Here is a 71,852-nt window from a genome sequence, read left to right as displayed (position 1 = left end):
GTTTGAAGGACAGGGTAGGAGGGCGGTTTGTGGTATGGCATGAGACTGCAGGTCTCAGACCAAAGACCAGCAAAAGTGACACGTCATATGAGTTAGTGAGATGACTTCTACTCACCAATCAGATGCTGAATGATCTTTGTGGGGACTGAACCAGAAGTAAAGGACTCTCTCTAGGAAAACAAGACCAAACAAAAACAAAAACATCCACTTACTGGACATTTCTTGAGCGTCTACTGTGGCACTGTTCACTAGCCCTAGACCCATGCTCTAAAGGCTTGGCACTGATGAAAGAAACAGAAACAAAAACCAGAAAGATGGCAGAACTCAAGGCCTATTCACTGAAACTTCAGTGAAATCCCACCCATTTGTTGGCAGAAGTGACTGTGAGGTCTGACTTGCCTCGGAGAGTGAGGATAATTTGTGTCCATTTGGCATTTGCCTCACCTGCACCCCCATGAAAAATACTTGAGTGGTCAACAGCCTCACTGAGCTCCCAGATGGGCCCCGGGGACCTTTCCCGCTGCCTTAGGTGGAAAAAAATAAACATCCTCTCAAATGGGCTCAAGGACAGGGGCTTTGGTGTAAGGAGTCAGGGCAGTAAGTGGGGCAGGTCTAATAAGGGACAAGAACTGGAACCTAGCTAGCTAGAGGAAACACAGCCGCCTCTCTCTCTCGCTTCTGCCCACCAGCGTCGTCTCCCTTACGCGGTGGGATAACATCTTGAATGCTTGGCTTGCCTTGGGCCTTATCTTATTTGGTGAGTGGCATCCATTCTTTCAGGGAGTCTGGGGCTGTTCATCTGAAAGGAAGGGAAACAGACTGTTGGGTTCTAAAAACCAGATTATGGAAACCCAAAAGGCAAAATCCTAAAGAGCTCTAACGCCCTAATTCATGATTGATGGCCTTGACAATTACGAGAGGAAAGACACCATCAGATCCCAGTCTGGGGAGTAGATGGGACAAACAGAGGGGATGTCACAAAGCGAAACTGGCTGGGTCCAGAGTGACGAGAGAGAAGTAGGCTCACTCTCTAGAGACTGCCAGATCAGCACCCTCAGACTCCTGGGTCACTCACCACTCACAGCTCTACCCAGGAGCCTGCTAGGGGGTCTCACCGTGAGCCAACAAGTATCTCTCTCTGGTAGCAGTCTGCATGTGGCCTGGTGATTGTTCTGGCATCAGTGCTGCCCTGAGACACTGCTCAGCCCCATCCTGAATGCATCCATGATATCGACACAAGCTCCCCAAACACCAGTGACACGCTGAAGGGGGTACAGTATGGAGCACCTTCCTCTGCATGGGACTGAATGGCCTAGGATCTTTCCTGAAGCAAGGAGACTGGTGAAATCCTGCCCACTTATACTTAGCTCAAGAAAAGCCCCTCCAAAGCCAGAGGCACTGGTCACTCAATGGGAGTCACTGCATCTCAAGTCCCCAGTCCAAGGAGAGACGATCTGATCGGCTCAGCTTGGGGAAAGGGTCTCCTCTTGTGGCTCCTGTCTGTGGCCACAAGGCTGGAATCACATGGCTTATAGCTTCCTCCCTAAAGGTTATGGGGACATGTGTTCTGATTCCTCCCCACTCAAGCCTGTTCTTCTTCAAGTCTTCCCCTTCTGGCTGAGGCCATTTTTGTGACCCCACACTGCCAAATCTGGTTGTCAGTCCTCTTCTTTTTTACTGAGCTTTTCAGCAGCATTTGGCACAGAAAACCACTCTGTCCCTTTTCATCCTCTTCTTGGGACATCAGTGGCACTGTCCTTGCCTGGTTTCCCCTTCCCTCAGTGACCATTTCTTCCTGGTCTACTTTGCTGGCTTTTCCTCCTCCGTGGAAGATCACGTCTAGTCTGATGACTTTGAACACCATCTCTTCGCCAGGGAATCCTATACTCCTATCTCTAGCCTTGACTCCTCCAAGGAGCCTTACCCTGATAGATCCAGATGCTTATAGAACATCTTTATTTGGGTATCTAATTCAAGCTCCACAATAATATCAGTCCACAAGCTTACATGTAGCTGGGACTGTCTTTCTGTTCCAGAAGAAAGTGTGGCTTATACGTAGAACACGAGAGTGAGTGGAGCACAGAGAAAATCCTTAGTCTAGGCTGGTGTTTATGGAAGAAGCAGCAGATCTGAGCATCAGGGAGAGATGACAAAGTAACAGAGGCTTCTGCTCCATAGTCCTGTCTTGGGCATTGTCTTATTTGGTCAACACAAACCCCCTCCTGAGGGGGAACAAGGGTGATCCTCATATTTCTCATGCTCTCACTCATGAGGGTGCCAGGAGTGGGAACGTGAGTTCCCCAAATCACAGAGCCAGTTAATAGAATTTGGGTCTCTGGGATCCAGATCTCCAGACTCCCAGTTCAGTGCTCCTTCATGACCACATACTACACACTGTCCTACTCTTGGTCTCAGGAAAGTGGAGAAATAAACCCTCTGAATGGGGACACTTCTCCTTCCATACTTGGGTTGCAACCCAGTTTGAGGACTCGGGCAGCCTATGAAAGGTGCCACTCGGCCCTCTCCCACAGGAGACCCTGGGTACTGACTTTCCTTCCCTTGATCCCACAGCATCTCATTGCGTAATTATGCCTCAACTTCCTACCAGACCTTTGAGCCACGAAAGAGATGCTAGAAGTGGTGAATTCATGGCAGAGCTGGGGTACAACCAGGCCCCCTACAACCAGGCCCCCTGCAAACCAAAAAGCACAGTGAATATACTCACACCCCAACACTGCTGAATTTTTACAGTGTGCAAAGATGGGACAGTTTTCATTTCTTTCTTTTTTTTAAGATTTTACTTATTTTGGACATAGAAGGAGACAGCAAGAGAGAGAACACAAGCAGGGGGAGTGGGAGAGGGAGAAGCAGGCTTCCCGCAGAGCAGGGAGCCCAAAGTGGGGCTCAATCCTCAGGACCCCAGGATTGTGACCTGAGTTGAAGGCGGATGCTTAATGACTGAGCCACCCAGGTGCCACCCAGGTGCCCCTAGTTTTCATATCTAAATAAAATATTATGACCAGTGGAAAGTCCCTCTTCCAATTCCATTCCCCTCCTCTCCTCCTCCCCAGAGGTTGTGCCCATCACCATTCCCACTTGTTTCTATACTTACACAGCAAGATGTATGTGTCTATAAACAGTACATAGGATCGGTTTGTATGTTTTTAAACTTGATATAAACAGCATTACACACTAGAAGCCTTTCTGTAACTTGCTATTATGTTCTTGAGCCTTAACTGTGATGGTAAGTGCAGGGCTCGTTCATCCTTTTAGCGACTCGGATACCGTCATTGCTTTCTTTATCATCATTTCTTTACATTCATCTTGATGAACGTCTCAGCTCTGTCTGGGGGCGCAACTTTTCCATGTCCTGTTGGGACATTCCTTCTCCCCGGTGTGTCGCTGTCCGGGCCCGAGCTGCCGGATCTCCGAGACACGTGGCCGAGGGTTTCTCTAGGGACTTCCCAGGAGAGGGATCGCCAGGCCGCGGGACAGGCACGGCTCCAGTTTTACTAGATATTTGCCAATTTGCTCTCCAAAAGTGGTTGTACCAATTTACACCCCCACCCAGTTCAGTAATCTTTCCATTATGCCAAGCTGCTGCCTTATTCTGCTTTCAATTCCTTATAATTTATGAAAGGAAAATATAAAAGAGGTGCTATTACCTTATTAAAAAATCCAGCTTCCTTTCCCTGCAGAAAGGAGAGGAGAAAGAAGGGCAATTGCATATTGGATTAGGGCCTGGCATGCATTCATCAACTTTATAGAAGCGCGGGCTTGGAATTCAGGTCTCCTGAGGGGGGAGAGTGGGGCCACTGGAAACAAGAGACACTTTCACCACGGCCTTCTCCAGGAACGCAGATATAATTTACTCTAAGGTACAAAAACGTTTGCACTTACAGCCTCCCTGGTTCCAATCAGGACATGAAGGGAAAGTGCCAAGACACCAGAGAATAAGCCAGTTCTCATAAACTTTCCAGCCAAACTCTGCAAACTCTGGAAGGAGGAATCAAGACTGGTAATGAACTTGAGCACTCAGGCCAGGTCAGCTCTGAGCTCTTTTGAACAGTGACTGGAAGCCTGCCCCCCAACTCAGGAGGGGAGGGGTAGAGGCCTCACTGCTCCCCCCCCAGCACACCCCCGCTGTGCACCCTGAGGCTCTGAGCCAACCTAACTCATCCGTGCTCTGTGTCCTCCCCAGGCCCACACGCTCTTGCCCTTGGGCTTGCTTCAGGAGGAATACATTGCCCCCCCCCCCCCAGGCCTGTGGGATTCCCAGCTTCTAGTCTCCTCTGAATCCTTCCCTTCCCTGGTCAAGACTCCTCTCTCCCTCTCCTCAGCCTCCGTGACACTGTGCTCAGCACCGTTGTGGTACCGGGTACTTAGTCTTGGTCAGCCTGCCTCAGTCCAGACAGGTGAATGAATCTGTTGTCCAAGCCTGTGGGTTCCGGAAAATGGGGCTGAAGTCTTCTTTATCCTAGTGCCCTGTGGGTGCCCACCCCCTGATTCGCTCTAGAAAGGGCTGAGAAAAAGAGAAACATAGGAGAATTGCTCTGGCCCTTCTCTGTGCCCCTCTGTTCCTTTCCATCATGAGCTGTCCCTCTTATCACTGCATGCTGTGATTATCACAGCCCCTGTAGCAGAGGAGAAAAGTCGAGCCTGTGTTCTTGGCCATCTTCCCTCTGAGACTCCCGGGGAGCGGGGTCCGGGCTGTAGCCCAGGGTCTCACGGGGACTTGTTGGTACCAGGTAGGTGTGCACCCAAGTGTAAGGCTCACTCCCCATTGGGCCCAGTGCCTCCTGTCTCCTTAGGCACACGTATCTCTTTAGACTTGGGGTAGAATGCAAAAACGAGAGCCCCTCTGAGGCCCTGAATGAAGCTGGAGACAAGAGAATGCCCGAGGGAAGGAAGAGAGAGACCATTTTAATTGGAAGGCTTTTTGTATTTTCCTTTTCTTCTTGTTTTTAAGTCCCAGTCTTGGATCCTAGAAATTACAGGCTCCTTCAGCATCGCCCCTGCGGTTGGAAAAAATGCTCATTTCACTTTTAAAACAAACAATGGAAAGTTCCTTTTAAAGGAAAAATCTTATTAGCCCAAGTCCAAGCAAATCTGCCCAGAGTTTCAGTCCGCTCTTCAGGCTCTGCCCACAGGGCAGTGGCGGCCCCCCAGGAGGCAGCCCCCAGGGAGGCTCCGTCTGCCCTCGCTGCCCCAAAGGCTTCCCTTCTCAGGAGAAGCACCCGGCCCTCCCTGTGGGGCCGAGGCGCGCAGAAGACCTCACAGTGAACACACACAGGAGGAAACCGCTCAGACATGAAAGGGAGGAGAATATCCTTTACCCAAATAAACAGCCAGAGGAAGATGCAGAAGGAAGCGAATCCCATCAGACAAAGCCACAAATTAAGATCACAAGAGACTGGGGTTAGGAGTCAGGCTCTGTCTTTAAAATGTCTTCCAGGAAGCTGTCCCTGGTGCAACCCTGTCATCTTAGCCGTTCCCCTGCCCCCGCTGGGCCTCCAGCAGCCCTGCCGCGGGCACCTGGGCAAGTGCCGAGTCATGGGTGACATGGCAGAGTGGGAAGGATGCTGACGGGGGAGGGGGAGGGGCGAGATGGGCCATAGTTCAGGGTCCCAGCATGTGTAAGGAGGACCATGAGCCCTTCACAGAACCCTGGGGGGCACCCGGCGAGGGAAAAGGGACCTCTTGCTGGGGCTGCTCTCTGCCCCTGACAGAGCCCTCTCTACCCACAAGCAAGGCTCTAGGCCTTTCACAAAGCATCACCTCAAGCTACACCCCAGGGATTCAAAGGTTGTTCTTCCCTTCCCCCCTCACATGTGGCCCCGCTCAGGAGGAGACCATTTCCTCTGAGACGCCAACGCAACCTGCGTAGTGACAACAGCACACAGCAATCTGATGCCACCTGAGGCTCACCTGGTCTTGCTTGAACGTCCCAGTGCTAAGATGTGAGGACACATGACCTGCTGGAGAGACACAAACGGGTATGGCCTTCTGGGACGGCCAGCTGGCGCCATGGAAGACCACTCATTACATGCTTCCCCAAGTTCTGGCAATCGTTTAGTAAAGGGGTGTTTATGAGGAGGTTCCTGTGGCATTACTTTGGTGTTGGAGAGTTAAGAAGAATCTTAAATGTTTATCCCTAGGGGCACAGACAAGTAAAATGAGGCAGATGGATCCTCAGACAACATGTGGATACTCTCTCAGAAGTTGGGCACCTGGGGGCTCAGTCAGTCAAGCGTCCGACTCTTCATTTTGGCCCAGGTCATGACCTCAGGCCTTGTGAGATGGAGCCCAGATCAGCCTCCACACTGGGCGCGGAGTCTGCTTAAGGTTCTCTCTCTCCCTCTGCCCCTCCCCCACTCTCTCTCTCCCTCTCTCTAAAAAAAAAAAAAAGAAGTTGGGAGCTGCAGCCAAAGAGCAATTAGAAGGCCATTAAAGCTTTCTATGTTCACATCAGAAAATAAAACATCATGATTAGGGAGATAGCATGCAACTTGAGAAATTAGAAAAAGAACATAATAACCCAAAGAAAGTAGAAGGAAGGAAATAATAAAACTTAAGGCAGAAATTTATGAAACAGAAAATAATAGAATCAGCAACATCAAAAGTTGTTTCTTGAAAAAGACAACCCTCTTACAAGATTAATCCAGAAAGAAAGAGGTTCATGAAATGCACCATTTTAGGAATGAGAAAAGGAACACATCTACACATAGTGTAGAGATTCCACAGAACCTAAGAGGACATTATGAAGTCTAGAATCTCATCATCTCTGTCAGATCTAGGTGCAAACGAGGCTCAGGCAGTGTAGCTCCTGAGGGAAGCGCTTTGAATGCGGTAGCTTTCTAGTTTAAGAATTTCAAACGAGACAGACACATTAGCCCCCAACATCCAGTGTTGGGACATGGCTAGGATAACCGCTATAGTCATTCCTGTTCAAAAAGGGGAAAATGGGGGCACCTGGGTGGCTCAGTGGGTTAAATCCTCTGCCTTTGGCTCAGGTCATGATCCCAGAGTCCTGGGATCGAGCCCCGCATCGGGCTCTCTGCTCAGCGGGGAGCCTGCTTCCCTTCCTCTCTCTCTCTGCCTGCCTCACTGCCTCCTTATGATCTCTGTCAAATAAATAAAATCTTTAAAAAAAAAAGGGGGGGGGGAATGGGAGACACACAGCAGTCACTGGCCCACAAGATTTCTGAAATCCAGTGGGGAAAACAGTGGAAGTTCGGCGATAAGGACTCAGTCTTATTTCTGCCGAGAAATAATTCTCCATGGCTCTTAAAAGTTACCTTCTAGACTCTTCGTGCTCCCTCTGTGGCTCTTGCTTTCATCTCCTGAGTCATCCTTCACATTTTTTTCCTCTCAGTCGGCTTCCTGCCGGTTGAGTTCTGGAGGTCCCAACGTCTGTTTATCCTCTTCTGTCTCTGCGCCTTTCAGTACAGTCTGGAGATTTTGTGTGCGTGTGTATAATTATCTTTAACATTTTTTGGTTCTCCTTTGAAATTTATTGGGGTTTTCTCCATGACACATAGGCCACACATACACCTCTGTTTGAGATAAGCTCTTCTCCACATTGGGCTTCTACTGCAATGCCTACATTAAACGCTAAGCTTCTCAGAGGCCGTACTGTTTACAACTGAGGGACACATCCTTAAAGTCTTTAGTTTATCAATTTATTTATTTATTTATTTATTTATGAGCGAGCACTGGGAGAGAGAGGCAGAGGGAGAGGGACAAGCAGACTCCCTACTGTGCGGGGAGACAGATGCCGGGCTCAATCTTATGACCTTGAGATCACGACCTAAGCCGAAATCAAGAGTCAGACCTTTAACCAACTGAGCCACCCAAGCATCCCCATCCTTCGGCACTGTAGGGCACATTTCGTCCGGCTGACTGGAACCCTGAGGCACCCACTATGATCTTTCTGAGGTCTTAAAGAATTCTGACAGCCACCATCAGCTTTATTTGGGGACTATTCTTTCCTGGAGGTGCCCTTGATTTGAACTTCAGTTCAAAGATATTTCTTAATTTTATCATCATTTGGCATCTGAAGTGGCTGGGAAATTCTAAATCGGCAAAATCTTGTTTCCCTTTTGTTTGGTAGCTTCTTCTCTACCTTATCTCCCTCCTGGTGCATTTTAGTTCAAGCAGCAAGACGTTTAGCACTCTGGCTGGAAACAATCTTAGCTAGCTCACCGCCTTCACTGGGGGCACCTCCTATTTCCATTAACTAGAGATGACACTATTCCTAGGCTGGCTGCCACGGCATACCAGGGATTCCCCTTCCTCCAGTTTCTAACAACAGGCTCCTTAGTTCCCTTAAACCCATGCCAGCCGCCTCCTCTGCATCCAGACTATTCAAGGCACTCTGGGCTCTCGTTGACGCTCTTGTCAATGTCCTTCGAGCTTCTGCTCACTTCCTGGAAACCAACAGTAGAAGAGGGAAACCTACTAAGAAGCTCATAAAATGATACGAGCAAGAGATGACATGGCTTGCACCAGCAAGCAAGCAGTGGAGGTTGTGAGAAAGGCTCAGATCCTGCATATCTTTTGGTATTTGGCAGGCAGAGCTAAGACTTGCTGAGTGGTTGGATAAGGAGTCTGAGAGAGGGATCAAGAAGACCATCAGAGTTTTGATCTAAGCAAACTAGAGGCGCGGAATTGTCACTCACTGAGATGACCAACTTCCATATGATTCAGAAATCTTGATTATTCATATTTTACAAGTGAGCAACGTGGGAATTTGAGTGTGTAATAACTTGAGATTTCCCAGATAGTAGGTGAGGTAGCAGGTTCTTAACTACTGTATGCTGTTGTTCACGGAGCCAGGAATATTACTGGATAGAATCACTTGTCAAGTCACTGCACTAAAAGCAACTGTCAGCCCCTGTATTGCCTCAGACGGCTGGCTTAGTAGTGGGCAGGTGCCTAGAGAGGGATTCACCCTGAAATTAACACTCGTGAGGCCATGGAGTTCGCTGCCCTCACCGCTGCTGCCCTGGGACCCTGGCCAGGATCTGGTGCTGCACATGAATCATGCTGGTGTGGAAGCTTCCAACCACGGACTAAACACTCCAGGGAGAAGTCAGAGGTCAGGGGGAAAGCTGTCCCCAGAGTGCCATCGGGCTTCCTGCTTTCCAGCTGGAAGATATTAACACCACTTTAGGAATTTACCACCAGAGCCAGCTCTGTAGTGCAAACCTGCCTCTGGCATCGCCCTGGATGATGCCAAGGGCGGGAACCTGAAACATCCGGGCAGTACCCAAGGAACGGGTAGCTGTCCACATCTGGACTGCCACGGGAGGCAGAGTTCAGCCTTTCCTATAGATTGGATCCCTTCCAAGACAACTTGGCTTTTCTCTTCCTTCTCTGACTCCATCTAGACCCTCACCTCCTAAGCTCTGTTCCCGCCCCCACGGAAGAGGGGGAAATTTTTGACTGGCTCTCCCGGGGACGAGGGTGCCCTATTTCCAAACTGGTTCCCATGCATTCTGTTCTGGCTTGAGAACCCCCTTCAAGTTTGGGGGAGTGGGAGTGCTTTCCTCTTTCTCTTTCTTTTTCTTCTTCTTTCCTGCAGCAAATTGTGTAATGGATGCTGTCTACACTGGGTGAAACTTGTGGTTAAGTCCCAAAAGAAACAGTGAATGTGTTTCATCTTGTATTAAAGAAAAAAAAATCCTCCAAGGTGAGAAAGAAAAAAAAAGGTCCAATCGTTTCATTTGGAGCCTAATTGGAGAGAGTTTTCTTGGGGAGAGGTGGAGTCAGGGGGCCTCGGAGTCTCCTGCTGATCCGGGAAGAGGTCTGGTGTCATCATCTTTTCATCATAAATGGAAAATATAGAGACTCAAAGGGAGTTTCAAAGTGAGGACCACATGTCTATGGGACACTGAGGGGCAAATCCAGTCTTACTTGGAATAGAAAAAAAAAGTGCAAATTAAAACAAGTCCTCACTTTTCATCAGATCAGAAAAGATGTTTTGAAATGATAAATCCAGCATCAGTACATAGTAAGACATTGTCCCTATGGCAGGTGGGAAGATAAATTGTCACAAGCCCTTGGGCACTTGGGCAGTTTGTATCAAAAGCGGTTAAAACACCCCCACTGTTCAAGCCTAATTCGTAAACTAGGAAAGAGACGGTCCTGGATGGGCACGGGGATTTGGCTGAAAGAATGCTCGTGGTACCTTTGCTTACTTAAAAAAATTGGAAAACAAATACAGGAAGTTAGTTGAGAAATTCTGCATCCACATGCTGACCTTAAAACTAGTGTGATAGAAGAATATGTACGGATCTAGGAAATCAGAAGTCTTATATTGCCAAATGAGAAGGTGAGTTAGGACTCACCTTCACTGAGGGGGATACACAAGATGACAGCCTAGCCAAATGACTAAGAACTCAACCTCCTTATTCATATAACCTGGACAACCTTACTCCGTTTCCCCACCAAGGACATGGGGATAAAATGCCTTTGCTCCTGCTGCATGGCCAGAAGACTGCCCTCCAGAAGGCTTCGGGCCAGCCCTGCCCGTAGCTGTAGCTCTGGTCAGCACTGGGTGGGGGGAGTGGGAGCTCATACCCCCTCGGTTCTTATTCTGATTCCCACACTGTCCAGGCCCAGCCCCTTCTACACAGCATTAATTCGGGCAATGCAGGAACGCGTCCAGCCCAAGTTCCCGTGGGCAGGTGCCTTGCCTGTGACTGCAGAGGGAGAGATGGTGAGCCCCACCTGAGCCAGAAGGATCCCACCGTGCCAGGACCACCACATTCCTATGCCCCGGCCGGGCCCTTCTGCCCTGACCCTTCCCAGCAGTCCAGGCCCAGCTCCAGCCTCGCCTCCTTTCTTAGGCGGTCTGCCTGGGCTGCCTTGGTTGGAGTCTCTGCCTCCACTATATCCTGCGGAGCTGGCTAAGGGCACCTGCACCCCTATCTTGGGACTCTCTTCAACGGCTCCACCTTCACCCCCAAAAATAAACTTGGCTCCAGACCAGTGCCCCACAACAAGTGACCTGCTCGCTTTCTCCTCTGTAGAATGGGGATCGTGACCCTGAGTTGCCAGTGGTTGTAGGCATTAGAAAGAAAACCGGCCAAGTCAGTGCCACTCAAGGGCATGGTGCATGGTAGCTGTCACAATCCAAAGCCAAACGCCCCTCTCCCCCATCGCTGGCAGTGGGGGCAGGCTGCAGATGGAGGCCCGAGGGGCTCAACCTGGTCAGGAAAGCACAAGGTCTTTGGTACAGGGACCTCTGGGACATTCGAGGATTTTCTGCATCCTTCCTGGTTCTCAGCTGAGAGTAGCTGAGGGGTTTCCCAACTTGTTGCATGATTTAACCATTTTATGCAGGTTTCTGTTCCCCTTTGGAAAGTGCGTTTCACATCCAAAGCCGCATACCCTGAATCTGAGTAAAACTCTCCTGTACTTTCCAGGTTTTGAAAAAAGAAATGCCCTATGACAGAATTTCCCACCTTGCATGAGTCAGTTGAGGAAGTGGCCTTGGCAAAGACCACCTGGATTTCGGGCACCAATAAGGATCTGGCATGGGTCTCCGGAAGGGCTCACCATGGAGACCACAGATGTGCAAACAGCATCCAAGCCACAGTCTGAGGTGGCCAGAGGTGGCTTCCAAGGTCAGGGCCTGAGTGACGTAAGGAATACAGGCTTGAGCTAAGAGGATGTGCTGTGAGGGTGCCTGGAGGCCCCATGATCTCCCAGGCTGGATTTCGCCATGTCTGAAACTACCCCACATGAGCTTCAGTCCACTGGGTTCTCCACCCCCCTCTCCGCCGAACATGAACATTCTCTGTGTAGGGGAGTCATTCAGCTACGTGTGCTTCCTTGGACTAAGATGTTACCAAGAAAGACCAACAGCTCAACTGAAAGGGTATGAGCAGTGAGCTCACAGCAAGAGCACATAAATGGCGCCACGCACATGCAGAAATGACAGAAACACACTCCTAATAAAAGAAATGCACGTGGAAACTCCAGCGGATTCCATTTCTCGCCTGGCGGCATGGAGAGAAGGCAAACATTTGACAGCATGCCTTGAGGTGTGCTGGCTATTAAGTAACCTGGGCTCCCTACTTACCCCTGTCCCTCCTGCGCTGTGTCCCAGGGGCTGGGACTCTGCAAGCACGCCTCTGCTTTACCAGGGGCTCCCTCTGAGACTCCGCCATTAGGGGGCGCTAGCAGGGGTCTGCAAGGTCGGAAGCGGCAGAAGGCGCTCGCTCCTGCCTCTTTTGCCTCCTGTGGAAGTCCGCCTGTTCCTTGTTCTTGAGAGGCTCTCCCTGGCCCTTGACTGATAGAATGGTTGAAGTTGGTTAAAGCCCCCAGACTGTGGTTCTACCTTATGGAGAACAATTTAACAATGTCTAACTAAACTGCAAATTCCACCACCCTCCGGCCAGGTGCTCCATCCCTCTTCTTTTCCATTTGGCACACCCTCGGGGTCCAGATTATCTACTGCAACACTGTTTGAAAGAGCAGAAAGTGTCCATTTTCTGTAGGGGACTATCTAAAGAAACCAGCGTATCCATACAATGGAAACTCTGCAAGAGTTTAAAAAAAAAAAAAGCGAGATACTCACATTGTCAAATTAAAATTTGACATTGTGCATTGTGATGAAAATAGTGCTTTGCGTTTGTGCAACTTACACTGTAAGGTTAGAAAATGTGTGTGTATCTGCTTCCAGCAGCACGTGGAAAGTCTGAGCAGTTGCCTACCCAACAGTGCAGCAGCTAGCTACCTGGATGCTTGCAGCTGAGAGGCAATTTTCTGCGCAGAGGCCTGACTGTGTTTGCTGTAGACCTTCCTTCCTTCCTAGGAGCAATACTCCTAGAAGATAGTGACAGTGGGTCCCTCCAGTGCAGAAAACAAGCTTGTTTGCTTGTTTGCTATACCTTCAGGACAGTTTGGGGAATTTTGTTCTCAGCCCCGTAGAAAAGATTGCAAGTTGCTAAGCTCCTGGTTCCTTCGAGGTGAGGCAACTCGCCCCCCACTGTGCGTGCTCCTCACCCGCCTGGGCTACCGTGCAGGGCCCCCCTCCCCATGGGAGTCGGGGGTATGGAGAACCCATGAGAGCAGCAAGCTCGTGCTGCTTGCAGTGCCATGGATAATAAAGCCCTTTGTCTCTGTCACCTGTCTTCTGCCCGTACCCATGACAATGTGGCGGACTCCATCGTTAGCTTGCAGGTGGGATAAAATCTTAGAGCCTTCACAGTTCTTGATGGGGCAGACATACATGGAGGTGGGCTAGGATGAGGCTTCTTATTATGCATTTGTTCATAGTATTATGTTCTCAACCATAGGGTTGTTTTACTTATTCAATATTTCATTTGAATATTTACATACATAATATTTCATTTGAAATAAAAATGTTACTCTTGTGTGTGAGTCACAAAACTTGAATGCTCTGGACATGGCTGGGGCATCGGAGGGCACCAGATGTGACCCTGGACTCTTACAGAGGAGACTGAGGCCAAGGGACACGAAATGACATGCCCAGCTGGTTCCTGGTCGATCCTAGATGAGCTCAGACATCCTGGCCTCCAGGCTGGTGTTCTTTCCAGGGCCCAGGCTGGGTTTGGGGAGACCAGAAGACGTAAGTGAGATAAGTATGTCAGAAACAGAGATGAAGACCATGATTTTGACTTCACAATTTAGCCATGAACCAGCCCTTTCTGACTTTATGCCACCAGGGTCCCCAGAAGCTCTCGGCATTTTGTTCTTAGTCTAATGTCTACTGCAGAACAATATTCTTCAGGTAAACTGCCTCAAATTATGTTCAGAAGCAAATGAAAGATTTAAAAATGCATGGGGACAAGCTAATCCAACCTAAAAGACTTACCCGTCCTATTCTAAGCAACCGTGGAGAGAAGACCGATTTAAGGCTTCCTGAAATTGCCTTGAATTTCTAATAAATCAGTGGCAGCAGGAAGTGGAAAAGAGAAATATGGGATACAGGGATTTGGCTGGTGGGGGCTCTTGCAGGAAGATGTTCAGAGGCCAAAACTGAGGTCCGTGTGTTCAAGAATTACTTCTGGCCCTTCAAAAGCACGGTGGCTATAGACTGTGTCTGATAAAGGTGCATCAAGGAGAGTAAGTAATCTTATCACTCAGGTAAGTTTTTAGAATCAACAGTATCAGTCTTGCTAATAAAGGAGAGCCAGGGAAGGACCTTGTCCCTTTTGCTGTGAGCTTCCTATGGTGTGGGGAAAGGGTTTAGGATGGGCCCTGGAGGGTGCCTCTTCAATCAGACCAGCTCCATCTGACTCCATCTATCCGTCCATCCATCCATTCATTCTTTTCTCCATGTATCCATCCATCCATCCATCCATCCATCCACCCATCATCTATCTCTCCATCCTCTAACCAACCCTTCAAACCAGGGGCTTTGAGCCTGGCTCAAAGCAGAAACCACTAGAATACAGTCAGAAAGTGCCAAAGAGTGCTAACATCTAACACAGATAGGCATATCAGGTGGAAGGTCAAGGAAAATGTCGTTTGACTCTTGCCCTCGTTGTCTCCTTACCGAACGGTGAGTTCCTTAAAGGCAGTGCCCTGAGCTGTATTAATTTCTGTATCCTTGGGGCTCAGGATGGTACACAGTAAGTAAACATTTGTTCAATAAACAAAGGAGCGTACATGGTAGAGTAGACCCGTCAGAGTGAATTGGATTATGCTGTGATGATCAATAAAACCAAAACCTCGGTGGCCCAGAACAAAAAACAAAAGGCCGATTCCTTAATTATGAAACATGTCCTTCAGCTGGCCCAGAGTTCTGTATTGTCAATCGCTCTGGCCATCAGCTCATGGAGCAGCCAGCGTCTGGAACAGTGCCTGCCACAGATGGAGACGGGCAAACTGTATGCGGCCCACAAGAACCCCACAGTAAGGCTGCAGAGGTGAGTTCTGGAAAAGAAAAGGAAGGTGGCTTCCTCTGTGAGGAAGTGTGGCTCGTGTTCATCTAGTCGAGAAGCTCCTGGAAGACCCACGCCACTTCTGGAGGCCCCTGAGTCAGGAACCCAGAGATGTTCAGAAGTGTCCCCAACCTCTTGAGGGTCATGTCACCACGTCTCCCAGCCCTGTTGCCCCTCAGCCTGCCCCTGGTGCTGGAATTCAGGGGGGACCTGGAGGGATCGGGATGGCAATTCGTATGGGCCTACTGTGTGTGAGCTAACTGGAACTAAATGCAGTGTATAAAAGCTCTTGATTACAGACTGTTCCTAAAGAAATCAAATAAAGCCTGAAGAAATACAGTTTGTTCTTCTGAGGACAGAGAGTAACCCGCCCTGGGCTGCTGGCAGGAAGAATGCCTCAGTGCTTTCTTCATTGGTACAACAGGGAAGAATGGAGTGGAATTAGCACATCATTTGGTTACATGTAAACGACATTTCTGAAGTACTTAAAAGCTATTTGTTCTCTCAAGTAGCTTAAACACTCTCCCGTCCTTTTTTCCACCCCCCTGCTTCTGTGCGCAGGGAGTGAAACAGGCGAGCTCCTGGCTGGCCTCAGGCCTGACTACGGCCACTTCCAACCCCCACCTTTCATCCCCACCCCACCGGCTGAGGTTCTCACCAGCCGTACCCGGCTAACAAGCATCATTGTCTGTAGGCTGGCTTTTGCCCCTTGCCCTGGAACGTTCTTAAATCGTGGACTCTTCCTGTAACCCGCAGCCAATGCAGGAGTCTGAGGCTCCTGGTCTTGATTTTCGGAAAATTGAAAGTATCATGTCCCTTTGGAGGAAATGTCTCATCGGGAAAGGAGTGGAAGCCTTTCTGGAGTGAGCAAGCACCATTCGCAGGGGGAAATGCCGAGGTGGGGGCCCCCTGGGGTTACACGTTTAAAGTCCAGATTTAAGGTACTGTGCTCCTGAAGGTCCCAGGAAAAGCCTTCTTGTGGCAGCACAGGCTTGCCCTGACTCCCTGACCTGTGAGCCGCGTGAGGTGATTTATACAGACTGGTGCGGGGAAGTCACCGAGATACTCCTGTGTGCTGGGCTTGTCCCTCTGTTGCAGGTCCAAAGCCTCTACAGAGGCTCATGGTGCAGGCTGGGAGGACAGGCCACTCTGACCAACCCATCTTCCGGGCCTGCATCTTCCCGAAGCTAGAGAAGACGAAGGGGGTCCCCCGGTGGGAGGGAGGGCCACGAGAGGATGGCGGGACCCTATACAGAGGAGTCTGTGGGGTTCCCCAAGTCAGCAGGGCCTGCAGCACCCCCACCCATGGAGGGAACAGGACCTCTCAGGAAAATGGCCACCAAGGCCCCTGAGTGATGGGAAGTGGGAGGAGTTACTATAAGCCACTTTCCCAGTTTGCCCAGAACCGAAGGGGTTCTTAGGACAAAAGATTTTCAGTACTTAGCCTGGGAAAGCCTTGGGGAGACCGGGGCAAGCTGGTCACTGCCTGTGGGGCAGAGGTCCCGGCTGACCCCAGTGTGAGAGCCTCTCGCTCCGAGCCACCATCAAAAGTTGCTGAAGGTGAGCCTTCCCCTGTTTTCTGCCTCATAACCCCCTGGCTCTTGCGTTATCCCAGGAGAGGGTCCCCACAAGTGGCCATGGGAGCTCAGGGCCAGACTTAATTTGATTGAAAGCAAACATGTGGTTTGATGTCTCTTCTATGCCAAGAGCAGTCTGCTTATCTCTTTCTGTCTCTCGGTCAAGCTTTTCTCCCCTCTCTGCCCTCCAAACCCAGGTTAGATCACACAGGAGCTCTCACCAAATGAGACCTCCCAGGGGTTCAGTGGCCCCCAGGGTGACCAAGGATAGGCCTGAGCATCTGGCTTCCCTCTTAGCCCCAAGCCTAGAACCTGGATTTTGTGCTGAACTCCCACCTTCCCACCTCGAGGTGGAGGGGGAGCCCCACACAAGAGGGAGTGGGTGTGGTGACTCCACTCACTCTCAGAAGCTGGCTTTCCCTCCCCACCTCCCCTCCCAAGGACCCGGCCTCACAAACCCTCGGACAGGAGGGAATTCCTTGGCAGCTCTTCCTCACTCAGATAACCAGCCAGTCCGCGGAGGGTGCCAGCACTCAGAGCAGAAACGAGCAGAAATCCGTGTGTGCTGTTTGTTTTCTGAGCGTTGCTCTGACCATCAGTCACAGGCTGCAGTGGGGGCACGGGGCTGTCAGAAGCCATTAAGGCACCAGCCAGGCCTCCCCACACTCTGAGGAAGCTGCCCCCACAGCAACTCGTTGCAGAAATCACCAGAACCTCTGGCCTGGGCTAGGGGAGGGAGAGCACGGTGGAGGGGTGCTTCTGCCCAGTCATAGCTCCAGCAAGAGCAGTGGCTGGAGCCCCAGGAAGACAGATGCGCAGGCTGACAGGCTTGAACCCCCTCCCATGGTATGTCTAGTGCCCACCCCAGGACTTCTGGGAAATCTTTGAGATTTACATCCATTCCGGCCTCCTCTGGCCCTAATTCCGAGCTTCTGCTAAGTTATCCTCCTCTCTGTATTTTGTTGTTCTTTTTTATGATGCCTCCTTAGCGCTGATGCAGCAGGGAGATGACCCTTTTCCCTGACTCCCCAAGGCTCTGCATACAATCAGACATAGAAGTTGGGTATCGAGAATTCTCTGAAGATTCAGGGCAATAGCAGGAGGGATCCATCTCACTCCATGCTGCTGAGAAAATAAACAGTGGACTTTGAAGTTCTGAAGGGGTCCTTGAGCTGTTTCCTCCCACGCAGCTTCAGGTCCCCATTACTCCAGCCCTCTCTCTGCTAATCCCCCTGCCCTACTCCCAGGGCCAATTCCAGTTCCCTTATTATGCACGCTGCAATGGTTCTCTATTCCTCCTCTTCCTCCAGCCTCCCCTAAGGGCCCTCTCCCCTCTCCAAGTGTCCTTCCTGGATTTTCCTTAACTAAGGTTGTTCCTTTCTTAAGTGAAATGGATAAGGTTGTGATGACGGTATCTTCTTCTTAAAGTACGATCCTAAAGGGATGAGAACTTCTGAGCTCAGAAAGTCTAAGTAGCTTGGTTAATGTCCCACAGCTGGGAAGAAGTAGGATCTCACTCAGATCTGTCTTCAGATCTTCATCTCCTTCTGGGATGACTCCAGGCTTGGCTGAGACCTTGGCCTGCAGGAGAGGTCTGCAGCCAGAGGAACAGGTGGTTCTGAGAGAGGGTCTGCATGGGAGGGCATCTGGAAAGGGTTCCTCTGCCTAGTCATAGTTCTAGAAGCAACAGTGCCTGCAGTCTGAAGAAAACAGGCAGTCCCGAGATCTTGAGAATTATGGCCGGTAGCTGGGACAAGACCACCAGGCCAGCGTGTGGGGTGAGGGGGCTGGTACAGAAAGCAGGGCCTTGGTTCCCAAGCGGCAAGTCTCAGGGCAGAGGGAGAATGAAAAGGAGGAAGGTCTGGAAGGGTTGGGGAAGCTCTGAAACAGCTACCAATCCTACCAATTCCCAGGCACCAGGAGCTGCACTAAAGCATGTATAGATGGCATTTCTAATCCACCCAGCAAGTCTGAGAGGAGTTACCCCCCAGATTCGCAGATAAGGTAGATGATTTTGCCCAGGGCCCCAGGCAGCCAGGACTCGAATTAGTCATGGCTACCTCCAAGTTCTATGATTGTTCTTCTCCATATTGCCTGAGCCAAACAAAGATGAGGGGCCCTGGGGTCTGTTCTGGGCCCCTGGTTCCTCAGGCAGGTAAACCCGAGTTAGGTCTTGGTTGCTGACTCCCAGCCTGAGGTAAACATCTTTGGCTGACCAGGGTCCAGGTTCTGCCATGTTGACTCTGGGAAAATACTCAGCTGCTAGGGTTGTTGGTACATTGGGTCTTCCATTCCCACCTCGGGGACCGTGCCCTGCTCTGGAGTACTGACCTCCAGATTTCCACGTGGCAAGTCCCATCTCATCTCTGGGACCCAGTTCAAGTGACTCTTCTATCTTGGAGAGGCTTCTCTGACCCCCCAATCCAAAGAAGCCCCCTGGGACCCTTTCCATCACCTCACCCCATGGAATTTTCTTCCAGGCATACCGTCCATGTATTCATTTGTCATTTGCCGTCTGCCCCTCCCCCAGCATGAGAGAGTGGTCCCTGTCTGTCCTGTCCTTTCCAAATCCCCAGGGCCCACATCCATGGGGCACAGTTAAATTCATCTTCTGTCCAACAGATCCAGTCACTCGTTGCCTTGAACTGCGCGGCAGGGAAGCTGGAGCAGCCATGAAATACAAAATCGGAAGGACGTTGAGCTTCTCAGACAAGAAGGGCCACAGTCAGAGGGAGATCCTCAGCCATCTTGCTCACCCATTAAGGTCACATGGCTTTGTCTGGGAGATCTTTATGCGGATGTGAGGTTTAGGGTCTGAAGGAAAAAACGGCTCATTTCATAAAGCTATTGTGGGATTTTCTCTGTAGAAGTAGACAGTCTCTGCACAGCCCTGAAATGTTTTGACAGCTCAGGCAAATCCTCAGGAAAACCTGAGGCCAGAGCCTGCCAAGGAGCCGCTTATCGCTCTCCACACCCCCACCAGTCGTTCTGGGAGCTTCCCGGGTCGGTTCCTCAGCAGGCCCAGCCGCCACCCTGCCCGCGGGGACCAGCCACACATGGCCCAGTTATGAATCAAGCCTGTCCTCCTGCTCGATGCGGGGAAAATGGGATGATGAATTCATTTCCATCACCACACTGCCCATAAGTCATGGCTCGAAGGGCCTTTTTTTTTCCTTTTGGAGTTTCCAATGACAAAGATTTCATTATCCGAAGCAATAATTTTTACCCAGAGCGATGCAAGATTTCACTCTACCTGAATTAGGCCCATATGTGAGAGGGAAGCCCGGAGAACGTCAGTGTCTGAAAGGGGAGAGGAGGGGGGAGGGAGAGTGTGAGGCCTCCTTCTGGGTTCTCCCCCCATCACCCCTCCCCATCCTTTTGCTTTTTCTCCCCATGTGGGTATTCATTTTCTTTGTTCTCAGTCTCCCTCCTCTTGAGCCAACCCATGTCCTGCGCTCCCTCATGGTCTTCTCCCCACGGGTGCCTAGTGATTGCCGCCAGGCCTGGGCTGAGACTCTCTGTCCCTTCTGCCTGCCTGTTCTCCCCTCTCCTGCTGCAGACCCCCTTTTCCCCAACACTGGAGCTAAGGAGGGCTAAGATAGCTGCCTATCTTAACCCTTCTCCTGATGAGATGAATCCTCAGTGTTATTTTTCAAATGGAACCAAAGATTTTCCTTCTAAATAGAAAAACCATTTCAAAACCACTGCAAGAGACAAGACACCAGGGGATTATCTTCTTTTAATGCTCTGGGTATGCCATCTTTTGCTGGGTCCCACCTGCCTCCCTGCTCGTTTTCCATGCTGGGGCCTTATTTCTGCAAACCTGAAGCCTAAAGTCACGGGAAGAATAAATAAGAATCTGAAGAGAGAAACGTGGGGACTTTCCACAGCAGCTGAGAAGAAACCAGGACAGGGCCCTCTGCTCTCAGACCTCCTGGAAAATAATTTTTCTTCAAGGGTTTCTTTTGGGAGTGGGTCTGGCCCAGAAGACTGGGAGCTCTGCCCAGAAGGGCTTATCCCAGGCTAGGATTGGGGTGCCGCTGCCATCCCCCCACTATCCACATCCCCAACCCAGGGAGCATCCCTGGTCCAACTTCTATGTCATCACAACCCTGCAGGCAAATGCTTTCCTACTGAAGACACCGCCTCCATCGGTCCCGGGGCAGGCCCAGGTCCCATCACCCGTCGGACAAGTTCACGGGGAAGCCGTTGTGTCAGATTAGAGGGAGTTATGCGGCAGCCTGTATTCAAATGGCAACTTATGATGGTAATTTATGAAATACTGACCCAGCACAAAAGATAAAACAGTTGCACAGGATGCCGTTAATTTTCTCAAAGAGCAGAGGCAAAGTATGGCTCATACTGGAGTGTGGGAACTACCAAACGGCTGTGCCATGGAATCGACCCACAGCCGCGCCCGGATAAAATGAATAGGAAGTAAGAGGCCCAGACGGCAACTTCATGAATTTGGGGAGGGGCTGCCCCTGGAGGCCAGAGTCGCGGGGTGGTCTTTGAGGAAGACGAGGTGCCCCATAAAGAAGAGCAGAGGAAAGGACCTTGCTGGGGGGCCACAGGGTGTGGAGGTAGGAGTGACTCTGGGGCAGGGGGCGTTAAGAATGACTAACTAAGGGCTGGTAGTGATGCTCAGGGGGTTATGAGGCCCAAGAGTTGAGCCAAGAAGCCCATCCCAAAGATCCAGACCCGTCAACAATCCCCAGCAGGCCAGAAAGGATTCTCAGCCGCCATTATCACACATTGTGACTCCTCCCCGGGACGGCAGTCATTGCGCACCTGGGGACCCGGAGAGAAAGGAGAGCCTGGAAGGGCTGGAGCCTGCCCTGGGCAGCCTCTAGTGCAGCCCCGGCCAAGAGTCTGACCTTGTGTCCCCATCCCCAGCCCCACAACAGGCCAATCCCAAATTTCCTGCCTTGACAACCTCACCAACCACCTCACGTCCTGCATCTGGAGTCCTGGGTGAGCAGTGGTGAGGATGAATGTCGTAGGTGTGTGTTAGGGTGCTGGCAGATTTTTAGGCAGTGGAAAAAAAGATTTTATTTAAAAATCTTTTATCTGAATTTTAAAATTTTATTTTATTTTAATCTTTGAATTAAAAATAAACGTTCAAAGGTACGATCCCCATAACACAAACTGAACCATTTGGAAGTATGCAGTTGAGTGTCATTTACTACGTTCATGGGGTTGTGCATCTGTGACTTTTATATCACCCCAAAGTGAAACCCTTTGCCCACTAAGCAGGCCCTCCTAATTCCTCTTGCCCCTAGGAATCACTGATCTGCTCTCTACGGATTTATCTATCCTGACATTTCATATCCATGTCATACACATAGGGCCTGGCCTCTTTCACTTAGTACAACAATTTCCATGGTCAGCCATGTGGTAGCACCTAGCAGTACTTCACTCCTTTTCATAGCTGTATAATGCTCCACTGCGTGGATATTTGTTTCTCCATTCCTCCATCAATGGACGCTTTTCTCCGCCCTTGGCTATTGTAAATCATGCCACTGTGAAGATGAGTACATGAGTGTTTGTTGAGTCCCTGCTTTCAATTCTTGTACACCTAGGAGTGGAATTTCCGGGCCATATAACAGAAATGTGTTTAACTTTTTGAGGACCCCCAGAAGAGTCTTCCATGGGGGCCACGTCCTTGACATTCCTGCCAGTGGAAGGGTTCTGGGAATCCTCAGACAACAGCAGGTGGTAGAGGATTCGTCTGGGGGCTTTGTGTGATGTGCGGAAGGCCGAGAAGGGAAATCCCATCTGGGGCTCCTGGGGCTTCCAAGTTCCCCAACCCTCAGCCCAGAGCAGTGTCGTTGCAGACAGCACCCTATGAGGCTGGGGGTTGCAGGAGTGGGAAGGGAGGGAGGGAGGACTACCAAGGAGGTCATGACAAAGGTTCTGGGATACAGAGTTTGGAGACGTGACAGAGCCACGGTGAAAATCAAGGCCAAGTGGCCGGGACTGGGCTGCCTGCCCCACTCGGGCCCCTCCTCCAGGAAGCTGTGGGGGGAGCTGTTGCCTCTGCAGATCCCATTACTGGAGATTGGGCTGCGTCATGAAAAGAGGAGAAGGTAACACAGGAGGGAACACGCTATAAATCACTTATCAGCAGCCACGCACCTCCCAGCCACACCCAATCCAAGCACGGTGAAGCTATAGCCACTGAGGCTTTCCCCAGGGCCTGGACCAGGCTTTCTCCATGGGCGCCAAGATCCTGACCTGAGAACCGAAACCATGTGAGGAAAACACCTCAGGGCCTGACTCATCCTGTCCTCCCGCCAGAAGCCTCGCTAGGAGTCTCCTCCTGGCCGGGCTCCTGTAGCCCCAGGCCTTGAGAAACCCTGACCCTGAGAGCCTGCATCACTGCTTTGTGCAATGATGCCTCCTGGGCTGGGCTAGCCTCCCCCGCTTTCCCGTGTATTCCAGACGCATCTCTGAGTCACAGAACTGCCCGCACTCCTGGCACTCCTCGCTTGGTCCCAGGGAGAAATTAGGAAGCAACGGAAGAAGTGACCCCCTTTCGGGCCAGGTGGGGCAAATGGGACACCTGGGAATATGTAGGACTCCAAGCCCTGCTGGCATTCCTTCCAGCGTGCAAGGCACACTACGGCTCCCCGCAAGCAGCACCCAGAAAAAAAAAATCACACTAAGAACGAGAGCAAAACAATGGGCTGTCCGCTTCCTAAAGGACTTGCTTCAGAATACCTTTGAAGGATTTGTTTTAAGCAGGATATTCTCTCCACACATGTGCAGTTTCATGTGTGTTGTCTGAAAGTGGGGGTTAATGTGTTTGGCTTTGCTTCAACTGGGTGGACTTTCTCAGGCCCTGTTTGAAGCTGTCCCCTGCAGCCCTGCTCGGCTTGGCCACCAAAGCCAGCCCTGGGTGGGACTGGGATGGCATGTGGGGAGCTGGGCAGGAAGAGGGAGCATGCAGGAGGTGGGAAGTTAAGCTCTGGTTACCAGGAAGGTCAGTGATGGAGGAGCTAAGAAACCCTGTGTGCCTTCCAGTGAGTACTGCCCATCTCTGGGATTCAGTTTCCTCCTGTCTACAGTGAGGACATCAGGTCAGGTGATGTCCGAGTCTCTCCAGCTCTCATGTTATAGACTGTGGATCCCCCTAGAGCAGGCCAGTCACATCCAGAGCTCAGAAGAAGCACAACCATATCCCCCTCACATCCCCTGAAGAGCAGTGATGGGCCCATGGTCCACACACAAATGAGTATACCGCTCAGTTCCCCATCTCATCTCTCCTCTTTGTTCCCAGGGGCCACGCAAATGGTTCACAGAGAATCACTTGATCTGTCACCTGAATGTCATGCAGCAACACGGGGACCCAGAGGACTTTAAAGACTGTTTTATAATGAAGTAAATGGTCAACATATCCCTGTTTACCAAATAGATCAGCTACGGCAACTTCCCTACTGCTGAACCAGTGGGGAAGTCAGCTGTCTTCCCTCTCCGTGCAGCGAGTTTAGCCCTGGATGCTCCTTCAGTCACTGCATGCGACAGTCTCATCTCCCCAGGTTCACGATTCTTAATCAGAGCCTTTCATTATCAGTCCATCATGCCGGGCACATAGTGAGTGCTTAATGAGGGAGTGCGGATTTGTTTCCAAGAGCCATCCAGGAAAGTAAGACCAGTATTTCAGTTACCAATGGCTGCAAAACACAAAACTTAGGGGCTTAAAACAACCACCATGGATTCTTTCTCCTGAATCTGCGGGTTGACTATTCTCAGACGGGAGTTTGGCTGGGCTCACTCAGAAGCTGCATTTACCTGGGAGCTTGGTTGGGGCTGGAATGTCCAAGATGGCCTCTTCCCCACAGAGCCTCTCGCCCATGGCCTCATATTACGCATTGATCTAGGCTGGACTTCCTTACAGCATGGTGGTTGGGCTCCAAGAGAGGCCATCCTGAGAAGACAAGCCTGATGTGCAAACACTTACGAAGACTTCATAAGTTTGCTTCACACTTGCTAATGTCTCAGCAGCCAAAGCGGGCCGCTCGGACAACACAAGTCAATGTGGGAAGAACCCATGAAAGCGTGAATTCTGGGAGACACGGTCCATTGGAGACTACCAAGGCAATAATCTACCATAGCTGGTGAATGCCCTTTGGTAGGGACAGAGCCATGAAACCGTAAGCCACACTTCATTCTCCCAGGATGCTGGAAGACAGGGCAGGTGTCTCAGCAATCAGAAACATTTCCTAGAAGAAGTAAGGAAGACAAGTTACTTGCTCTCAGGCTGGGGGAAATGTTCCTTGAGTCCCATTATGGTAATGCTCCAATCTAGCAAAAAGCATGTGAGGACTGATATTCAGATTCTGGAGAATAAATGGGCCTGTCATTTGCATGTGTGCATTCATTCTTTTTTCATTCATTCATTCACAGAACATGGCACCTAAACATTGTCATTAAAGGGCACTCAGGGGATTGAGGTGTATCAAGGACCCCTGCTACAAACAGCAGCATGTGCACATCCTCCACATCCTTGTGGGCCATGGGGACCCCGTTTGTCTCACTGGGGAGTGAGAGTATCAGGCAGCAGTTAGAGAACGGGGTCAGATCATGGACCCTGCTGACTGATGGTTTGGCTTCAGGTGCCAGCCCTGCCAAACGCCAGCTCTGTGATCCTGGGCAACCAGCCCAATCTTCCTGAGCCACTGTTCCTTCACCCAAATTCTCTTGGGATTTCAATTCTGGAATCCCTGCAAAGTACTTAGAACAGTGCCTGACATGAAATAAGTACCAGGCAAATTTTGCGAATATTACTTTTTTTTTAAGATTTTATTTATTTATTTGAGAAAGGGAGAGTTAGCAAGAGAGACAGCACGAGTGGGGAGGAGGGACAGAGGGAGAAGCAGACTCCCTGCTGAGCAGGGAGTCAGTCCTATGCAGGGCTTGATCCCAGGACCCTGGGATCATGACCTGAGCTAAAGGCAGACTCTTAACTGACTGAGCCACCCAGGTGCCCTGCTAATATTACTTACGATGAATCCTTACAGTAAGAACTTTTTTCCAAAATATAAAATAATATGTACTCCAATTAAAAAACAAAACAACCTTGCAATATCTGAGAAAGAGAGAACTCACCCACAATCTCACCATCCAAAGAGAAGCCAACAAACCACATGGCAGGGGCACTGAAATCTGTATATGCTTCCACTCTTTTCAAGAAATTATCTTGAGGGGCGCCTGGTGGCTCAGTCGTTAAGCCTCTGCCTTCAGCTCGGGTCGTGATCCCAGGGTCCTGGGATGGAGTTCCCCACACTAGCTCAGCAGGAAGCCTGCTTTTCCCTCTACCACTCCTCCTGCTGTGTTCCCTCTCTCGCTGTGCTCTGTCAAATAAATAAATAAAATCTTTTAAAAAAGAAGAAATTGTCTCGAACTACTCATACTGTTCATGGCCTGTCACTTAAAAATTAACAATATGTCAAAATTGTTGGTTATAAATATTATTTGACGATTTGATCTTATTGGCTACATGTATTTCATTGTTTGTTCCCTTATATGAGACATTTATATGATTTGTGATTTTTTCACAAATAAGAATAATGCCGTGATGCCTATCTTTGTGCATGTCCCTGATTATGTCCTCAGAATCGGTTCTAAAAGAGGAAATTCTGGACCCACAAGCATGCTCCATTTTAGGATGGTTTGATTCAGATACTGCTGGACTGGTCTGGAAAGAATGAGTCTCTCCAGAAGGCACAGCGGCAGAGGGACATGTGCGTGCCCTCCCATGTCCTTGTTGGTCATGGGAGAGCCTTTCTCTCACTAGAGAGCAAGGACTCTCATTGCTCAAGAGCCATGACCTCTGAGCGGCGACAGCCAGCTGTGGTATGGCCTCCGGTTGGCAGAAGCCAGGCCAGAGCCACCGTGAGTGTCCTGGGAGCTCCTTTCTGTCATAGCCGCTACTGTGTTTCAGCTTTTCACCCAACCCTCCAGCACCCCTCTGGCTTTAGAATCTACCCTCCAGCACATGACGCCCAAATCCACAGGCTGCCCTCGGACGCCCATCTCCTGCCTGACACTTCCGTGTGGTCCTCAAACTCACCTGAACTACACCTGTTCTTGCCTTTCCCATGACCTGCTGCTGCAGGCTGTCTGAGCAGGTGTACGGTGTCGGGGGGCTTGTGAGGGGGGGCTGGAGGGGAGGTGTGACGCAGCCTGGATCTGACTCCCTGATCTGCCAGGCGACTGGGGGAAAGTGGCATGCAATGCTCCTCAGCTGCAGAATAGGGATGGTGGTTCTGGTCTCTCCAAGCTAGAAGGATTCAGTGGGTTGACTTCCTATCTCGGCACAGAGGAAAGGCTTCATAAACGGTAGCAAGAGCGATGCTTATTATCATTTTTACTGTTACTACCCACTCCTCCAACTGGAAAACTTCCAGTCACTCACCCTCCTCCCAGAGTCTCTGCTCCTCCACAAACCCAGGAAGTAAACCTCAGAAATGGCCCCTAAAAGCAGCACACACCGAGTATGCTCTCTGCTTCCCCCCATTTCCCCAGCAAGGGCACAGCAGACACCTGAGAGCCATTTAAATGAAAAGCACCCTGGCCCCCAACTCTAATGAGCTGTGTGACCCGGCACCACTTTCCCCACTTTCTTTCTCTGGACCCTGCTTCCTCATCTGGAAAGCCATCTCCAAGGGCCCTCCAGCAGCAAAGAAATGCCTACCCCTGCCCCCCCACCCCGGGGAACTCAGGAGGCTGGCTGCATCATGCAGGCGGATCCATTCTGAGCAGCATGGCAGCTGGAAAGGTAACTCCTCTTTTTATCTCCTAAACCATCAAAGCTGCCCTGAGATTTCTGGAAGACTGTCCCTTGGCTGGCTCAGAAATTTATTAGCTCTACCAATATTTTCTTTCATCGTTCTGTAAAGCAAGCTCACACTCTGTGAGCACTGCGTATGCAAAGACCTTAAACCACATGTTTATTTTCCTAAGCTATAAAAAGTTTATAGGGGGAGCTGGACTCCTTGTCCAACACCACGCTCAGGATTGCTACTGCATTCCATAGGAAGACAGAGGGCTCTGTGTCAGCCTGGGATGGGGGGGCAGGCGGGAAGTAGGTGGAGTAAGGCTGTCCAGTCCCTAGTGGAAAGGGCACAGGGCATAAGATAGGACAAGGGAGTTGCAAGCTCATGAGGTGAAGGGGGCAGTGGGAAGGATGGAGTGTGGTAGCAGCGTGCGGCAAAGCAACTCGGTTCAAATGCCAAAGCTGGAGTTTATCCCAGTGTTTTGGACTACCTGTCTCTCTTTATCAAGGCAGCTTTGAGGACACTCAGTGGAAATATGGGCCAACCTTGGCTAAAGCAACCCTTCTGACAATCCCTTTATCCTAGAATATGGAGCCAGAGACCCTGGACTCTGGAAGAAACCACGAAGAGTAGACAGTTTCGCTTGGGTGCTCTCGAGTTACATGCTGACCTCAATGCCTCTATGTACTGATTTCCACCTAGTCCCCTGCTTTATGACAATCAGATGCCCACAGAGTCATTCAGAACTCCAACACCGGGACATGTTCTAAGATGCGGTATGTTTGTTTACTAGCTTGGTAGAGCCCAGATTTCTGGGATCCCTGATATAGACTGAGCCTTTGCTAGGAGAGTATTTCTACTTGGAATGCAGGTCCAAGTTTTCCCACCAAGCTAGTGCCCAGAGCTTTAAGTGGCTCTTGGATCCTAGCATCTACAATGCCTCATGCCAACATCCATAAGGCTCACTGGGTCCTTCGTCCTCCAGGCCCATCTTCTGCTCTGCCCCACCCCGGAACCCCACAGGGGTCACACCACAGGAGGGAGAAAGGAGGCAGAGGCGTGTGAAGGTCCCAAGCCCTCACTCCAACCGCACGGATCTGAGCACTGGATGGAGGCAGGGATGGGACTAGGTGACCGTCAAGGTCTCTGAACCCTGAAATACTGATTCTCAGCAAAAGAAGCAAACTGCTATTTGCTCAGAGCAGGGATTCTCAACCTTCTCCAATGCAATGCCTCCTCTGTATTTCAAATATTTCATGATGCTTCTTTACTATCCTGAAATGAAAGGAAAAGGTACTATGTATATACACACAAAATTTTTAAAGGTCAGCAACTCAACTCCAACAAAAAGGAAGTGACTGATGATAATTTAGTGGGTATTGCCATAGGCAAATCCCCAGGCATGACTCTCCTGAAAACCCCGAGGGAGCACAGCTGCACCTGTGAATGGACCCCTGTGCCAGTTACACCAGTAACGCAGAGGGATGCAGGTGGGTGGTACTAGGATTCCAAAACCACCGGCAGCATTTCTAGTGGGGACAAATTTTAACTAAATCATGAACCTTGTTGAAGTACCATCTTAATTTATGTATTGGTTGCATTCTTGGGAAAATTTAATGTACTATAAAACCATGCAAAAATAATTTTATTGGGTTCTAGTAAAAGCAGGCTTTTCACCTCCAGGAACTACTGTAAAAGCTGGACATTTGACAATTGTGCGGGCTGTGGGACAACTCAGTTTATATGACCATCTCCTACAATCTCCTGCAGAATGACAGGGTGTCGGGCATCCATCGGCTCACTTACTAAATGCTAGTTGTAGTCCCCTGTACCACCCTGTTCAGAATGGCTGAATTGGAGTCTCCTCTCTGCCCAGGGCTCTAGGAGGCAGGTGGTAGGGGATACTGGGCATCACAGGGTCAAAGACACCAATGAAGTGTTTGCTGGGACATCATGCTGGTTTGCTGAAGCAGACAGAGTGGTACGTGTGTGGGGCCACTGAGGACTTCCTCTGAGCATGCCCCAGCCCCCAGCCTTGTCTCTCACATGGTCCTTGGTCTCCACACCAGCCCCAGCAACTCAGGTCTCATTAAGTTTAGATCCATTTATCAACCAGGGAGCTTTCAGAAGAAACTGAACACCCTCACTTTTGGACCAGACACTATCTATGGGTGATAGTCACAGTTGTTGTTCTTTTACTGCCTACCCCTGTCTAACTACAGAGGCTCTTATAATCAGTAATCTGAACAGGGAAAAAAAAATCCAGTGACCTGGGTAAGTTGCTTAACCTTTCTGTGCCTCAGTTTCTACAATAGTAAATGGGAATAATATTATAGGGATAATATTAGCCCCATAAGGTTGCTGTGAGAATTAAATAATACTGATGAGAAGTTTCAAACTTGGACGCATAGATGTAGGGTGTTATACTCTTATTCTGCACTATTAATAACACTAGGTCACTGAGCCTATTTGAGAAACATCCAACATGTGTTGATTACAGCCCATCCTTTGATCTCAGTGAAGAGGAGCCTGAGCCTCCCCCTTTCTGGACTGGTGTGCTGCACACTGTTCTCCCCATCTGTGTGGGGACTGCCAACAGAAAGCCCAAGGCAGTCAGCAAAGCCACTGTGGGAAACTGGCTGTTCTAGATGATGAAAGCTCCCCAGAAGGTGGCATGGTGGCAATGGCAACAAAATAGCAAATGACAACAATGGCTTTTACACAGCTTTGCAGGGTCCAAAGACTTGGATTCTATTTCCTCTTTCAATTCTCACTACCACCAGGCAGACATAAAATCAGACCCATTTTCCTGGGTAAGAAACTGAGGAGTAAATGATCCATTACAGCCCAGGATGGGGCAAAGCCAGGAGAGAACCCAGGCCTTGACTCCCTGTCCAGGGCTCTCTCTCCCCGAAGCACAATGCTTTACCTAGAGGAATTCTCACTACTGTCATGGCTGAAGGAAGTAGCTGAAAGCAAAGTGGGAATCCCAGCAGGTGCTGCAACTGGCCGGACAGTTATTCCCAGTTGCCAAGATCGCTTAGCCCTTTCCAGAGGGCAGGACCAGTCTTGGGACATTCGTTCCAGGGTACAATACACGGATGGGTCTGCCCCATTCCAAGGGAGATGTCTAGGGCTGAGAGTACAATAGGGAAACAGAGAGAAGCAAGAAGACGTGCCCTGGGACGGCATTAATGCAGGTTTTGAGAGGTCTGGAGAGAAAAAGAGAGGAGATGGGCTCTTCCATTTGCTCTACTCTCCTCCAGTGCTCCTACCTGGCCCAATTCCCTGGCCTAACCCAACCACTGCCCCAGGCACGCAGCGGACTCCAGACCCGCTCAGGCTGCGGGTTTCCCTTCCACCACCCAAACCTTTCTCCTGGGACCTGTCAAAAATATCCTGAGTCCTCCCGCCTCTCCTGGATCCCCGACCATGCCTGAGCAAGCCTCCTGGAAAGCCAGGAGTAGCAGGAGAGCCTGCCGGGTGCCTGTCCCCTACGTGCCTGTGCGTAGCACCTCCATACCTCAGGCATGCGCTGTGTGTGTGCCTGCCCTATTTGCCTGTGTGTGCTCCCTGCGTGCCCCCTGAGTGCCTCGGGCATGCTCTCTGCGTGCCTCACTGCGTGCCTTACGCATGCGCCATGCGTGCCTCATGTGCACCAGATGGGAACAGGTTTGTGTGCTCTTCCGGGCCCCTGTGGAAGCCTTCTCTTTGGCCGTGTGTCGCCTCAGGACCAGGGCCGCGGATTTAGGGTGCTGGGATCCCGGCGTGCCGGTGGAAGCCAGGGGATTGCAGGCCTCTCTGAGGTGCCGATGGGATGGCCCAGCTCCAGCTCAGCGACCCTACACGAGCTCGCCCAGCTGTTATCAGCCCGCTCAGATTTGTGGACAAAGTGGAAGAATTTGAGGCAGCCGGAAAGACTGGAGACACCCAGGCGCAGACTGAGAAAGAGGAAAAAGGTTTGGTTCACCTAAGCCTGTCTTCTAGACTGGACTGGGGTGCTGGAGGTAAGATGAAATTTGGGGCTTGGGGCCACGAAACCCTTAGGAGAGTGGTCCACAGTCCGAAAAGAACTTGGATGCCCTTTTTTGAAACTCGATTGTATTGAGCCCTTTGTAGGGACCGGGGGTTTTATATATGTGGTGGGGTGGGTATTGTTGTTTTAGTTTTACAGGTAGGGAAATGCAGAGCCAGGGTACTGTGCCCAGAGTCACACAGCTAATAAGTGGCAGAGCTCATATTTGAGCCCAAGTTTACCTCCTGTGAAAATGTTTGCTCTTGGAACCATTCTGTGCATCCTCCCTAATTTAAAGTGACCTGAGTCAAAGAGGGACCTGGTGGGTGAACTTTCTTCCTTTCACCCCAAGTCCAGCCTTCGTCATTAGATGAACTCAAGCCATGATGAGAGTCACTGAACAGGATTTGCAAAACTATTGTGTTTGCACACTCTGGCTTCTGCAGTGTCTTACTGCCCATCCCTACCTCTCTGAGCCTTGACCTCCAAATGCTCCGAAGAACGTCACTCTCTAGGTCACATGGTCTCCCCTGGGAACCCCTTGCTGTAGAGGAGGTGAGGGGTCCCTCTGTCTGGAACGCTGTCAGTACACTCCACCATGAGAAATAGGCTGAGGCCAGGAAGGGCTTTTCAAAGCCCAGAAGTCAACCACCCAGCCCTCCCAGCCACATCTTGAAGCATTTTTATCAAGAAGGATCTCCATGCAAATTTCAGAATCTGTCTGCCGCTCTCTTTGCAAAGAGTGTTAGAACCGTGGCGTGAAAGGAAATCCAGAGAGACAGGGTAATGGGGGCGGACGACTGCTAATGGGACCCTCAAGTCCCTGGGCTGTCAGTCCTGTCTCCCTTAAGCACACGTTTAGAGTTCAGGTTCAGCAAGGTGGAGGTGTATTCTGATTTGTTGATTTGGGGGAAAAAAAACCCAAAAAGCCAAATCACTTACCTTTTAGAGCCTTTGTTTGAAAAAAGAAATCAATATTTTAACCATTAATAAATACCTTCAGTGAAGGCAAGAGCATATTTTCAAACACTAGGTTGTGGGAATGTTATGAACAATTTTCCTCATATGCTAAAAATTATTTCTTTGTGTTTTGCCTCACACAATATGTATTTGGAAGGAAAGACCGACACTGCTTGTGAATGGGAGGGTATTTATGACTTCTGTTACTGTTTTTTTCCCAACAATTTTTCCTCCTCAGAATCTCAAGATGGGAAATTAAGCAGTAAATTATAACAATAATACACCTGGAATGTCAGTCTTCACAGTTTGGGAGTCAAAATAGAACCTCTCCTTCAGTATTGTCTTAGAGGATAATGCTTGGGGCCCCTCCTTCCCTTCACCTCCCCTTCCTTAAGGGTCAAGGAAACTCCAGTATGTCTGTCTGGCTGTTCTCAGTGGAAACGAGCTATCTAGAGTATTAGAGTCCCTCTGCCTCAGGCTACAGTAGTCTTAGTACAGGAAGCACAATGGCTGCTAATGAGTGTGCTGAGCTCCCATCACAGCCACTCTACTGGGTTTTGTCCAGGAGGCTATTGTACTATCATAGTACTGGATTATAGTCTGGGCTTTAGATCCACCCTGGCTAATGTCCACAACTTGAAATCCCTGGGAAGAGAAAAAGAGATTTTATTCTATTTTCTCCCAGAAGACCTCTGAATGCCTTATGCAGATTTGCTCACATCTTCCCAGTAAGTTTCAAGTCAATCATATGCAGACTTCCAGAGTAATCAATCAGCTTGTTGCAGAGGGTGTACCAGCTATCTTTTGCTATATAATGGGCCACCCTATAACTTAGTGCCTTAAAACAAGAACTATTTATTTGCTCCTGGTTCTACAGTCTGGAGACTACACTGAGGCTGGATGGCCCTTCAGTTGCTATTGCTGGAACAGCCCAGAGCTGATGCAACCTCTCACCCTGGAGGAGAGTCTAACTTACACGGGGTAGCTGATGAGTTTCAGGATAGCAGAAGCTGCAAGCTGTCTTAATGCCTGAGCTCAGAAGTTCCAGAATGTCCTGATGACTTCCACAAAATCCCAATTCAAATGGCGGAAGAATAGAGTCTACCTTCGGGGCTGTGAAAAATTGTTATTTGTCGACTTTGCAGACAGCCTACCCCAGTTAGAATAAATCTTATCCCTGGAACTTTCCAGAAATGACAGCTGCACTCCAAGCTGGCAGGTTCCATGATGGTGTGAGAGGATGTGTTGAGAACTTGCTCCCAGGGGTTTTTGAGGACAGGACACAGGGCAATTGTGGGACAAGATGAAGGGCAGGGGAAGATACCACTGTTGCTCTGAAAGCAGGATCTCTGGAACCCCATAAGCCAGCTCGGGGATTGGCTTTAGAAAGCCTCAGCAAAACTAGAACTGAAAACAAGAAATAAACCCTCAAAGGCTGTGGAATTATTTCATGCAGTGTGAATTATTGTCAGCATTATAAGTAGTTAATAGAAACACGATTTTGGTTGGTAGGTAATCCAGCCTGATCAAAGGCAGGAGTGGGCCACAGATCCTCCAACCCCTTCCAAATAAGGACTGAAGTAAAATGGGAAACACCAGGAAGCAGATTATGTGGCAAACTGATTTTTGGCAAATCAGTTTGTTATCTGCAAAGCACTTAGAGTTTACAGTGTTCTTTCTCATTACTTATTTAATGTGGCTGATTTAACTCTATCTCATAAACTGATAGCTTAAGCTCTAAGTTCATGATAGCTTCGTTTACCCACAGCCACCATTTATCTTAATCAGGACAAGCAGAGGAGGCCTCAATTGGAATTTGCACTCCTTGGGATGTGTTTGGAAAGCTAGAAACATGCAACCAAAGGAGCAAGGAACACCTGGAAGAGCACAGCTCCATAAACAAGACAGTCCCATGGGGCCAGCTTGGCCCAGTTTAGGGAAGGAGGAGATCCTCCCTCTGGGTCGGAGGGAATCCATGGTTCTGAAGAGGGATTGAGCTCGAAAGCTATGACTCTGATTTCAGCCACCTCTGAAATGCACAAGATTTCCTATGTGGTGGGACCTAGGAAGGTAGAAGTCTGAGGGCAAACAGAAGATGTCTTGCTAACAAAATCTGGAGGCAGCACTGCAGTAGGAGACTTTTACAGCCCCAAACAAGAGGGAGCTCTTTCTCCACAGACCATGGGCTCTGTCTCCAAGGATGACCCCCAGAAATCCTTGGGGGACCAAGATTTTCCCTGAACAGGCTGAAGCAAGAGCCACCGAAGTGTGGGTTCTTAACTGGTAATGGGCCTCCCCCTGTACTTGGAGCTTGGGGAAACTTGGCTCTCAGGGGGAAATAATTATCCCTGAAGAAGCTATGTAAATAAAATCAGAGCACATTCATTTATGAACTGTTTTTCTGTGTCATGGACCTGAATCTCTATTCAGTTTTTGAGACACCCAAAAGAAAATGAGAAAACACTATCCACTCGAGTGTTGGATTACCATCGACTTACCAGAGAACCGAAGGATCACATTCAGATACATAGACACCCTCTTGAAGATAAGGAAATTCTGGAGGCTAACGCAGGACACCAGACATCGGGAGTCTCACTGGTATTTCTTGTTCCCTCGTGGGCTATCAGGTGACTTGGAAATTCACTTAACCTCTCTGGTTCAAAGTAGTTGGGAAAATAGATCTAAAAGAAATTTTTCAGGGGATGACTTCAACATTTTCTACAAATTCAGTGATGCTCGAACGGTGTGAGGCCGGAAGCTAGAATTCGTTAGTAGACATGAACTTAGCGTGAAATCTGCTGGACTTTGAGGTTGAAACCTGGTTCTGCTGCTGTCTCTTCCAAGTGCCTCTGGGTTCTTTGGGTAAAGCACTTACATAGTGCTTATGAAACAAAAACAAAACTGTCTCTGTCAGGGTCCTGCCATGTGAGGTGCTTGGTTTTGAGACCTCTAAAATGGTCACATTGCAAAATGCTCGTGAGCCACTCTTTTCAAGTAGCTTTTCGATGCAGAGCCAAAGGCACAGCAGCTTGCATGATATGCAGCTGTGCTGGTCCCCAGGGCACCACTGTCCTCCCTGGTGCATGCCCTGGTAAGCAGCAGAGAGAGAATCAGAATTCCACAGGCAGGCTTTGAACTGAGCCAAACTGTGCACCCAAATCAGCCCAAGCTGCTCTCTCCAACTAAAAGCCAAACCAACCCAAATGCTAGTTTTCAAAGTTTGTCTCTAAACAAACCAGAGATTTTTCCCAAAGCCCAGGAAAAAAAGAAAGAAAAAAAAAAAAGCTCTAGTTTGAAAAAAATAATTGGACCTGTATAAATTTTTCTAATGAAAATAAAAACCCTGAAATGGAATAAAAATAAAGCATAAAAGTGCTCTCCAAATTGGACAGTTGCTGTACTTGGTTCAGGTGTCTGGTAAATATAAGGTCATAGTCTCTATGTATGTGGCACTGCAGAATTCAGCCAGAGAAAGCCTGCATCTTACAACAATAGCTGTCTTCCAGCATGTGTAACTGAGGCTGTAATCCTTTCAGTCCTCCTAGTACCTCTGAGACAGGTTCCACTTTTGTCCCCATCACAGAGCAGAACTCGAGGGCCCAGGGAGGTGAGGAATTAGCCCTGGATTGGCTGCGCTGCTGGAGCTGGGATGTGCCCGCTTCCCTGTACCTCCACGTGTGCCAGAGGCAGACTGGCGCTATCCAGGTGGGACCATCACAGAGCAAGAGGCTTCTTAGCAAGAACAGTGGCACAGAGGAAGCTTTTTTATGACCCAGTCATTGATGTGGGGTTTTTTTCCCCCTTAATTAGGCAGCTCAGGAAATAGGCCTTATAATTTTGTAGCACATATTTAAACAGATTTGGCACATTGCAAGACCCCATGAGTAGGACCATAGGCCCTATTCTCGAGCTCCTAGACATTCAAAATGTGCCATTCCACCTTTGCTTCACCCTGCTGCCCTGCCAGCTATCTCTGACTGTCATTGCTCTCTACACCATGTCTCTCCATAAGGAGGCTTACGGAGAACTCTCCTTTGATTATCCTTGTATTTACCTTAGGCAATGCCCTTCAGAACTTTCTAGCTCCATCTAGCTGCCTGTGGGTTCTACCTGTTCCCAGGACCCCATCCAAGAGGACAGCTCCGGTGAGGTGCCTCAACCCTTTGGCCAGGTGGAACCTTTGATAGTACCTAGCTATGAGGATCTCAGAGAACGTCTCCAGCTGTGAGCTCCAAGGCCACACCCCTGGGGGGCCAATAGCTCTTGTACTTTATTCACCATGCAGAAGGAGAGAGGATTCTTTGGTGATTGGTGGATGGGGTGAGCAGAACTGTTTCTGTGCACACATAAGCCCAGGACCTCCAGAAATACCTGGGTGAGGGGGATAAGGTCCTACACTCATACTATTAGGGACTTGGAACAAAGTGGGATTTTAATGTTGGCGGGGCTGTATTTGCACCCTGTATTTGCGGGTATGGAGTAACTGTTGTAAAAATAGACCCAATACAAGTTTATTTCTTACCCACATAAATAATTCTGGGCAGCTGTTCAGAAAGGCAGGGTGATTCTCCTCCCTGTCATTCAGGGACCCAGGCTCGTACTATCTCATGGCTCTGTCATCCTCTGGAGCCTGTTCATCCAGTTGCTGGAAGGACAAAAATGTGGTGGGTCATACATGGGAGACTATGACCAGGCCTGTAAGCAGGGTGGCTCACTTCATCTCATATTCCAATGGATAAAACTCAACCATGGGACACATCTTTCCCAGCAAGGGAAACTGGGAAATGGATTTGGTTGTGTGCCTCGGAAGAATGGGAGAAAGGATTGATTTTGCTGTAAGTGTGATAGGTATTGCACTTACAGACTGATGAGAACTCCTGCAACTCTTTGAAGTTCCTTGATAGAGAATCTAAGAGAAAACAAAAGGAGATCAAGAGAGATTTAAAAATTATTACAGACCACAATGAACTAAATAAATGTGAAGTTGTAGGTTAAAGTAGCTAGCCCATCTTACAGAATCCATCTAATCCTGACAAGTTGTCCTAAATCTTTATATAAAAGTTGTGAATCATTGCTTTATGTGTAATAACTATTACAGATAAATTCCCACTCATAGAGGAAAGACAAACTGAATCTTGGGTATATCCATTCCTCTAATAACAGTGAATAACTGTTATTATCTAATAACTGCTTTTCACGGAAAAAGCAGGACAGAAAACTATAGATAACAGCATGATGACTGCTATGGAAGCGTATACCACCACCACCACCAAAAACCTGCACAGAGAAAAGGTCAGAATAAAAACATCAAAATAGCAGTAGCTGGGGTGTCTGGGTAGCTCAGTCAGTTGAATGTCCAGCTCTTGATTTGGCCCAGGACATGACCTCAGGGTCATGAGACCTAGCCCTGCCTCAGGCTCCGTGCTCAGTGGGGAGGCTGCTTGAGATTTTCTCTCTCTCCTCTCCCTCTGCCCCTCCCCTGCTCATGTGCACACACACTCTCTCTCTCTCCAAAATAAATCAGTCTTTAAAAAATACAGCAATAGTTGTCTTTATATTAGGGTACTCTAGATTTGTTCTTCCTAGATCTAAATTTTCTATAATGTCTAAAAGTTTCCAGGAGAGCTTGCATTGTTGTGTAATGGGAATAAGTAATGGAAGAGAGACCCAAATGCCCTAAGAGCCTCCCTCTGCCCTCTTGTGTCCTAAATAAGACCTTCCTCTTGTGTTCTTTTACTCCTCTTCATGCTCCAGAGAATCAGTCTGGATAGTTGTCACTGTACTGCCTACCCGGTGCAGTGAAATGCTCATGCTCACCAATTACGTATCACCAACCCAGTAGGTGTCCTAGGGTTCTCATCTTCCTATCAGGAGAGAGGGGAGAGGCCTTTGCTCACAGGACAACCATGGCAGGGTTTCCTGGGCTAGGAGGGTCCAGAGTTATAGTTGGTTTTTTCATTGTAGGGTTTGTTCATGAACTCCAGCCCTGTTCCTATCAGCCTTCTTCACCAGGAAAGTCCTTGCCAGGATCAGGTATTAGTTAACTCATGTGTTGTGTGTTAATGTATGTGCTCACACATGCCAGTCTTCATCCTTGTGTTAACAAGGGTCAGAGACTGAACATCAGATCTAGAGCCAGAAAACATTTCTATTTTCTACTCTAATTGATGGCTAACTTACATTAAGCTCTTGGGGTTTTGGATCATTATCTATGAACAAATAGGAGAAGACGTTTAAGCTGTGAGATCCAAAGGCAGCAATAGAAGGGACCAGTGATATGTGTCTGTGAGGGACTTGAAATGGGGGCAGGGGTCTGAGAGGGGATTGTGGAGCTGGACTCCAGGGAAGATGGAGCAGAGTGCAGAGGGGAACATGGAAGGTAGCTGAGGGAGGCAAAGGTTGGCTCGTGCAGGGTCTTAAAGGTCACGGTGAGAAGTTTGGATTTAATTTTAACTACCATAGGAAGCCACAAAGTTTTATGCAGAGAAATGCATAAAATGCATCATGATCTGAATTCCATTTTGAGAAGAAAATGGTCCCTGGGGCACCTGTGTGGAGGAGGAGGAATGAAAGGACAGGAGGGACAGTGAGTGGAAATAGTGGAGATAATCTTGGAGGTGATTAAGGTTGTCCGCACAGAAGATGTTGGTGGCCTGGAGGGGGACAGTAGCAGTGTATGGATTCTACTTGAACCTCCAGGGCTCCCATTGGACCAGACATAAGGAACGAGAAAGAAGGAACTTGAATCAAGGAGGAACCTGAGATATCCAGCGTGAGTAGATGCCACTGCCCCTTGCCAAACTAAGGATATCAAGATAAAACAGAGTCCCATTTCAGAAGTGTTAAGGGTGAATTAATAAATTAATTAATGCCTTTGATTTTCTGGGAAGTACCACAGTTGGGTCTGTGATTGAATATCAGAAATTTTTGGTCGAATATTAAATTTAAGACAAACTGATCCACAGTCACTTTTCAAGTTGGTGTCATTTTCAGAACACCATGTCCTAAACTGGAAAGCAGGTTCCTTCTTAGAATGATGAAAATAGCTATGTGGAGGTGGTCTTCATGTGTTCAGATTGGGTTATGGAAAGACTAACAACCCCACAGGGCAGACTGGGGAACAGGGGACAGCGGCCTCTCTTGAGAATCCTGCAAAGCCACCCTGCAGACATGTGACTAGCATGGCCGTGCTTGTAGGAAGGGTGAGGACTGGCCCGGGGACCACTGCTGGGACCAGTCATTGTCTCCAGCTCCATGCCCGTTTTTGAGCTCAGCAAAACCCCAAATGCCTTTGGTCCCTGAACTCCCTTTCTTCTGCATGGAAGTCCCAACATATTTCAGGGAAATCTGTAACCGATTTGTGAACAATCTGCTTTCCCTGGAGCAACTTTGTCACAAAATATAGTATTTTTGCATTCTTGTTGAAACCACTGATGTGTGCCCCTGCCCCACTCTCCTCTCAACCCCCTACCCAGCACACGCCCACCCCACCAATCAGGGCCTCTTTCCACACATGTAACTGTTGCAGAATGGATGCCAAACCCAAAAACTGGTTATCTCCAAAATAATTTCCATCTTCCATGGGGCCATGTGCTCCAGGGGAGTAGTTAGGAGAAGATATACTGTAAATTAGAACAGCTTATTTTCAGAAGCCACGTTTTAGAAACTTGATAGCAGCTCTGTGTTCTTGATAACCGTGCTCCTTGGAGAGCTGCACACACGTCTGTGTTGATGCTGGACTGGGTGCCCCCAGATTAGCTAGTTGGATCAGTCAAGTGGTTCAAGCCCCATTCCTTGTATTTGGGATCATGGAAACCCCAAAGGCTACCTTCCCCACCCCTTCCCTCTGGGTTGGAATTCTGTGTATTGCAGATAAATTTTATCCATCTGTTTCTGATTCATTTACCCCAACTCATCATGATATTTGTTTTGCAAGAGAGATTCAGCAATGAAAAGTTATTTTCAAATTCTTCATAGAGAAAGGCTTATGTCTTCTCATGTACAAATAGAATGTCTGCTCTTGCAAAAAGAAAAGGAAAAAGAAAGAAAGAAAATACCAGAGTCCCTAAAATATAGTCAGTAGAGAAGCCAAGATGGTGAGAATAGAGGTTTAGAATCTAGCTACACGTCCAGCTCCCATTTTTGCTAAATTCTAGTTGTTGAGGAGTCTGGACGGGACCCACTCCCATGGCATTCTGGACTTCATTCCTGGGCTGAGGGTGGGGGAGGGGAAAGGAGAGGGAAGACACTTCCAGAGCCACTGCCCTGGTCACATGCTCCAGGAAGCCTGAGGCAGCAGAGGGGTGTCGTGCCGACTGAGACAGCAATGCCAGCTGAGGGCAGTCCATGCCGACCTCATCCCCAATCCCACAGAAACAGAGATGCCATGAGATGGTTGCTGTAACTGTGACAAACCCCCGTGTCATTTCACAAAGGGTGGGAGCCCGCTTCTAGTAGCTTCTCCCAACCCCACAATACCGGTGGGGCATCGGAAGGACCAGCGCTCCCTGCCCAGCCAGGCCTTCTCCTCGGCAATGGGACCGCCAGAGAAAGGCGTGCCCCTCCTAGGGCCAGACGCAGGCACCGGCTCCGGCGGCCTGTCATTTCCACGGTGGTAACGAGGTTTCTGTGACCTTGACTTTCTATGGCCCATCTCCCTCTGGCCGCAGCCGCCGCCGGGGGATGAGGGTCCAGCTCCTGTTACCACCAGCATGCCTGGCAAGCCTGGACTGAGGCACAGGGAAACACTGAAGCAGGGGCAGAGGCGGGCGCCATCTGGGACCAATTAGAGGCTGACTTTTATCCTGAGGCCTCTATAAACCATCCATCAGGGAGGCAAAAAGAAAAAAGCACAACCTTCTTTTCCTTTTTATTTATTTATTCTCTGCTTTGTTTATAGTGACAGTGGTCAGTTTCCCTGAAAGGAAATCACTGAAAATTACAGGGTGTTTGGTTGGGCTTTTTAAAAATTAATTTCCTCTATTTTTGTATGAATTTGATTTGCTCTCATTCCCTTCCACTAACTCATGCTCAGTGAAAAATCTCTTTTGATTTGTTCTTAATGTGGAAAATGTTGGCAGTTCCACGTGGCAGTTGGGAACAATCCGAGGAGCACAGACCAGGTAGAGCTTTCCGCTGGCTTCCCAGAGTGAGGAGATAGTCTCTCAGAGCGAGGGCTGAGCACAGAGCCCCTTACCTGGCCTCTGCCCCAGGGCCAAGAAGCCTCCTCCAGCTCCTCCTCAGCCGCCTCCCCACCCCACGCCACGCCAGTCAGCACCTTGCCCAGAGGCTTGCTCTGTTTCTCCCCCTCACAGCTCCCTTCTCTTTCTAGTCACATTATCCTTTCAAGAGAATATTCCCCGTTAAAGACCCAATTCTCTTGCAAGATAGCTTCCCCCAACTGGAAGTTCATTCTTCTGAAACAGCCTCAAGATGCTGCCTCCTGGGTGCGGACAGGTTCTACAGGCTCAGAGTAAGAGATCTTCAGGATGCCAGACAGGTCCTTGCATCTTATCCTCACAAAGACCAAGTTCTCAGACGCTGGGCATGAGTGGAGGTAGGGGTTTCTAAGGCCGGGGTCAGGAGCTGGGCAAGAGCTCCTAAGGGAGAGTCAGGAAACCTGGTTCCAGATCCAGTTCTGCCATTTACTGGTGAGGTGACCTTGGACAGGTTACTTTACCTCCCAAAGCTTCAGTTTCCTTAAGGAACATGATCACCGTTGTCATTGAACCCTCTATGTACAGAGGCTGTCCTGTGCCAACTTGGTGCTACGCTCTTTACTCACCTTGCCTTACTTCATCCTCATAACAAGCTCAGGGAGTAGGCATTTTTTTTATCCCCCTTTGACAGATGAGGAAACTGAGGCACTGAGAGATTCAATTTTTCTTTTTTTTTAAGAATTAAAAACTGGAATTCAAACCCAGACTGCCCAACTCTAAAGACGGGCTCGTAACCACCACTGCTTTATTCTGCCCATCTCCCAATAAGAGCTGTTAGTTCTAGGACACCTGCATGTTTCTATGTGTTTTATCCTCACAAAGCCCCTGAGACAGTCTACCAGGAAGAGGGGAGGAGCAGGACTTGAGTGTGGTCAGTGAGCCCAGAGTGTCAAGTGGTGAGACGTGAATGAAGAATGTTTCACACAGAGTGTTACTCGTAAACCAAGCATGGTCGACCCTGAGCAGTGCCCAAGGAGCCAGGGTTCCATCCTGGAGGCCCCAGAGGCCCTTGTGGAAGGCTCTCCTACAGAGGGTAATTTAAACAAACCCTGTCTTTGACCCCCAGGCCTCAAAACATGTCTGAGGAGTAACCTTCATCCACCTTGCTCATTTGCTCAAGCTGCTTCTTTGGTAGTAGTCAAGTTCCTATGGAAATGAGCCAGGGAGTGGGGAGGGGGCTCCTACGGGCTGACGAGAGATCCCCAACTGTGCTTCCAGGCCCCAGGGGATGCTCAGGGTGGTGGACACTGCCCCTTCTCCAGGTGGGCAGTCTGCTTCAGGACTCCAGCCAAACCAATGACCTCATTGCTGGACTGGCTGCTGCCTGTCACAGGAGCACTTTGTCCAGTTTTTCTGTTATTTCATTGTGGTGGCTCAGCCCACACTTGTTCCCAAAACCAAACATGGTTTGTTATTGTTAGCCCCATTTACAGCTCCATGTGTCTCTGGACTCCAATCTGAGTAATTTCTTCAACCTGTTTCCCAGTGCACCAATTCTTTCTTCAACTATCTAATCTGCAGTCTAACCAATAATTGAGGTTCTAGATTTTTTGTTCTTTTTTTTTTTCTTAATGACTGTACTTCTGTACCTTTTATTTCTAGAGGTTCCACTTGGATCAACACTGAGGATGACTATTTCTTAGTTACTGTTTTATTTTATTTGATAAAGTCTATTTTATTTGATATGTTGCTAGCAGGTGATAATAGATGATGATGGTTTTACAGGATTCAGGCAGGGATTACATTCTTGAGTTTAAGAAGTTAGTTCATTGACTTTCTTACTTCTAGTGGCATGACCTCTGAGTTTCAAATAAATATTATGCCTTGCTGGACTCACCATCCATAACGCAACTTTCTAGTGGGTGTCCCATACTACAAAGTCTGGGAGACCAGAAACTTCACTTCCAAGACTCCCTTTCAGGCAGAGTTTTAGATGACAGTTAAGCTCTATCATTGGGTGCAGAAATGAGACAGATGCCTCCTTCCAGAAGCATTTGGCTGTTTTCTGCTGGTAAGGAAGATTATAAAGATACAGGGTCCAATTCCATTTACATGGTTTTGGAAAACCATTCAAAGAACTGCACTGGCTGAAACCAGCTTTCCATTGTCTGATAACTAGATTCTTGGGTATTTACCAGCAATACTGGTGATGATAACAGCTTCCTGGTCTGGTTTCCTGATTTCTGGTTCCCTTACTGACGTGGTTTCTGATCTTCTGATCTACCTTCTCCCATCTTCCTGATTGGCAGTTCATTTCTCCAATGTTCTGGGAGTCCTTTCTGGTCGTCCAGCTGCGAGCTTGCCCCTCCAACTCTTACAAAGATTTCCTAAGCAACAACTTCATGGTATTAAATCCCATTCCACTTAAAAATACAGAGTAGTTTCTGTTTTCCTGCACTGAACCCTGCATACCATACTATAATGTCAAAAGTCTCTTTACAAGCATAGTTAATCTCAAATACCTTTTGGTATATAGCATGGGAAAGAGCCAGCCATGTCTGGGTTGAGTCCTTCTCTATTTTCTGCCTTCATGGCTCAGGGAAAGTAACTGAACCTCTCTGTGCTTCAGGTTTTTTCTTCTGTAAAGTTTACAATATCTCATTCATAGGGTTGTTAGAGAAGGAAATGAATTAGTGTAAGGATAATTCCTTTTACAGAAAAGGAACTTAACAAGATGTAGAAAGAAATGTTGAAATAGTATTTCTCCAGGGCAAAATTTTAAGATCAGTAAAACTTGAACAATATAAATTTCTGTCCATCCCAATGTTATATCTCCTATTATTGTTCTTTTATTTCTCTTTCCTTCATAGCAGTCTTCAAGTGAGGACTTCTACTTCTTTCTCCAATTTATCTGTTTGGTGTTAAACCCTCTCAAAATGACCAACATTTGCTATAAATTTTATGCTTAACAAAGCATTGTTTTCCAACTACCAACTCTCAAACTATCTTAGGCCTCAGTTATCCCTAAAACATAATGGAAGCAGGCAAAGTGCTGGAGACATAGTTAATCATAGCCAGAATCTGTCAGATCTAATGTGTCAAATCCTCCTAGACGCACCAACATCTCTTTGGGAGAATAAATCACTCCCAAATTTGCATGTGTACAATGTCAAAATAGATGGGAGGCATAGAACTTTCTTTTAGATGCGGTGAATTCTCTTGCTCTTACACCTTTACATGGACTACAGCTGCAGAGCACAATGCTCCTCTCACAGCACTTGGTCACTGGTCAGTCTGCAGGGCCCAGCCCTGGTTCCGCTGATGCCCCACTTCTCTTCCCCATTCTTCTCTCCCTGTTGGCAACCACTCTAATGTGTTTTATTTGTATATATACTTCTAAGTACCAGTGTGATATTTAAGCGTGCAAATATTTGTATAAATGACATGGCCCTATGAACCTTATTCTCTTTCTTATTCCACCCCCTCCCCTGACGAATCACCATATTCTTAAGATATATCACAACACACCTTACTTCTCAGCGACACAGTACTCCGTAGCGAGATTTCCCCTCATTGTCTACACAGGGATTTCCTCTACCTCCCACTCCCACAAACCGTCTGTGGTGAGCATTCTCCTACCGACTCCCTTATGGGCCTAGAGGATGAATTCCCTGCGCTACAGGTGAAAGAGGAGATGGCTGGGACATGGGGCAGAAACACATTTCATTGACTGAGTATTCCCAGGTAGCTTTTCAGCATGAGTGCACCTAACTGCATTTCCAGTAGTGGGACACTAATTCCCTATTTCCCCAGACCCATGCAACTTTGGCATTATCCAACTTTTCGATGTCGGCATCCCAGTGAAGTGAAGTGATACATTACTATTGATTTGATTTGGATTCCTCTGGTTTCTGCCGAGTTTGAGCATCTTTCCACATGGATCAATGGCTTCCTCAGCCATTTGAGCCCCCTTTTCTGTAAATTGCCCATTCACATCTTTTGCCCCTTTTTTCATATCTGGGTTTCCTTTGTAAAGTTTACTGATATATATTAATGTTTGGTAAGATAGATTTCTCCTTTTTGCTTGTGTTTTGTTAACAAAATTATTTGTTGACCTCTGTGTTTCCATAAAAATTTTAAAATAAATATATTGAGTTTCTCAAAATATGCAATGAATTTTTATAGTAGGATTGTACTAAAGTCACACATTATTTAGGAAAGATATTTCAACCTTATAATGTTTTGCAATCCCATCTAAATATATGGACTATCTTTCCCAGTTATTTAAATTTTATTTGGCATCTCTTAGATGAACTTTCATTTTCTTCCATGATGTATTCCCTTTTTTAAAGTTTTTAAAAAGATTTTATTTTATTTATTTGAGAGAACTAGTAGGAGGAAAGGCAGAGTGAGGACCAGACTCCCTGCTGAGCAGGGAGTCCTACATTGGACTAGATCCCAAAGCTGAAGGCAGACACTTAACTAACTGAGCCACACAGGTGACCTCATTTTTTTTCTTTTTCAGGTTTTATTTATTTAGAGAGAGTGTGTGCATGCATGTGCACACTTGTGTAAGCAGGAGGAGGGGCAAAGAGAAACCCAGTGACTCCAGTGCTCAGCTTGATCTCATGAACCTGAGATCATGACCTGAGCCAAAATCAAGAGTCAGAAGCTTAAGTGACTGAGCCACCCAGGTGCCCCTTCCATGGTGTATTTTTTAAATTAAATTCTGGATACTTCTGTTTTTTGGTTAATAATAATAATATTTTGTTTTTTCTCATATCTTTAGTTGCCTATTGCCAACCTAGAAAGAATGTTATTAGTTGATATTTTTATAAGTTAAACTTGTCTCTAGTAACCTTACCAGATATCCTTATCAGTTCTATGAGTTTGCTGATTTGTTTTTTCTTATTTGCATGTAAGAACAGGTATTTCTTCTCTGCTAATTTTTATGCCTTTTCTTATTATTGTCTTACTCCATTGTGGATTTTGGGAGGTGGGGGAAGGAGAGGTCACTTATAGTTTTTACCAGGACCAATTCTTTGTTAAGCAATAGCAGCAGTAGTGAGATCCTTGTTTTGTTCCAATATTAAAGGGGATCCCCAAAGTTTAAACGTGATGTTTACTATAGCTTTTGATGTAGCTGACCTTTATTAAGTGGACGAAATACCCATCTATTTCTTCTTTGTAAAGAGATTGTCTTAGTTCTTTTAGGCCGTTCTAACAAATTACCATTGACTGGGGAGCTAATGAACAACAGGAATTCACTTCTCAAAGTTTTGGAGAGTGGAAGTGCAAGATCAGGATGCCAGTGTGGTCAGGTTCTGGCGAAAGCCTTCTTCAGATTGCAGACCACCAACTTCTCACTTTGTCCTCTAGTGGTGAAAGGGGCAAGGGGTGACTCTGGAGCCTTTCCATAAAGGCATTAATCCCATTAATGAGGATGGAGCCATGAGGCCTAATCACCTCCCAAAGACCCCCCCCCCCATGCCATCCCCTTGGGGGTTAGAATTTCAAAATATGAATTTGGGGCTTGAGGGGGTGCACTCAATTCAGCCTATAGCATAGATTTTATTTTATGAACATAAGTAAGTGTTGACATTTAGAAAGTGCTTCTTTTGCAACTAGGATGAAGTGATAATGCGATTCCTTTCGTCCTTTATCCATGAATATGAGCAGTTATATTGATGGATTTTCTGGTTTTGAACCATCCTTTTCTTCATGAGTTACTTCATAATAGGGATTATGTGATGTCATTTTAAAGAAAGATGTTGGGGGTGCCTGGGTGGCTCAGTGGGTTAAGCCTCTGCCTTCGGCTCAGGTCATGATCTCAGGGTCCTGGGATCGAGTCCCGCATCGGGCTCTCTGCTCGTTAGGGAGCCTGCTTCCTCCTCTCTCTCTCTGCCTGCCTCTCTGCCTACTTGTGATCTCTCTCTGTCAAATAAATAAATTAAATTTAAAAAAAATATCTTAAAGATGTTGAATTGGGTTGACTAATATTTAAAATTTTTTTAAAATTTAACCTCTATGCTGACCATATTCTTTGAAAATTGAAAGAAATCAGAGATGAGGATCTAGCAGAGAATTAAGACTAGTGAAGGACTTTAGTATCATAGTAAAATAAAGACATTTACTGTATTAACTGGACTTAATGTTCTCTTTGAGAGAGGAACCCTGCCATGGTCTGATTGTTTATGGCCCCCCCCTACTCTGAATTCACATGTTGAAATCTTAGTCGCTGATAGTGTTAGGAGGTGGGGCTTTTGGGGTGATTAGGTCATGAGGGTAGAGCCCTCATAAATGAGATTAGTGCTCTTATAAAGGAAGCCCAAGAGATATGAGGTTAGAACAAAAAGATGACCGTCTTTGACCCAGGAAGTGGGGCCTCCCCAGACAACAAACCTGCCAGCACCTTGTCTTGGACTTCCCAGCCTCCAGAACTGTGAGAAATAAATATTCAATGTTTATAAAGTATCCAAACTATGGTATTTTGTTAGAGCTGACTGAATGGACTAAGACAAAAGTTAGAGAAAAAGGGAGAAAAATCTTTGAAGTCTCCAAATTTTCTTTTTTCCAACTCTGACTCTAAATAATCAGTGTCATGATTTTCTGTCTGTTGTCATTTCTTTTCATGTAGTGCTTCATACTTTTAATCTTCCTCAAAGATCTGGCAAAATGGCCACAAAGTTCCAACTTTTCCCACGTATTTTAGAAGGCCGGTTTTTGCTTGGGCAAAGGGATAAACTCTCCATCCCGACATCTCCAGGTCAGTGGGAGAGGCTGGAGCAAGCAAGGGAGGAGCCTGTCCTTTCTCTCATGAAAGCAACACTTTTCCCTGGAGGAAGGAAGAAAGACCTTCGCAAGCCCTTGCCAGCTGCTCTGGGCAGCATACCTTCAGGGTGGGGGATAGAGACATGCGAGCTACTTTAGGCAAGCATGTTCACTTGCACATCCACTCTGTTCTAAAGGAAAGGGAGAAACATAATTCAAAGTTCTTATTTTCGTTGGAATAGAAGATCTTTATAGTCTCTTGATGAAAAATGACAGATCTCTGTCTCCTGAATATCTCTGATCCCCCTATGTTCCCAGCTTTCTCCGGACTGTGTCCCACTAACCCTGGGGAGACTGCTTCTCAGAAATGCCAGGAAGTACTTAGGAAGGGAGGGAGTCACTGCATGAAAGTCAGCTTCTGGCGCAGTTCCTCCCAGGGGGACAGTCTGCAGAACCTCCCTCAATGGAAGGAGCCGCATGTTGTTAATTAGGAACAGGCCCATCAAGCAGTGTCAAGGGGACACTTGCAAAGTGTCAGGAGCTATGCAAGTTTAATTACTTGACCTATCTGATAGGCAGGCCTTATGTGTCGGAAAGCAGGGGAAGGGGAGCTGGATTTAAACCTGGCCTTAGGCCCCTTTAATGCTTCCTTTAAGCTTAAGCAACATGATGGAGTTGTGTGGACATCTCAGAACACAGAGCACCAGGAAGGAAGTCTGGACACCCCGAGTCTTCATCCCACCTCTGCCTCTGTGGCCATGGGACTCTCTGAACTGCGGTTTCTTCATCTGTTCGGCAAGCAGGCCAACTCGATGACTTTTAAACGCCCTTCTAGCCATGCGTTCAGGGCCAAGAAAACATCACATGCTTTTTCACACTAAATTCCACCAAATCCCTCACCCCCAGAACCAAGCGGCCTACATGGAAGAGCCTCCAATTAACAGCTTTGTGGGTCCGGGGTGTGGATGAGCCACTTCACAGGGCAAAGAAGCCAAAACCATCCCCACAAGAAGAGACCACCAACGTGCTCTCCAAACCTGTGTTCGGAGAGGCTGGCCTTGATGGAAATCTGCAATTAGCTGTTTGAATCCCTAAAATAGCTTCGCTACTGTTGTATGGAGTCACATAGGAAAAGAAAAACCAGGGGCCACCGCAGTAAGGTCAGGGAGGAGTCGGACTCAGGGCTCCAAGTGCCAACCTTCTATTTGAGTTGTGTGTGGTTGCAGATACTGTTCTGATTTCCAGAGAGCTGACAGCTGGGATGAACGGCTGCTTAACCTGATTAGATATGCCCCGGCCACAGACTCTGGGGCCACAGACAACTGCTCATTTGAAATGCATGCCACTGGCACCCGACTGAAAGAATAAAGGCCAGCCTCAAACAGACAGCACATTCTTGGATGCAAACCTTATGGTTTCTACACAGAAAAAAAAAAAAAAAAAAAGCTTTATAACCGCCTGGGGTTCCTTTTCACAGAATAGTCTTTGTTGAAGAGTGTTTAGAACAACTTGTAACTTTAGCACTTTACTTAATTGCAGCTTGTCATCTAGCACCAAGTGGTATGTGAGGAGCCCGGGGCGGGGGTGGAGGGGGGACACAAGAGCTACCGCCGTCCTGTGTTCAGCCCACTCTTTGCTCCCTGGGATCCGGCGGCCAGCTCCCTACCTTTCCCTTCAGGATCCCCACGTAGCCAACAAACACTGCTGTCTTCCTGCTGGTCATCAGGACTGTACAGCCTCGATTTTACCCCCAAAGGATGGCTCCCTGCTCGGTCGTGCGGCCCTCTGCCCTGCTGCGGTCTGAGCCACACTTCTCAGTAGCACGCGGCCTCAGGAGGCATCTCTAGGAGCCGGAGCGGTGACTGGCACGGCCCCATGGGAGGATGGTAGGAGGGCCCAGAAGGGCTTCTCTGAGTATTATTATGGCTCATTTAAATGTCAGTACAAAATACTATGGTGTGGTAAAACGAACATTATTGGCCTGGTATTGAGAACAACACCTCTTTAGAGCTCCCTCCTAGAAAGACAAGCTTTTGCTCTCTGCCCATCTCGGGAAGCACTGTGGCCCATGGTCCATTTGTGAAATGGAGGTAGATGTCATTGCTTCACAAGCCACACGTCAGAGCCAAGTACACATCCTGAGGCTTATCAGTTATCCTTCTATGCTTGGAGATTTTTTCAAAAATTAGAACCAACTCAAATACTAACCTGTAAAGCATGAGTCCCAAATCTTGCTGTTTGCTTCTGTCCAAATGATGAACTTTTGCAAGTGTCTTTTGATAGGCCTCCCTGCCTCCCCTCTCAGCAGAGCGGTAAAGAGCAGGCTGGGGGACTCTAACTTGGATGTGTAGAGTATGGAGGCTCTAATTTGGATGTACAGAGTATGGGAGAATCTAACTTAGGTTTGAACCCTGCTCAGACTTAGCCTCCCTTTCCTTATTAGTAAAGTGGGAAAAATATGTGTATCTCCTCCCAGGATTGTTATGGGATTAAATGAGATGCAATGTGTGTGACGCACCTAGCCAAGGACCTGACTCGCACCACAGCCTGAGTGAATCTGAACTATCGTTATTATCAGTAATCCATCCTCCACCCATTCGGCAGCGTTGACTTTGCTTGAACCTCTCTTTGATCACTGTTCTGGTTTAAGTTACCCCCAGGGAAGCATTATTCCGCCCTGAACAGTAATTGGGTACTTGTCTCATTCCCTTGATTAAACTCATAGGTTCCTTGATGGCAGGAATTGGGTCTGACTCATCTCTGCGTTCCATGTAGTGCCTTTCACATAGAATGTGCTAACTATGTGTCACCTCCTGCGCAAAAGCCCTCCAAGATGCTCCGGAGCCCTCTGATTGAGGCCCAGGCTCTTATTTTGACGTCTGAGGGCCTTCACTTAGAGCCCCAACTGCGTCTTTAATTCCTACCACCTCACGCATCCGCTCATGCTGTTGATGTTACTTAGAACCCACTTCCCACTTCTGCCTCCTGAGCTCTTATTCATCCCTTAAAGCCCAGCTTAAATCACGCATTCTCAGTGACATATCCCAGAAGATAACAGTCAGATGGGCTTCTTCCTGCCTCTCATCTCCTAAAATATTTGACTTTAGTTCAGGGGCCAGTGAATTTTTTCTGTAAAGAGTCAGACGGTAAACATCTTTGGCTTTGTAGGCTGTATGATCTATGTCACAACTCTGCAAAAGCAGGCATGAATAGTACATTAGTAAATGGCATCCTGTGTTTCAATAAAACTTTATGAAAACAGGTCGTGGCCTTGGGCTATGGGCTATAGCTTTCCAACCTCTGCTTTAGTCTTCTATGGAGTTTACCACAGTCTGCTTTTACATGTAGTTATTTGAGATCAGATCTCTTCTGAACTTCTAGAATAAAAGTGCCTTAAGGACAGGGACAACCTTTTTCTGTTGCATCGTTTACAGTAGGCACATAGAAATTACTTACTAGGTATTTGGAGAAAGACCAGAAGAATGGAGTGGGTGAGAGGGCTTGGGGTGAGGGTGGGAGACAGATACCCAGACTGGGATGCACAGAGGAACTGTGGATACAGAGGGTCAGAAAGACAGAGAGGTACAGGGGTGGAAGCAAAGACAGACTGAGCTAAAAATAAAAGAGCCCACAGCAGAATCTTCCCAGGACAAAGGTATAGAAAGCTTAAGAACAGTATTATGGGTTGAATTGTGGCCACCCCCCCCACCACCCAAATTCCTATGTTGAAGCCCTAACTCCCAGTACTTCAGAATGGGACTGTATTTGGGCCTTTAGAGAAGTAACTAAGTTAAAATGGGGCTGATAGGGTGGGCCCCAATCTAATCTGACTGGTGTCATTATGCAAAGAGGAGATTTGGACACAAAGAGCAACACCAGGGATGTGTACGCGCAGAAAGGTGACCATGTGTAGACACAGAAGGTGGCCATCCTCAAGCCAAGGACAGAGGTGTCAGGAAAAACCAGGCCTGCCAGCACCTTGATCTTGGACTTGCAGCCTCCAGAACGGTGAGGAAATAAATTTCTGTTGTTTCAGCCACCCAGTCGGTCATATTTTGTTAGGACAGACCTAACAGACTACACAGAGAAAAGCCAATTAGAAAAGCAGAAGGAAGGCCCCCATAAACGTTAATGGTTTCAAATATTTTGCCTGTTATTCCTCCACAACTATAGCTTGTAGAAGACATTGAGGTTTTATTCTACTGGGAGGTGAGCTTGGCGGGGACGTTAAGTATGGATTCAGTTTCCAAGTCCCAGGTTTCAAGTTCGTAGCTCCAGGCTTGCATTTCTAATACCGTCAAATCCTGATGATTCTGACAAGCACTGCCCCGGCCAGTTGCCCCACACGGTTCCAGAAACACTTCTTGCATGTCCACTCAAAGTTAATCACCTAAATACCTCCATTTCTCATGGACTTTTGAAGGGTTTTGTTTGCTTTGTAGAGTTTAAGGAAAGCATTTGATTTTTCTCCTCTTGTAAAAACTCCAGTTGGAGGAAATACTTTTATTTTCCCCTCCAGGTTTATTTTGTTTAGCAAAAGCCATTAGAACTAGCTTTAGTTTTACATTTTTCTTGTCTGCTTGCAAAGTGTTTTGGTTGACATGGTGCTTGAATTTCAATGGTTTGGATTGTTTTGAATGACTCCTGGTGTTTTTGTTCCTGGTTCCTCAAATACTAGTTGTTATCTAGGTGACCAGGTGAATGAGTCTATTAATAGGTATTTTCACTAAGCTTAATTACCCGTACTGAAGTTGAAAACCTGACGCTCCCACAGATACAAGACAGCTTGTGTACCGGGAGACCCAGAGGCTCCAATTTCCTTCGTGTAGCAGTTGACTCTGAGACCTCACGAGGCCAGGTCTTTGGGGTAAATGCCACGGCCTCCATCCCTGGAGAGCATGTACTCTGCTGGGTCATAAGCAAAACCACCTGGAAGGATCTAAGAGAGTTGCACTTCCCTAGTTCCCATCTTCTGGCAAATAGCACAATGGGAAGCTTTCACGTGACTGGTATAATCTTAAGGTGCTCATACAGATTCCTGGACATCATTACATTTTCTTAACAATCCTCTGGAGTCAGGTGCTGTTTCTACCATCATTCCCATTATTTACACAGATTGAGAAACTGAGGCTCAAAGAGGCTGTGCGGAGTTGCCTCACGTCATTTCTTTTTTGTACTGCTGCCTTGCCATTCAGGAGTTTGCTGGTTGAGTCACTGGGGACAGGACCTGTGTTCTTTCACTTCTTGATGTTTCCTCTTGATACTTTGTGATACAGGAAACAACATTATGCGTTATGACTCTCAACAGTCCTTGTAATTTAACAAGATGTTTACTAAAACTAGCAAATTCCTCCACTGAGGGATTTCAGGGATCGGTAACAGAAAGACAGTATGGGAGAAATGTTTCTACCTCAGACTTTCCCAAAAGCACTCCTAAAATCCCACTAAAACGGCGGCAGCTAATCCTGCCCTGACCCATACCCGTTCCTCTGTCAGGAACATGCCCTGCGATGCCCTCACTTCCCCAGTGGAAGAGGAGGGAGAGCCGAGCTTCCCGGGGGGGAGGTTCCCCTCCCCACAGAGAGCCACACTCCGTGACCAAACTGGGGAAGCCCAGTATGGCGGCGCTGTGGGGTCACGTGGCGTGCTGCGGCTGCAGAGGAGGGCTGTCTCCTACAGTCCGTGTGCAGGAAACAGCAGTTAGGATGGATGCCTAAGAGGAAGATCGTTTTTGAGGGACAAGAGTCAGGACCGGGACAGGGATGAACTCCAGAACCACCAGGAGATTCTACCCCTTTTGCCGGTTTTGAGCTCTCTAGAGCTCCATTTTGTTGGAGAAACCAGGCATTTATAAACATGCTTCAAATGAAGAGAACAGCCTCTGACTTCTTGCCATGAAAAGAGACTTCTGCCTTAAGCATTCATTCTGAGTTGGCACCGTTCCCTTATCAACTTGGAAAGCTGCCCTGCCCTGACAAGGTCCCACAACGGATGGAGCTCCGGTCCCCTGGCCCGGATCACAGCTCCCACCCCCAGCCGCCTTCACACCTGCAGCTCCCTGATTTAATGAGGGCTGTCAGGGATTATCAAGTCATGAACTCGCTTGCATCCACCAGACTCTCATGAATGGGGCATTTTGTTCAGCTGCCTCTTGCTTCGTGTTTCTTGGAGCCAATACAAAGGGAAAAGGCAGTAAGTGAGCAGCTATTTGGGGCCAGGGTCTAATATTTGAATATCGCATGATGAAATTGTAGGCCTAGCAAGTCCGTCATTTTGTAACTTTCATTTCTCTCCTTCTGCCCTCCCCTCTCAAAAGCGCTCCTTCCCCCGCCCCCGCCCCCTCAGCCTGGCCTTCTGAGCCCGGTGGTGCCCTTGCCGGTGGGCTTATAACTCTGCAGCTGTTGAGTCACAGCCCCACAACTGAGATGGGAAATCGCTGGGGCCGCAAATCCCCTGCCGGGCGGTCACCGGAAGCCGGGACCTGTGAAGGAAGGGCGGGGAGCCAACATCTGAGCTCCCTGAGCTGGGCAGATTTAGAGGCCAACCCACACTGAATCCTTCTTGATCCAAGTTAATTTTCTGAGGGAAATCCGATGGGAAAAGACTTTATAATTCAGTGTTTGGAGGTCTAAAAAACTGGTCAGTAAAAGGAGAAAATGGTAGTTTGGACATTTGGTTGCTTTCAGTTGACAACATTTGGATCACAAGGACTTAGAAATCTTCACCGTGAAGTCCCCCTTCCAGGAGAAGGCTGAGGGGCCCTTTGGCCTGCAGACAGCATTCTCTTCATTACAGCAATGATAATTGCCATTATTAACAAGAATTTTTAAGTCGTTTGTCACCGCCCATTTTCTAGCTGTTACCCCAGAGAAACCCAAGGCCCTTGGCTGCGCTGGAGGAGAGAACACAGTGGTCATTTTCACTACCTTTCAACAGCCTCCTCGCAGCGCACCTGAGCAAGCCTGGAGTGGGGCTTCACAGTTCACAGGCTTTGTTCGCACGGATGCTGGGCACAAGAAGATCCTATCTTGGTGTAGAATACTTCTCCATCATTGACATTATTTATCTATCTACACGATGAAGAAGTATTTCCTTCTTAAAATACACTAGCATCCAAGCCCCTGAGAGAAGGCTGTGGACTGAAAGACACATGGAAGATAGCGAGCAAAATATAAGTCTGCCTGGAGGCTCACAGGTGAGGGGGAGGAGAGAGACCGTGGTCAAGCTGGTGACCATTAAACAGGGTCAGAGCAAGACGGCTCTCCACGTGGTAGCTCTCTGCAGCTATGAAGAGCTATTCTGGCCTATGTCTACCACAAACCACAGGAACAGTCAACTTCGAGGCCCTTCAAAGGATTAAAACATGAACTGTGAACTTGGGTGCCCTCCTCCAGTGGGCCAGAGGCTGCTGGCCACAACGTGCATCACCTCACGTCTGATCCTTGGATAGCTGGAGGGAGCTGTCCCCTTGCCATCCAGCATAGGCCCTGGCATTTGACTCTGGTTTTAGGGCCCATGTCTCTGGGGTATGGATGAGTGTGGCTGTGCACAGCTGGGCATTGTGGCTTAGACTTCTTGTGACTGCTGTGGACAGAGCTGAGTTTACTGTGGTGACCTCTAACCAGGATCGGTAGGCAGTTCCGGAAATCTGAGGGTAAAAATAGCTGCAGAGTCGCCAACCCCTGGCCGGTGCCACCACGGTGGAGAGGAATGGCAAGCTGGAAAGTGCTGAGTTTCATGATCTTTTCTTCCTTCCGGTGGTGGGAGGTTCTCAGAATAAGATCTGGGCTTTGGATTTCCCCCAAAGGGTTTCTCGGTGCTTCCCGGGCCTGCTGAGTCAGTGTAGTCGGACTTGGGTGAGTTTTCAAGGAGGGCTGTTGGTTTTTGAGAGAGGGGGCGTGCGACTGAGCCAACTCGGCTTTGCAACAACTGAGAATGCCCACTGTTTGTTGTCAACCTCCCATGGCTCGGACTTCCTGTCAGGGAGGGTCACAGCCTCCCAACCACCTTCCAAATCAGACCGCTAAGGCCCAAAGCCTCTCACTCCATTGTTCTTGCCTTGTGCCAGTTCTGCCTCTGAATGTTGCCATTTCTTGACTAACACCTTCCCCACATTCTTCCTCTTAACGTCTCCCCAAGAAATCTGCTGAAATACCAAGTCTGTGGTCCAGGTCCCATCCCTTTGGTACCATCCTCTGTGCTCTCCATTTATCTTGGCCCTGAATCCCACTCTGCCTTATTCTCCACATTTTTCTGGAAAACTCTCATTGCAAAACCACTCTGAGCCCCCTTAAGAAATGGAAAACATAATCTGCCCACACATGGCCCACTGGACCAAGAAGCTGGACTGAGAGGAACATGCACTTGAACTAAATGTACAACTAAATTCTAGAATGTCTCTAGAAGGGGGGATATCTTATTATTTGAAAACTCATACAGTGGTTTCAATTAGACTTACCAAAGTTGAGGTAATAGCAACCCTTTGATATCCTGCTTTAATAACTTGATGGAATTGACTAATTACTAAATTAATCTTTCCAACTAGAGGTATTTCTGAAGGGAGTAGGTTTCCAAAATAGTTGATTGAGTCTTAAGCTTTCTTAGACCTTGGCAAACCCAGTTCCTCCCTCTTATCATTGTGCTCATGCTGAACTTTTATTTATTTATTTTTTAAATTTTATTGTTTGTTGTATAAGCACTTAGATGCTTGTTTCTGGGCTGGCCTAGGAGCTTCTTCTGAAAAGGAAAGAAAGATTCATTCAGTTCTGTATCTTCAGCACTCTTAGGAAATGTTTATTGGATTAGACAGGATTACATGGATTAAAGATTCTTCTGGGAAATCCTATTTACATTATTAATTTGCTTGGCAAGTTCTTTCTTCCTAGACAGCAATGAGACACAATCATTGCCAGCTCTTATCCAATGTAAAATTTGACCTTAAGGCGCCTGGATGGCTCAGACAATTGAGTGTCTGACTTCTGATTTTGGCTCAGGTCATGATCTCAAGGTTGTGAGATCAAGCCCTATGTTGGGCTCACCCTCAGTGGGGATTCTGCTTGGGATTCTCTCTCTCACTTCACACCCTGCCACTTGTGTGTGTGTGCATACTCTTTCTCTCTCTCAAATAAATCTTTTAATTAAAATAAAATAAAATTCTGCCTCAGTGGGGTTCCATTATCTTTCTGTGAGTCTATGGCTGGATATCTCCAACCAGAACTTCCTTTCTTTCACAAGGGTTCTCTGGGAGGGGAGCTCCAACCTGCAGTCTGGCTTCATTGGCTGGAGTGTGATGCTCTAGCTGCCAGAATCAGGTGTTTGGCCTACTGTGTACACTTAAACCCTCAGCCCGCTTCCTGCTCACTTGGCCCAGGTTAGCCATGTCAGAGGACAAGGTGAAGTTGGAAGGGCCCATCTGGTACCTATGGCAGGGATGGTGTTTCGTGGGCTTCGGCACCAGACCCAACTGGTACAATCCTGGCTCTAGCACTTTCTGAGTGTGTGACTGTGGTCAATTCACTGACTTTCCCTGAGACTCAGTCTCTTCTGTAAAATGAAGAAAACCAAAGAATGCTGAAAGAATCGGAAATGAGTATACAAAATGGGTATTGCGGTGCCTGGTATCTGTTGATTGGAGGAAAATCTTTTAAGGATGTGCTCTCACTATGGGTGAGTCACACCATTTTTACCCAGGTCAACATTCTGCGTTTCAGAATCCGAGGCCAAGGAGACACTGAAGAATTAGAGGTCAAGTCTAGTTTGCGGCAGGGAGGTCCTGCCCCAAGGAGAAGTCAGAAGATAATAGTAGTAGCAATAAATATGAAGTGTGCCCTCGCTTTGAACCCAGCGCTATGCAGAGCGTTTTATGTGGCACATTGGATTTAGCCCTCACAACTCTCTTGTTGGTTCAGGTTTACTGAGGTTTAACTGACAAATAACATTGTAAGCTCTTTATAATGTACATCACGGTAACGTAATATATGCATACGTTGTGAAAGGGTTCCTCCCGGCTAGTTAATTAGCACACCCATCACCTTATATATACGTGTGTGTATATCTGCATATATTTTGTGAGAACATGTAGGTTCTATTCCCTTAGCAAATTTCAAGTCTACAATGCAGCATCATCAACTATCGTCACCACGTTATTCATTAGCTCCTCAGAGCTTACTCATCTTACAGCTGGGAGTTTGTCCCTGTTTACCAACCTCTCTCTATCTCCCCCAGCCCTTACCCCTAGTGACCACTTTTTTACTCCCCATTTCTGGGAGTTTGACCTCTTCTTTTGTTACTATTCCATGTGTAAGTGATACCATGCAGTATTTGTCTTTGTCTAGCTTATCTACCTAGCACAATGTCTACCACAAGCTCAGTAACAATCCAAGTTCATCCAGCTAGCTGAAGCCAGGCCAGCTCCAGAGAAGTGGCCTTCTGCAACTTTTAGCCTCATAGCCTCAGCAGGAAGCTTGGCCTTTTGAGATCCCCCCTTCCCTGGGCCCCATAGCTGCGGACCAGCACAAGGGACGATACACAGGTAAAGGGAAGCACAGGCTGACAGAGGTGATGAGAGGTGCATGGAACCACACCTCCAGTGAGGAGACAGAGGGCTAGAGAGGTGAAAGACAATTTTGTCCCTTCATGTGACTGGTTAGGGCAGAGCTTGGGGCCAATCCAGCCCTTCCAAGTAGGGATCCACTAAACCAGAGGGAACCAGCCACTTCCCTAGATCCTCGGCATCTTCTTCCTGACTCATGCCTGACAAGCCTGCCGGGTGGGGAAAGGAGGAGGAAAACTGACAAAACCAGTGATAGAAAAAACCCAGATTGGAACATTTAGCTTCATTCAGGACCAACTCTAAACCGCACCTCTGCCTGCCAAGCCCTAATCGTCATCCCATGGTGGAGTCCCTTCTTAGTCACTGTCTGCCCCTCCAGAGGGGCTTGTAAGACAATTACAAGAATTCAGTGATAATCTCTCCCTATTTACATCTTTCAGTTTTTATTTCCCGGGTTTTCCAGAATTTGCTCTCATTAAACATCCAAGCCCAAAGCCAGTCGAAAAGGCTTTGCAGCATATGCTGCTGTCTCTCCCTCTGCCTGATTCCATTACTCGGATCAAAGTCCTATTGCAGTCCTGGGGTTTTGTGTCAGCTTCCGAATGATCAAAAGAGACAAAGACGAGGCCCTTGGAAATGAATAGCCATGAGCAACTGTGAATGAGACGAGCTACTAGCTCCTTGCATTTTCCGTAGTCAGAGATGGAAGGCCTCGGCCGTGGAAGGGCTGTTTCCTGGGCTGGGGGACCCACACCCCACAGGGCGTAAGCCAGCGATGGTTGTACCCTAAGGTCTAGAGAAAAGGCCAAGCCTGGCATGAGAGTCACAGTCCATCCCAGTTGGACAGTTGGCACAACACACAGGACGGAAGTTAGAGCATGCTTTCTCGATGGGGACCTTACTTAAATTCTCAGCTCCAACACTCTCTAGCCCTCACGATACACGTGCATGTGTACGTGCGTGTGTACACACACAGACTCCACATAAAAAAGGAAAAGTTGGTCAGATAGGAGCCCTGAGATGATAAGGACTTAAAGACTGCTTCTTTGAAAAGCTGTTCGTACTCTTCTGAGGTCAAAACTTGGTTGGGACTGAGGAGGAGTGGTCAGAGCTAGAGGGTATGGAAGACCGCCTTGGTGTCTTGCCTCAACATCTCTAAGAACCTCTCCCTCTTTTGCTGCTGTCTCACCACATTGGTCCTTTTACAAATGTCCCTGAAGAGGGGAGTGCTGGGGGAGAGGATTCTCATACATACAACATGCTGACCTTGGACTTTTTATAGTTTCAGCCAAATACACCCTCTGCAAAAAGTGATTATAATTGAGGAGTAAATCCTAGACCTGTGTAGTGGTTAGGATGTAGACTGTATAAGCAGCTGGAATGAGACCCCAGTCAGGCTGAAGGGTATTTCTCTGTCACGTGATAGCCTGGAGGTAAGTGTCCCCAGTCTGCAGGGAGTTCTGCTTCACTTGGTCACTTGGCACCTGGGATCCTTCCATTTTATTTCTCTGTTGGTCTCTAGAGAGTTGTGCTCTCTAGAGAGCTGGGTTACTACCATATCAGCATCCCTACTCATAGGGAGCAAGGTCAAGGTCAAGGAGAAATGGAGGCCGTCTGTTTTCATGTATTTTCTGTAAGTGATGCAGAAATCACAGACTTCAGCTCTGCTTACGTTCCACCAGTGAGAACTTAATTACGTAGCTGTCCCCACCTGCTTTGGGAGGCTGAGCGATGTGGTTATTAGCAAGGTGACAAAACAGTGGGAAGAGGTCTGAAAGATGGGCTCAGCTTGGCTGTGTGTCAAAGGCCCTGTTACAGAAATGCTGGGCCTGGGAGTAGATGAATCCAAAGGTTTCCCTCCCTGCATCTTTCAGGTGAAAGCCCACTTGGTGGGAGTCAGAAGTCTGACAGGGCTTGGAAAACCCCAGTGCCGGGGAGCCACACCTCCTGCAGCTGCCCAATTTATTGTTGAGGGAAAATTATTTTCCTCTCAAATATGTGCTTGCAACCTCACAGCTGCCTTACACGTGGGCTGTGGCAATGGTCTGGGCCGCCCTGTACTGCTTCCCAGGATGACCGCCAAGAGAGTCTGGCCTCAAGCAGCCAACTAGTGCATTGTCAACAGATCGTCACTCTCCAAAGCACCGAGAGCTGGAGGGGGTTTGCTACTTTTCAAAGTCATTAGTGTCTGTTCATGGTATTCAACCTTCAAATCCTGGAGGGATGCAAGAGATGACCTCACACAGACTCTGGATGTGCCAAGTGGGCAACGAGAGGCTCAAGGTCACACAACAAGTTAGCAGCTAAGTCCAAATTTAAAACCTAAATTCCAACAGTCCCATCACCTGTTCTTTCTAGCATGTAATTTCACTTAGCACAAATGTCTATGTGGTTTAATGAGCAGTAATAGTGAGAGCTCCTATTGCCCAATTTCTGTTCATCCTCCATATCCTTTTAATCGTGCCTATGTGAGGCCCTAGTCCCTGCCAGCAACTTTACAGAGTAGATGGGGCAGGGATGAGCCACATGACTTCGGAGGAGGCAGAGTTGAACATTACGAACGTAAAAGCCTTAACAGCCGCGCACATGTGGTTCATGACATAGCTCTGATTTGAACCAGATCTCTTGGCCCCATCCAGCACGCCCCCCCCACTCCACTGCTCAGCTTCCCTATTGGCAAGGTGCCACCTCTCACATCTTCGTTCACTCATTTGCTAACAAAAGAGAGAAAAAAATAAATGAAACCATCAGGATAGGAATAGTGTCTCTAAGACAACTAGAGCCATAAGTCTTGTCAACCAGAGCTGAAGGGCACAGCAGGATTGTCCAGTGCGAGGCACATGGACGATTCTCCTGTCCCGGCTTACCTCCAGACAACATGTGGAGTTTCCCAAACAATCTTTCTGGAGTGCTCACTGTGTGCTGGGTGCTACTGGGCATTTGGGGAAGTACCAAGCCAGACCTCTACCTTCAAGGAAGGGAAGCAGAGCTAAGAAGAAGAGTTAGGGTACTTGCTACTGTGCTCAGCAGCTTACAGGTGTCATCTCATTTAATTCTGGCCAATTGCATTCTAAGGCATGTGAAATTGTCCCCCTTTTACAAGATCTGAGGCTCAGGAAGTTTAAGTGACACCTGAGGTCATGCAACTAGTAAGTGGCCAAACTGGAATTCAAACCTACATCTTTCTGAATTCATGAGTTTTCCAGATTTAGCACTGGGGGTGGTATATAGTGGAAGCTCGTAAAGGTGTTGAGTAAATAGAATGGGCAGAGTGAGAGTAGACCGGGCAGAGGAGAAAAACACGAACTGGTGGTTGACGGTGTGGTTGGTGGAAATTGTGATCATCACTAAGATGGTGGCTTATACTGTGGGGAAGGATGTGATGGTCCTGGGAAAACACACAGATGACTTATCATAGCCACCAGGAGGGAGGCCAGCCTTCCTGGCTGGTGAGGACACAGCTAGAGAAGGTGTTTCTGTTTGCTCCAGGCTTGTCCTCTACACGCACTGGACAAGGCAGCTGTGTTCATTTTCCTCGTTGTCCCCCAGAAGTGGAGGTGGCTGTCTGCCTCGCCCACCGCCCGGCTCCCTGCCCTGAGGAGGTGGAGTCCCTGCGTGGCCAGGAGAGTCACACCCGGGAAGCTGCAGCTTGCACCTCGGGCTACCCCCACCTGACTCTCTTTCCAGAGATTAGCCACCTGAAAAGAGCATCCCAAGTGGCCCCTGTCCCACCTTCAAGGCGGTTCGAGGCTCAGGGCTGGGTGCCGACAGCTGGCTTAGCTGAGACACATCTCCAAACCGCGGGCTTCAGCCGCCATGGTGTGAATTGTCTCCGAGCCCCCTCTTGGGGCAGCCACAGCCTGACACTCTGCTTCCTAAATGGCTGACAGATTCTTCTGTGCACTCTGGAGAGTCACAGGAGGATTATAACCGTCTGCCCCGTCCTGTTACCCCCTCCCGTTGCCTCTGCCCCTGGAGAATCCCTTCCCAGTGTGTAAGGATGTCATCATCGCAGCCACATTAAAAAAATTGTGACACTTTCAAAACTGGAGCGTGACTGATGTGTGTGTGTGTGCGTGTGTGTGTGTGACTCTAAGCCAAGAATATACCAAATATATCCCTCCTGCCTCCCAGAGTGGGTTTTCGGGGAGTGGGAGAAAGGGTTGAGGTAATGAGTGCAATCTCCTTAGGCTCCTGCCCACTTCTTGGACCTGGCCAGGGTGCACTTTTTCTCTCTCTCGAAATCTCCTGTCCGTGCTCCCCCAGCATGAAGGAATCCATAGTCCAATAGAGACCATTAGCAAAGGCACATCTGGAGACAAGCCTCGCAGGCCCACCATGGCCTGAAGGCCAGCACAGCTGGGACAAGCTGGCAGGGGTGTGCCCACCTCCCCTCTTAGCCCATTGGCCCAGAATCCTCCTTTTCAGCCCTGGTCCTCCCACCCCTCACCTCCACCCCCAGTGCGCTCCTCCCACGCTGGACATGTGTCAGGAGCTTCCAGGTATCAGAACCCCTCTCTTGCTCGGGAACTTTCTTGGCTCCAGCAGGTGTAGCCAAGCCTCATGAGATCACTGCAGACAAGCCTCTAGCATGCCCTGTCTCCAGGGAGGGGGGTGCAGACCTGCATTCGTGCTGGTCTCACTCCAGGCTGACAAGGCCCCCTGGTAAGTATAATGGGACTGCGGACAAGAGCTTGGGAGCTGGAGACAAACAGCTACCTCCAGAGAGCCGGCCACCTCCCCACAGCTGGAGGACGGCCTGCCTCTGACCAGGCACAGTCCCCATCCCCAGAGACAGGACCCCTCAGGAAATACCTGCACTCCCAGCCCTGCAGCCCGGGTCTCTTGGGGGAAGTGAGGTGGGGAGGCAGATTCATACTGATTGTGGAGCAGTTTTCTCTCCCAGAGGCCCAGGGAACAGGCCGTAAGAGTTCTCCCCGGGGTCGTCTCTCTGCCACCCAGGGACACCTGCTGTTGTTACCGCAGCGCACCAGGCTGGAAGTCAGAGTCTGCCTTCTCTCCCGACTGAGGTGTGGAGCCCACTTCTGTCTCCCCTGGCCTCTGCCCAGGAAAGTTGGCAAAAAATCAGGGGTCCTGTTCCTTCGACTCTTTTCTAAGTTTTATGAAAAACTGTGGTTATGATTCAACCTCAAACAATGACCAACAGAATTCTGAGTGTTGCTTTGTTAAAAAAAAAATTATAATAAAGTGTGGATTGTGTTAATTTAAGTTCTCCTTAGTTTCATGGGTTTCTACCATCTATCATTCATTATTCACACTAGGAGCACCCTCTGTTATGCTAGAGGTCATGGCCACCATTAAAAATACGCACCCATTTGTTATATATTACAAATTAAAATACTGCCTTTTATACATCCCACATCTCCATCATTGAAGAAGTCATACAAAATCATTTGTTCGAATGTCATATTTAATTAATTGACCCAACTTTATTAATTTTGTTTACCTTTAACCCAAATGTTGTTTGTCTTACTAAAGGATTCAATAAATTAAAAGAACATAAACATTTATTATATTTTTCATTTTAGCATTATCAATAAACATTTTTTTGTTTCATGCTAGTAGGGTTTTGGTTTTTTTTTTGGAGTAGATCATATTTTTTGTTCTTTCAAATGGTATATGAATCAGTCAAGGTCTCAGCAGGAGATAGATGGCACACTCAAATTGGGTAATTTGATGAGAGGAAAGTTGGCCAGCGACAGCGCAGCACCCAAGGACTGGGAACAGTAGGGAGTCCGCACTCAGCCCAGGCCGAGAAGGAGCAACTTTTACCAAGTCTCCAGCTGTGGGCAGGCAGGCCCTGGGTCACGAGGCAGGTGGGCAGTAACTCCCAGCAGGGAGTTATAGCCTGGCTATAATCACTTTGACCTCAGAGTCCTGGGACATTTTGCTGATCCTCCACGTTGCTAAAACCACTTGGCAGGCCAAGTACACGGAGTCCTTTGATGAGCCCACACAGCACAGAGAGCAGAACAGAGAAGAGGACAGAGGGTCCACAGGGGCCAACAGAAGATACATTCCATTTCTTTATCTCTGCTTCTCTTCCGTAGTTTCCCAGACTTAGTCTTGTATGTCGTCCCCCAAATTAACTCTCATAGAATGTTTTTTCTTACAAGAAAAAATTGATATTTTTGTTAGGATATCATTTATTTTTTTTTTTTAAGATTTTATTTCTTTAACAGAAATCACAAGTAGGCAGAGAGGCAGGCAGAGAGAGAGAGAGGAAGGGAAGCAGGCTCCCCGCTGAGCGGAGAGCCCGATGCGGGGCTCGATCCCAGGACCTTGAGATCATGACCTGAGCTGAAGGCAGAGGCTTTAACTCACTGAGCCACCCAGGCACCCAGGATATCATTTATTAAAGCCAAATCTCTAAAAGAAAAAAATTATTTTTCAAAATGTTCCACTATTACTATTCATTATTTCTGTTAAAACAAATATCCAAACCTTGACACAATTTCCAGCCTGCTTTTGTAGCTGTTACACTGAAGGCTGCCTCGTGAGGTCTCAGTATTCTTCCAGGTGTTATTTAAATTCTGATCTCTTCAAATGTATTATTTAATCCCCAAGAGTGTTTTATCTGAAGCATGGTGGTAAATACAAAATTTTTGGAAGAAAGATTTAAAGTGATTTTCTTTGTTTAGATTTTCCATTGCATCTTTCAAAGACAACTGAGCACAATGGCTTAGACTACGTCAAATTAAAACAGCTGGAGGGTTTTCTAAAATTTTGGTTGAAATCTCAGATATTGTCCATAGCATTATCCTGGTACTCTGTACAATGAGATTTTCATGTAAACATTTCTCAGTGAAAAATTATTTTTCTTAAGCATTGATGATAAACTAAAATAGATTACATCAAATGTTACTACTTCGTTCCACAAGGTAAATAAAAATCTATTAAATTATCTTCAAAGTCTTGAATTTTACATACAGGTAAATTATTAACAATACTTCAATACAAAATAGTTGAAGCTTTGTTATTAATGGTTCACATTTTATAGCCCAGATGTATGTTTCCCAAAAAGCAATTTTCACATTGTAGTAGATAAACACTTTATAACAAAATCTAGACTATAATAATATGCCCATATTGAAATTATTGTTTTTTGACGTTTACTAAATATTTCATATCTGAAAATACTGTTATTTTTTTAACTAACCACGTGATATTGGTACAAATCTAATTGTACTTTCTGATTGTTTTTTAATTTCTTTATTGACATTAATAAACAATATTTTCAGAAATTCTGATGATTTCATCTTTTTAAAAAGATTTTATTTATGTATTTGACGGAGAGAGACACAGTGAGAGCTGGAACACAAGCAGGAGGAGTGGAAGAGGGAGAAGCAGGCTTCCCGCTGAGCAAGCACCCTGATACGGGGTTTGATCCCAGTCATGACCTGAGCTGAAGGCAGACGCTTAACGACTGAGCCATCGAGGTGCCCCATAAATTCCAATGATTTCAAATGCTGGTTTATATATAAACTTAACTCCTGATAATCTTTAAGTCACTGACGATAGCAAACTTTCTTTATCTGGACCATGCACTTCACCAAAACAGGCTTGCCTTTTGGATAACGTATTTAAGTATTTCGCACTTCAAATTTCAATGACAGAGTTTTTGAACACAGCATCCCACACGTCCATGTTTTTGTTGAAATTATCAATCTGTAAATTGTTTTCCATTCCAGAAATAGACATTTTGGGCTTTGTTTTGTACCATTACTTCCCCCGAGTCATAAGACATTCTGTCTGGGTTTGTTGCATACGGTGTTGGAAGATGTTGCATGCTACAGTTGATGATTAATATCATATCTCTTCTTTGTTTTCCTGCAAAGTCAGAAGATTAACATTCATGATATTTTAAAAGGAACATTAAGAAACTGATCTCAACGATGATTTCTTTTCATTCTGAGTGTTCAGGGCTTTGTTTGTTTTCAAGTGAGCACGTATCAGTGGTGGAAGGAGCATAATGATAAGACTGATTCAAAGGAACTTGGAATGAGCCAACTATACTGATTAAATAAATGGCGAACTATTTATAGGATTGCTAATTTGATATAGAACCAGTTAATATCCCAGAGAGCAATAACACTGTAACCTTTGGAATTATCTTTTCTACTAGATAAATATAGTTAACCCTTGAACAACACGGGTTAGAATGGCACAGATCCACATAGACGCAGACTTTTTTTCAATAAATCCAGGAGAATACTGTAAAAGTATTTTCTTGGGGCGCCTGGGTGGCTCAGTGGGTTAAAGCCTCTGCCTTCGGCTCCGGTCATGATCCCAGGGTCCTGGGATCAAGCCCCGCATTAGGCTCTCTGCTCAGCAGGGAGCCTGCTTCCTCCTCTATCTCTCTCTGTCTGCCTCTCTGCCTAATTGTGATCTCTGTCTGTCAAATAAATAAATAAAATCTTTTTTAAAAAAAAGTATTTTCTTTATGATTTTCTTAATATTTTCGTCTCGCAGTCCTACTTTATTGTCAGAATACAGTATATAACACACATAACATTCAAAAAATATCCATGTGCACTGGTTATATTATCAGTGAGGATTCCCATCAACAGTAAGCTATAAGTAGTTAAGTTTGGAGGGAGTCACAAGTTATATGCAGATTTTCAGCTATATAGCGTGGGGGTAGGAAGGGCAGCACCCCGAACCCCCTTGTTCAAGGGTCAATGGTAATTGTATCTCCTCTGAACAAAATGTATTTACATTGTTACTGGACAAAAGTCATTACCCTGTTTTCTACATGTTATGCCTATCTTTATGGATTCATAAAATATCTTAAATTTATAATAATAATCCTTTTCCTGCCGTCCTGCTGTATACTCTTTTTCTGGTATAAACCTTGGCTGCAATTACAACCCACTTTAGGTTTTGTTGCAAACTCAAAGATGGTCTCGAGACCGTGGGAAAAAACTCTCTTACAGAATCTCTGCCTTTTTAAAAGTAAGAAAGTTTTGTAGTTTTCTATGTTAAAAATAATTTTTTTAAAAATGGCACAAAGCACAGAAAGACATTCTGAAATATAGAATCTCTGTGATCTAACAAAGAAAAATCTTTTACTACCACTTGTTAAGAGCAGACTGAATAATTTGTTCCTTCAGTAGAAAGAAAACAAAATTCTGACTTTTGCATTAACATAATATTTGGCAGTAAATGTTAAATAGGTTTCTTTTTTAAAAATCTTATTAATAAATCCATAAAACCTTAGCCAGCTTTGGGAAAATTTTACATCTGACATTTCACTGCCTTTCTTGAGACCCATTATTTGCGAGTGTTATAATTCAAGGCAAATAAAAGTCTTTCCACAAAGCTTCTGCTGCTTCCTATCTTCATGGAGATTGTAGCCCTCACTGTCTTCTTTCAAGATCTGAAACAATCAAACTCTTTATTTTAGGACAGAATTCACTTTTTTTTTCTCTTTAATAAACAAAAACACCACCCACTAACTTCACCTAAGCAGACGCCCTTCTCTGTCACTGTTACTCCTGGCATGGCCTCAGTCACTTACAATTTTTTCCAAAGTAGCCCAGTTGTGAGACCTGAGAGGTTTTTTGGTTTTTGTTTTTTGAGGGAACGGGACCTATTAGTGTGAATTTGTGACCCTCATTACATAGAACATTGTGATTGCTAGGGAGGCTTTATAGAGATGAGAGAGATAATTTATGTTTTAGAACTGAGTTTGTTTGATTAAGAGATTCTAGATAAATTCCGTACATGCTTTAATGCTGGAAAGTTTGCCTAAGCTGTTTAAATCTTGTTGAAATCTTGTGGATGCAGACATGCCTGGACATGTTTGGGAGCTATTGAAGCAGCTGGAGTGGACTGTATGTATGAAAGGCCAAAGAGCCTCGGGAGGGAATCCTTCATGCAGAAGTCTGCAACCTGTTTTCTATCTCAATACACCTGCAGTAATGTGGCTCGGTACGACAGTGATTCCCCAAAGAGGTGAGGCAGATGGGTACCTATACTGAATTAGTTAGGACTGCTCTTGGCTGAAAGTAACATAAATCATGACTAAATGGTACTTAACATAAATTAAGAGTATTTTCCCTTATAAAGGAAGAAGTCCAGGAGAGGAAGTTCCTATTATTACTTAAAGGGTTTAAGAATTCCAAGGCCGAAGTCTCCGCAATTTCCTTGGTCTTTCCCTCATGGTCACAATATGACTGCTGCATTTCCAGCCACTACGTCCAAATTCCAGCCAGAAAGTAGAAAAGAGGAGTTAAGAGCAAGAAAGAAGGGGCCATGCTGCTATCAGAAAAGCAAAATATTTCCTCCAAGTCCCTGGTAGACTTCTGCTGTGGTTTGTCAGTCCCTGTCAACATCTGAACATTTTAGCTGGGCCAGTGGCTGGCCTTCTGAAACCAAGATTCTACTCATAAGGAAGAAAGAATGAAGGGTAGTCCCTGTGTATCTGTCAGAAAAACAGAACCCAATTCATGTAGTTTCAGTAGGAAGGGTCTTGGAGGAGGGACTTGAGTCCTGCTAGACCGTAGAAAGCACTAAAGGAGGGAACAGAAGGGAAGGCTGGTGCTAGCTCTGAGATTCACTGCGAGATTTCATGGCATCGGGAACTCACTACTGCAGGAAACCACCACTGATTCCAGAGCTGCTAGTCCTAGAACTATTGATAGTCCTAAGGCAGGTTATTCACAGAGGGAAAAACCAGAGGTGGCTGCAAAATCCCACATCTGCCAAAAGCAACATGTCTGCCCACCACAGCTGGAGGAAAGATACGGCCTGTGATTCTCTTCTTCCTCCCCGTTCTCATTGGGGAGTCTAAACCAGAGCCTGCTGGCAATGGATTCTGGGAAATGTAGTTCCCAGGCTTTCATCCCCTGTATTACAGAAGAGATGCGGGCCTGACTGGGGGCAAGGAGCTACTGTCAGTATGGCACAGGAGGCCACCAGCAGTGTTTACTCCACCCATGCAGCGTGGCGGCGTCAGAATCTGTGTGTGTGTAGAAGGGTTGGAAATCCCCCCAGGTGCTCCTACTATCTGACCACCTTTGAGAGCCACCTCTTGAAGGCAAGAGAAATTAAAGATGCTTCTGCTTGATGAAGGACAATGGATTATCTCCCGATGGGCAGGGATTGTCTCCAAATAACTTGAATTTGTACAATGCAGATGACCCTCTCCTTCTGCACAGTCCTTTAGCCAAAGCACTCTGACACAGGTTACCTGGGCCTGGGCTAGAGTTCCAAAGAAGGGAGACTGGGAGAGAAAGATGACTGTGTCATGGGATCAAGGCTGGTCACCTTGGGGCTGTTGAAGGTGGGTGGTGAGGGTGTTTCACTGGCTCTGGGCCATAAGCACTCAGAGACAGGCTGGGAGTGTGCTGGAAACTGAGGCAATCTGGGAGCACCTGGCCAATGTCAGGAGGAGAAGCCTTAGGGAAAGTATCACTGAGTCACCACCAGTCTCCCTCTGGAGCAGCAGTCTCAGAGCCAGAGACCCACGTGGCCAAAACACAAGAAGATGTCACAGAGTGTCCAGGACGACTGTGATGAAGAAGCTGGCAGGGTTGTCCCAGTTCTGAGCTGCAGGAATGCTGTTTCGTTCCTATTCCTGTGGCCTTACTGGCCCCTTCCCTGAAGACAAGGATCAAACTTCAGCATCTAAGAATCCGATGGCATGAACCTTATTACTTAAAAATGTTGAGCTTCTCCTGGCAGAAAACCAGGTCCCATTGACAGGAGGGATGTAAGTGGCACGGCGTGGGTTCTGCCTCTTTACTCCCAACGTGGCCCGAGGGCAGCCGAAGGTCACTGTTGCTTTCTGTGTCTTGAAAATATGAAAATATTTAGAAGGGATTTGAGAAATACTCGGTCAGGGGCTGCAGGGATTTCCGCAGAGGGGCGCAAAGGAGCCAAAAGCATCACGAGCCCCTGTCCTTTCCCCCAGAACAGTGGGATGGTCGTGTTACCCAAACCCCCATCAACCTCAGCAGCTGGGGAGCACTGGGGAGCATGAATGGGTCTTCCTCGGTAATATGGAGTAAGGGAGACCGGTGGCTTTGGAACCAAACATTGAAGTGGATGTGACCTTGTCAGAGGAGCCAAGGAGAGGTTTTTAGAACAAGGATGGTGTCACAACTGCCCGGAGATGACCTCAGTTACATGGCCATCGGGTCCCCACGCGGTAGGAGAGCCTCGAAGCCATAGAGCAGGAAGGAATGAGGGAGGCAGGAGAGAGAAAGGGAAGGAAAAACAAAAAAGCAAAGGAGATGTCGGCAGTGACACATGGGAACCTGGGTGGAGCCTGGGATCGGTGCCCTGACTTCTCTCCCTGGAACCAACTGTTTAGGGCCAGAGAAGGGTGACCGCTGTCCTGTGGACAGGGAAGCCGAGATCCACGGTGAATCCTGAGGCTAGGGATGGGAGGTCACTGGCTTCTGGCCAAGAAGTTCCCGGCAGGCGGATCCTCAAGGTGGACAGAGCTGCGCTCACCACCGAGGACGTTGTCACAGAGTTTGTGAGGAAGGGATCCACCTCTGCTAATGGCTCCCCTTTCCCTTCTGGGGAAACAAGGGGGTGCAAATGGATCCAGGTCTGCTGGCCCAAACTGGCCTTCCCCAATCTAGATATCAACTGATACACACCTGAGTTGAAGCAAAAAATAAAAGGAGAGGGGGCTCCCTCAACCCTATGTGCCTATGAGTATGTCTGTGGGGTGGGGGTGAGCCCCAGCTGGAGCAAGGAGCCAGAGCTCTGAGTGTGATCCACCGGTCACTGTCTTCATGAGCCCCCTCAGCTGATGACTTTTGGCTTCCACTTGAGAAAATCTAGAGTTATTAGGGTTGACCCTCAGCAAACCGCGGGGTGACTCTGCAGGCACAGGGCTGGGTTAGAGAGCGGGGTGGAGAATCTGCATAGCCTTAGAAGAGCGGCCTGTCACAGTGGGGTTGCGCAAGGAGTCAGCAGGGCTGGGGTGTAATTGCACTCTTGGCTAGTGGGGAGACAGAGCGAACGGGGAGGACAGATGATGGGACCCAGCTGGACAGGCTACCGCAGGCAGAGGGACGGCGTGGGGGCAGCTACCAGAAAACTTCCCTGGACGTGTGAAAATAGATAACGGATCCCC

General features: G+C 47.7%; 1 long non-coding RNA gene across 1 annotated transcript; it reads right to left on the bottom strand.

Moving 5' to 3' along the window:
* Positions 1-34,686: 34,686 nt before the first annotated feature.
* LOC123942052 lies at positions 34,687-50,021 on the bottom strand. Its single transcript, XR_006818386.1, has 3 exons — positions 49,850-50,021; positions 36,777-36,899; positions 34,687-34,935 (listed from the first exon to the last, which is right to left on the bottom strand). It is a non-coding gene; the product is annotated as an uncharacterized LOC123942052 (long non-coding RNA).
* Positions 50,022-71,852: the final 21,831 nt, after the last annotated feature.

The sequence above is a fragment of the Meles meles genome, chromosome 5, assembly GCF_922984935.1.
Source record: "Meles meles chromosome 5, mMelMel3.1 paternal haplotype, whole genome shotgun sequence".
Classification (NCBI taxonomy): domain Eukaryota; kingdom Metazoa; phylum Chordata; class Mammalia; order Carnivora; family Mustelidae; genus Meles; species Meles meles.
The sequence above is the reverse complement of the archived record's forward strand: the minus strand, read 5'-3'. Positions and strand labels throughout refer to the sequence as shown.